The 72089-nt window shown below is 43.6% G+C and overlaps 2 protein-coding genes and 1 pseudogene across 4 annotated transcripts; 2 read left to right on the forward strand and 1 right to left on the reverse strand.

The window, feature by feature from the left end:
• Positions 1-2465, forward strand: part of LOC136515086 (transketolase, chloroplastic-like) — a 14378-nt pseudogene extending 11913 nt beyond the window's left edge.
• A 5115-nt stretch (positions 2466-7580) lies between these two features.
• On the reverse strand, positions 7581-11240 carry LOC136515482 (uncharacterized). Its single transcript, XM_066509057.1, has 5 exons — positions 10998-11240; positions 9063-9112; positions 8673-8876; positions 8454-8586; positions 7581-8369 (listed from the first exon to the last, which is right to left on the reverse strand). Exons 1-5 carry the CDS (start codon positions 11238-11240, stop codon positions 7581-7583), a joined length of 1419 nt encoding a protein of 472 aa, XP_066365154.1.
• A 16907-nt stretch (positions 11241-28147) lies between these two features.
• Positions 28148-46651, forward strand: LOC136517159 (mediator of RNA polymerase II transcription subunit 33A-like). Of its 3 annotated transcripts, none has more exons than XM_066510681.1 (12): positions 28148-28518; positions 28643-28753; positions 30609-30944; positions 31682-31992; positions 32075-32166; positions 32319-32640; positions 32748-32943; positions 33050-33156; positions 33291-33385; positions 34079-34745; positions 44902-45111; positions 45265-46651. In XM_066510681.1, the coding sequence occupies exons 1-12, from the start codon at positions 28238-28240 to the stop codon at positions 46356-46358; spliced, it is 3822 nt and encodes a 1273-aa protein (XP_066366778.1). In that variant the 5' UTR covers positions 28148-28237; the 3' UTR covers positions 46359-46651. The 3 variants fall into 3 exon arrangements, with proteins under 3 accessions (XP_066366778.1, XP_066366777.1, XP_066366779.1); XM_066510680.1 differs by having other exon boundaries at positions 33042-33156; positions 33227-33385; positions 45265-46649; XM_066510682.1 differs by lacking the exon at positions 32748-32943 and having other exon boundaries at positions 33227-33385; positions 45265-46650.
• The last annotated feature ends 25438 nt before the right edge of the window (positions 46652-72089 follow it).

The raw sequence follows: 72089 nt of genomic DNA on the forward strand, positions 1-72089 counted from the left end.
GCTATACTTGCCTTGAACCAAGTACTCCTGCTGTTTCTGCTCGTCAAAGTAGTACTCTTGGTCTCCCACAAATTACTCACCGTCTATACTCGATAATCACAGCAACATACAAGCATCCAGAAGCAATCATGCATAGCAAACAAAAGCTATAGATTAAAACAGTACACCAACCAACATAAAATCAAGATCAAAATGTTTGCAAAACGAATCTACGTCTCACTACGAATACACAGACACGAAAATCACAAAAATCGGAGCTAAAACGAAGAAATTATGGATTAAACAAGATTTTCTTTAATAAAATAATAGATTAAATCTAACTTTGAATTTTAAAAGTTAAAACCTACTGAACAGTAGTATAAACATGTAGATTATGGAATTACGAACCTAACGCAACTTGAACCGACCAAATCGGAGTTAAAACGGAGATTTTATGGCTAAAACAAGATTAATGCAAAAAATGTGAATAGGTGAAAACGTATTTTAGATCTAACCGAACAAAGTACGCTTTCAAAAGAAGAAAACGAAATCTGGAAAGACGCTATGGACTGCGGGTTACAAATTAAATACTTATAAGGGCTCTTTTGCAAATCTACAAGGTGAAAGGGCATCCTTGATCTTGGGCCGCTGGATTAGATTCGGGCGGCTGAGATCAGATCAGAAAGGAGAGAGGGAGGGCTGGCCGGCTGGCGGGGTCGACGGTGAGGTTCCACGGCAGCGCCATGGACGGTGCGGGCGGCGCTCGGCGAACTCAGTCCACGGACCACCGTTCGACAAAGCAAGAGCACAAGAAGTTAGAGGAGACGACGGCGAACACGACTAGATGGTTTACCTCGGCGTGAAGCGACGAAGTGCAGCGCGGCGCTCGGCGAAGCAGACGGCAATGGCGACTGCTAGGGCTAGGTGGCGACTTGACGTCTCGACGAGGCAGAAAACTTGCTATAAGGCGGGATAGGGAGGCGGCACAGGCTCGGCTGCTATTTAAGGGCGGTCACGGGCACGGGAACAGGCCGAGCTGGCTGTGGCGGCCCGAAGTCAAAGGAGGGAGAGAGTAATACTTTTCCATTTTCTAACCTAATTTCCAGACAACTTGTAAATGCGAATTCAAATCAATTTGAAATCTAGTTTCAACCCACGCAATACAAAAATAATATGCAGCAGCATGAATGCACATACATGATTGTAAACCTATATTTAATTTAAATTTCAGCAAAATTATTATTTTTCCTAAATTTAAATACTCACAAAAATACATAATTAAATCACTTCCTCTTATTTTAAAATTATGCAAATTTTAGGGTGGTGGTGATCTTGCGTCCTCCTACATGACCCTGCTTAAGATGTTTGGTGACTTCCAGAAGGATACGCCTGAAGAGCGCAATGTCCGCTTTTGGAGTCAGAGAACACGGAATGGGCGCCATTGCTAATGGCATTGCTCTGCACAGCCCAGGGTTTGTTCCATACTGTGCTACTTTCTTTGTCTTCACTGATTACATGTGAGGTGCCATGAGAATCTCAGCTTTATCTCAAGCCGGAGTTATCTATGTTATGACCCACGACTCTATTGGTCTCGGAGAGGATGGCCCGACCCATCAGCCCATTGAGCACTTGGTGAGTTTCCGCGCAATGCCGAACATACTGATGCTTCGCCCTGCTGATGGCAATGAGACTGCCGGAGCATACAAAGTTGCAGTTCTCAACAGGAAGAGGCCATCTATTCTTGCTTTCTCAAGGCAAAAGCTTCCTCATCTGCCTGGCACCTCAATTGAGGGTGTTGAGAAGGGTGGATATACCATCTCTGACAATTCAACCGGCAACAAGCCTGATCTCATCGTGTTGAGTACCGGCTCTGAACTAGAGATTGCTGCCAAGGCTGCTGATGAGTTGAGGAAGGAGGGGAAGACTGTCCGTGTTGTATCATTTGTTTCCTGGGAACTTTTCGAGGAACAGTCAGTTGAATACAAGGAGAGTGTTCTCCCTGAGGCCGTTACTGCAAGAATCAGCATTGAGGCTGGTTCTACTCTCGGATGGCAAAAGTACATTGGAGTCCAGGGCAAGGCCATTGGCATCGACAAATTCGGTGCAAGTGCTCCTGCTGGAAAGATCTACAAGGAGTATGGCATCACTGTGGAGGGCGTTATTGCGGCAGCCAAAAGCTTCTAAGACTCATAACTGAGTTTTGTTGTCATCGATGCCAAAGGAACGCCATACCTGGAGGTCCTGTGCCCAAAACTTGCAATAATTGAGGGAGCATAAAGATGCCTGCGCTTGGAGGGTGAGTGGTATTTTAGGACTGTAATAACTAATAAACAATGTATTTGCCATTTACATTGGTTTTTATTCGGTGACCCCTTAGACGATTCATGAAGTTGAGTTTGATTAAATTCGGTGCTGGTTTTTTTTTGGTAACACTGGCAATCAACTGATAGTCTTGCTCTTGCAACAATGTTTCATTCTTTTCTTCACGAGATCCTGGGTTTAAATCACGCTGCGCCTTAGTTACGTACAAGTGGCACTCATGGTGCCAGACCCCTGGTCCTAGGACCAAAAAAGAACTCGCCTCCCTGCACTAGTTGGCTTCCCCAACAATGGCCACAGCCGTGTGCCTCTTCACTATGTGTTCTTTGGTCAAGAGGCGACCTGCTGCGCCGTCCTGTACTTATTTTCAAATATCCTCCTGTTCATCTCCTTTCACAGATTCCACCAAATATAAATGCATACTCCATTGAAGCGCCTGCGGTCTTGCTTTGGTATGTTACTTGCCGTCTGCTCCCACCATTCTGCAATTGAGAGAGTTTCTTGCTGTGGGAGTTGCACAGCGAAATGTTTCCAAGATAGAACTTGATCCCAAACAGCTGTAGCGTAGGGGCATAGCAAAGAAAGATGTAGCCCTGTCTCCATCGGACCCTTACACAAGACGTGTAGTTGGATTTCTTTTAACTTCTATACAGTTTGTAGTGCTTTTATGATTGCAATATAAGCAGAGCATCTATTCAACTTCATGTGGTCTATCTTTTTTCTGTTTTTTTCTTGAATTCAAACCAAACATGGTTAGAAGTAGAACAGTGGCAACCTTTATCCCACTTCAAATGCCTTGATGTGCTGAACTTTCTGTTGCTGCTGTAACTTGCAATAGCATATGAATCTGAATGTACCATTGCCAAGAAACAAGTGAACAAAATACCAATGCTGTTGCTACAGGAAGGCTAGCTGTCTCTGATAACTATTATCAGGACTATGCAGTTGAAGCTCCGATCCGAACTAGAAAGACAAGCTTGTTGGATGCACCACGCCATGGATAATGGATTTCTTTTTTGGCCAACGGATATTTGGGGTGCTGATGTTTATTTGGGACCATAGTATATACAATAATTCTGTGGTCGATTGGAAATTGTGAAGTTGTTGAAATCTCATGAAAATTCTTATACCTTAATATATTGAACAAATTATGGGCACAGTCCTTCTTATATACCTTCTTAGTATATACAATAATATATTGAACAAAATTCTCAGTATATACAATAATATCTTGAACCACTACCAGAATCCAGAGATTTCGTGAGAGTGCAAATCACGTCACGAAATATGCTTTTACTCTCACGAAAATAATTCGTGAGGGTACACCGTCACGCAAAAACTCTCACGATAATAGACACACGAAAATCTCATTTTCATGAGAGTTGGCTGCCACGGATAATTTTCCTGACGGGAGTTCGTGAGGGTCACCCTCATGAAAATAAAGTTGCCTCCAGATTTGCACAGGTATTTTCATGAGGGTTTCTGGTGGTATTTCATGAGAGGTAACCGTCACGAATTAATTTCGTGAGAGTTAAACATTTCGTGAGAGTCACCGTCATGGAATGAATTTCGTGAGAGTCACCGTCATGAAATGAATTTCGTGAGAATTTAGTATTTTGTGAGAGTCACCGTCATGGAATGAATTTCATGAGAGTCACCGTCATGGAATGAATTTCGTGAGAATTTAGTATTTTGTGAGAGTCACCGTCATGAAATGCATTTCATGAGGGCACAACACCACGAAAAATATATTCAGGCCATCACAGAAGAATGTTTTCATGAGAGTTTCAAACTGTCATGAAAATTACCGAACAACAGGATCATCTCATGCCAAATTTCAAATGCATATATATTATCCAAATGTCTTCCAATATGTGAATATAGGCAACAGGTTCCAATCACAATACATTCTAGATCCATCCAAGTGTCCAGCCATTACACTAAAAGGACTAGCTCATTGTCTTAGACATACAACATGATGAGTTGCAGCACCGAGTCCGAACCATGCAATATAATAAGTTCCAGCATAGAGTAGCAACCTTCCAGCACATATATATATACTTACTAGTTACTACAACAGCAAGGATGCCTGGTTAGCAAAAGAAGCCAAAAGCTAGCACATACACATACTACAGCACCAAGGATGGATGATTAGCAAAAGAAGCCAAAAGGTTAGCAATGGTCAGGTTCCAATCACATCCATTGCATCAGTTATCACTGATATTAGCCCCGTCGGTATGGTCGCCATCCTCTTCTTCATGGTTGTTGCTTATGTTGTCACCTTCACTACCTTCGCTATCATCTTCATCAAAGTCATCACTGATACTGCTATTGTCATCGTAGCTGTTACTGTCATCCATCTCATTGTAATCTTCATCATCATCATCAGTGACTATGTCATTGTCATTGCTAAGCATTTCAAGTGAGTGAGTGGCAGCATGTGATGATTCAGAGACCTAAAAAAGATCAAGTATGTTTGAAATGTTTCAGTCTTCAAGTAAAAAGAGATTATACAGTGGGCTATGTTTGTTTAGATTACTAACTATTTTTGTGAAAACAGGCTCAGATTTGTGAATAGTACCACATTTACCTGATGACGATGGGCATCAAGATTTGCTAGACGGTTCATTAGATCAGCAGAAGGTTGCTTGTTCAGATCTTCAAAAATTGTCTGAAATTTATGTGTAAGCACGTTGGATCAATGCATATGATCAATAAACTGGTAAATGAAAAGGATTGCTTATTACCAGCATAAGCTGATGATTAACACCATTTTCCTCAATGAGAATCTCATTATTCTCATTCAATTTCTTATTTGTTTGTTCCAAGGCATCATTCCTCTCCTTCAACTGCTCATATTCATGTACCATGGATTGATAGGCAGCAGTTCTTGCTGAAGAACGATGGGATTTAGCTGTTGCTGCAAGTGCTTGTCTATCGACACAACCATCAGCTATTGGCACCCTACCATGGGCCATTCCATGATCCATGACATACAATGCGTTTGCATCCAAATCTTTTGAATTCTCAGGTAGCTTTGTTCTTGTAATGTAGTTAGCCTAAGATAAAATACCAGAGCATTGATATGAACTAAGAAAGCAGATAATAAACTGTCACAATAAACTGCATGTATTTATCTATAGTTTGTTTTAGCTATAACCCTCCATCATATAGGCTGATTAAGACACTCAAATTTTTATATAGTTTTCATATTTATATCATAAACTTGGTGTCAGATTAGATTTACAAATTATTGTATTAAACTACATGTTTAGGTTAGATTCAGATTTATATCACTTGGATTTATATCATACAGAAATGTAGAATGAAGGAAGAAACATTTAATGATGAAATGGCAGCAAGCAAAGAGAGGGAGTTGCATAGCGAAGCAAAAATACATACCAAACGCTTTTCTGCTCTCCGACTAGGAATGGGAGCGCTTTTTCCAGTGCTGTCCACTTTTTTAAATCCAGACTTCATCACAGCATATGTGTTCACAGTGCTAGCCTTACCAGGGCCAAATTTATATTCCTACAAGACCACCCAAGTGAATTTCCTAATCTTTAAATACTTGATTTCATACAAGACCACAAAAGAAGAAAGATTTTATACCAGTAGTTGTTGTGTCTCACCAAATGGCCTCAAACCTCCTCGGTTCTGAGCAGCATCTTCAGACTTTAGGCGAGAAGCTTGAGCTACCTTCCTCTTTTCCATGTACCTCTCACTTGCCCAATACTTTGACAGAAAGCACCAAGCATCTTGAGCACACCACTCTAGCTTACTATTTATGTATTCTTCTTCTGTAAGATATGTTGCGTGCTTCATTGTCATTGCATTTTGCATGAAACTTAACAGCATCCAAAGGAGTTTGATATATCAAATCAGAAACTCTTTTCATTAGATACACATCCAAATTGTGATCAGCTTTTCTCACATCAGCTCGAGATACCTTGAACACTCTCTACATACATAAAAGAGAAAAATTCAGCTATTTCAATTCAAATCGTAGAGCGAAAAAAGGTTAGTTGCATTACCCAGAATTCACACTTGACTAGTTTGGCATATGTTATTCCAGCACGATCCTTTTTGCAGTAATAATCATGCCATGACATTGTTGCCCGCCTTTCAATAAGTTTGCCTTCCTCATCACGGATATTGACCATACCCGGGTAAAACCGCCTAATAATAACTCCAACTTGTGAACCATACTTGTAGTCTCTAGGGTTGTAGTTCACATAGGTGACTTGACTGTAACAAAGAATATAGCATCTCAGTTTGTAAATTGAATATCACGCAAAATGGTATATAGGAAGAACAGTAGTAGATTTGAACCAACAGTGCACATCCTAGTACTAGTAACACATTGCAGGAAGCAAAACTAGTAGCTAAAATGTATCAGTCAGAAAAAATGATTAATGTTGAACCAACAGGGCACATCCTAGTACTAGTAACACATTGTGGGTAGAAGAAATAGCAGCAAAAATGTTTCCGTACAAAGCCATATAGGATTGAAATTACATATACGCACCGGGTACCCACAGGCTTCAGCATAACCTTTTCATTAGGTGGAGGCACTCTAAATTGCGTCAAGTTTCTTTTCCCTCACCCTCTTGCCTTTTTTGGAGGTTCTTCCCTAACCAATATAGATCCACTTGCACCATTGTTGGAGTCAGGACAATCACCAGTGCTCATTAGTGTGTCGACCTGATCATCAGCGACTCTTTGTGAGTTGGCAGTGCCAACATCAGCATTAGTTCCTTGAGAGTACCCACTGGTGGGTCTTTGAGAGTTGGCAATGCTATCATCAGCAATGGGCCCTTGAGAGCTCCCACGGGTGGGTCCTTGAGAGTTGCCAAAGCCACCATGACCATTGCTCCCTTGGGAATTCCCACTGGTGGGTCTTTGAGAGCTGGCATTGCCACCACGAGCATTGATTCTTTGGGTGTTCTCACTGGTGGCTGGGCATGGCCTTTTCTTTGCAAGCCCTCTATGTCGAAGCCCGTACATGTCCTGCATTAATATGAAATATAGATTAGAGAACACATATTTTATAGGAACAACACATACAATAAATGAAACCTGAATGTTAGATGAAAACATAACACATACTTTAGAGGAGCAACACAAATAAAATAAGTGAAAATTGAATGTTAAATGAAAATGCACCCAACATTTATAATCTAGTAGTAAACATTTAGCAGTACATTTTATCTACCAGTACATTACATCTAACCGTACATAACTTAGTGGTACAACCAAATTTATTTGAGGAAAATAATAATCTAAAAATCATCTGGGTCATTAGGTAAATATCCAAGCAGGTCATCATGGTCATCTTCTCCATCTCTATCTCCATCAAACTCCAGATCATCCATATCTTCATCTTGAGCTTCAGTATTGACTTTGGCCAAAAATTCAAGATCAACTGGATTGGTTATCTCATCAGAGACAATTGGAACTATGTTGTCTAGATCAGCCCCTAAATCAATGACAAAAGAGCCTGGCAGCCCATCCTCTTGATAGAATATTACTTCTGTTGCCTCATTAGGAGGATCTGGGTCATCATTGGCGTCATTTGCTGGAATATAGTTCCGTGGAGACATGATATATACAACCCACCAATCCTTTAGATCAGATTTGTCACTGCAAGCATAAGGCAAATAATAGACTTGTTTAACTTGACTCGCCATGACAAATGGTTCAAACACTGCAAGTCTAGAAGAATGCTTGACCTCCACCAATCCTAAATTTGGAGTACGCCTTGTTCCATCTGGTGTGGGATCAAACCAGCAGCAATCAAACAACGCCATCTCTAGCTGCATATGGCCTTGCCATTTTATTTTTATGATATCCTTAATAATACCATAGTAGTCCAACTCATTGTCGTTTTCATCAATACAGGGCACACAAACTCCACTATTAACTGTGGTTAATCTGGGTTTTGTTCTTTCGTACTCTTCGAAACGAAATCTATACCCATTCACATCATAAACCCCATAGCTAGTCACCATTCTGCGGAAGCCAAATGATAGTTCACGCAATGCACTATCAATAGTAGGATTCTGCAAGCACTGCATGTCAACAATATTAACAGTGTTAGTTTTAGGTGTGTAAATGTGGTGTTAATGTGAAATATGAGTATTCAGCAGCATTACTTCTTCTTTGAACCACTCAAAGAATGTAGGACCATGCTGCCCACGACTATTTTTCCATCCTTTTAATCTCAACTCACGGAGCTGGTCAGGTCTTGGTCTACTTCTACTCTTCCAATGCTCCTTATCAAATTTTCTATGGGGCAAAAAATAAGTTATTAGCTAGTGTCAACAAACTAGATACAAAAATATACTAGGACCCACTGTTGAAAATTCACGTACTCGAAGAATTCATCCATCTCTGGCATGTTTGTCAAAATGTATAAAAAAGCAGCCTCATACTTCTCTTTTGGCAGCTCATGAACACCCCGCGGGCTCATATAACGGCCAGGGACTTGAAAAATTCCAAGATTGCATGAACTTTTGAAGGTAGCAGCACCATCATCATAGCGTGGAATCTTGTTTCTAATTGACCGAGCTTGGGACCTAAAAAAGAGAGTGAGGAAATTTGTTGCTTCCTCAACTAATTCAGCCTCAACAATGCAGCCCTCAACACGTGCCTTATTTTGTACTTTGGCTTTAAGTTTTTTTTTATTTTCCTACATGAACCAAACAAACAATTAAGACAAGGTTATCTTTGCTAAAGACTTAGTATAGCATTATGTTTTGTACCGCTCATATGGGTAATTCCAACGGGATTGCACAGGCCCTCCTAGTCGAGCCCCACGAGGAAGATGGATTATTAGATGTTGCATAGGATTGAAGAAACTAGGAGGAAATATCTTCTCCAGTTTGCAAATAAGAACAACAACTTGTTGTTCTAATGAACATATGGTATCCTTGCTCAACTCTTTGGCACACAATTGCCTATATAGAAAGCTAAGCTCAGCCAAACACAACCATATGCTATGTGGAAGAAATCCACGGAATGCAACAGGGAGCAAGCGCTCCATGAATATGTGGTAATCATGGCTCTTTAGGCCTAAGATCTTCCTTTGTAACAAGTTAACCCCTCTTCTAATGTTGGCTGCATAGCCATCAGGAAACTTAAGTTCTTGAAACCATTTAAGAATTTTTGGCTTGTCATCCTTACTAATGCAAAATGGGGCTCGTGGCCTGTCCCACTTCCCATTTGCCTTCATCTTCAAATGTTGTGATGGACGATTGCAAATATCAGCTAAATCTTTCCTTGCCTTGGCATTATCCTTAGTCTTGTCCGGTACATCGAAGCAAGTATACCAAATAGCTTCAGCTACATTTCTCTCATTGTGCATCACATCAATGTTGTGGGGCAGCAACAATTTTTGAAAATATGGAAGTTGCCAAAGGCCAGAAACATGGGTCCAATTGTGCAATGTACCATAGTTTTTATTGTCATATACGAATTTGCTCATTTGGGCAAATATTTCCTCCCCTATTAAAAGCCTTGGAGCCTCATCAAGAACCACTGTGTCCTTACGAAATGCATTATTTTGGAATCTGAATTCATGGTCTATAGGTTGGAACCGTCTATGGCAATCAAACCAGCAAGCCTTGTGACCATGACGAAGTGTAAATGCCTTACTATCACTTAAGCACAATGGACATGCAAGCCTACCATGTGTGCTCCATCCAGCAAAGTTGCCATAAGCAGGGAAATCATGTACTGACCATAGATAAGCTGCTTGCATTTTAAAAGTTTTCTTGAGTGAAGCATCCCAAGTATCCACCCCTTCCCACAAACTCATTAATTCATCAATTAAAGGCTGCATTAGAATGCCTAGTTTCTTTCCAGGATGTTTAGGACCTGGGATTACTAGGGAAAGAAATATGTACTCTGATTTCATGATTGTGCATGGTGGAAAATTCAATGGGGTAACAAACACCGGCCAACAGGAGTAAGGCGCTGCCATGAAACCAAAGGGGGTAAAACCATCTGTTGCAAAAGCAAGGCGCACATTTCTAGGGTCACTAGCAAAGTCTGGAAAGTCTTTGTCAAACTTTTGCCACGCTTCTCCATCACAAGGGTGCACCATTTTGCCAGAAGTGCATGGCTTGTGAGACCGCAATAGCTTTTGTCGTGTTCTTATGCAAATATAACCTCTACAACCTATCGGTGATGGGAAGGTACCACAACACTTTACGTGGCACTCGACTATTACCTTCATAGCGAGACAACCCACAAACATCACATTTGTCTTTGTTTATATTATCTTTGTAGTAAAGCATGCAATTATTATAACAAACATCAATTTTGACATATGCCATACCAAGACCCTCAAATAGCTTCTTTGACTGATAGAAGTCCTTTGGCAACTTAGATTCTGGAGGCAAAAGTTCATGGATTAATTCTAAGTTTGCCTCAAAGTGTGCAATTGACATGTTATATTGTGCTTTCATTGCTAGCAGACGTGCCATACCAGATAGAGATGAGTGTGATGTATTCTCATGTACTAATTGGTCAACATTTTCTACCATCCTATAGAAATCTTGAGCATAGGCAGGCTGCTCATCAATTGGTGGTGGATGGTCACCAACTAGGGTAGCTAACATTTCATCCATGTGGTCAGTTTTAACAAAATTCTCACCATGTCCACCTTCAACATAGGTATTGGCAGGTCCCTCACCATGTGATGTCCATACTCTGTAGTCTTCCTTAAAGCCAACCCTACACAAGTGCATCTCTACCGTTAACTTGGTGTGCCTAACACAATTGCGACATACCATGCAAGGACACTTAATGGTGCCATCTTCAACTAGATTAGGCATAGAGAAGGCACGATCCAAAAACTGGTTGGTGTTATCTATCCAATCATTTGAGAGGGGCTGTGTATGAGACCAACCAGTGTACATCCAGTCACGTTCTTCCATTCTTTTTCTTCTGTTTTCATTAAAAAATTCAGAATTTAGACACCGAAAAAATTCACATGGCTATCAAACAAACAAAAAACTATTTTCTACAGGTTTACCAAGAGATACAATACAATCATATTATGATGTTTGCATATATAAAGCAGCGAGCAGTCAACCACAAACAACATTATTTTTCTACAGATTCACCATACCATCGAAAATCATGGCATTATATTCTATTATACCAACAGCAGAAGAGGTATGAAAGGATCTAACAATGCCTAGAGGGGGGGTGAATAGGCGTATCTAAAAATTTACTGCAAATGCTAAGTTCAAATCTGTCAGCCACTGTCGGAAGTCCCGACATTTGGGTCGGAACTCCCGACGTTGTCAGAAGTTCCGGCGTAAACGTCAGCAGTTCCGACGCCTACGTGAACTACAAAAGCAGTGCCAAATTTAACTTTGCGGATAAATAAACTTACAACCTCACTTCCTAGTGGTTTGGTGAAGATGTTGGGTCACTCCCTTGACGCCGTAAAGCCTCCAAACCGTAGATCGAGTCCAAACCCTAAAATGGAGATTTTGGAGACAAGGAGACAAACACATACAAGTAATCTCAAGCAATCACAACAACAACAAGCACGCGGGACACAAGGATTTATCCCGAGGTTCGGCAACCCCACAAAGGAGCTCCTACGTCCTCGTTGTTGAGGTGACCACTAAGGTCGGAGTCTTTTCCACCTCCTTGCCTCTCTCAAAGCGACCACAAAGGTCACTTGAGCTTTCCACTAAGAAATCGAAGGGTGATACAAACTTCCCAAGGCTCTTCCACAAGATGGAAGCTCTAGGGCAACGCCTAGCCGGCTAGGGGCAAAGCCCCAAGAGTAATAGACGCAAAAACAACCAACTTGACGAAGAAATCAAGTGCTCAAGCTTTCCAAAGTGATGCTCTCACTTAATCCACTCTCCTTTTACTCAAAAACTAAGGGAATCGAAGATTGGAGCAAAGGGGGAATGAGAGGGGTGCTTTGGTTGCTTGGGAGCTGTTCAGCACGAAGTGAGTCAACTGTGAAATGAGTCCGTAACGGTTAGAAGTGAAGAGAGGAGTATTTATACTCCAAGTGAAAATCCAACCGTTCAGATCTACGTCGGGAGTCCCGACGCAGATCCCGGGACTTTCGACGTTAGCATAAAATACTGTTCCCAAAGGATCAGAAGTCCACGGGTGAAAGTCAGTGTCGGAACTCCCGGCAAACGTCGGGACTTCCGACGGTCGGAACTCCCGACGATCGTCGGGACTTCCGACGTGCACAGTTAATCAAACAGCCAGCACTGCTGAGGCCGGGACTCCCGGCTTGGGTCAGGTCAGTGTCGGAACTCCCGGCGAACGTCGGGACTTCCGACGGTCGGAACTCCCGGCGAACGTCGAGACTTCCGACATGCACAGACAGCGAGCAGTCAGAAGCACAGGTGCCGGGACCCCTGGCTTAGGTCGGGACTTCCGACTGTCGGGAGTTCTGACTTACGTCGGGACTTCCGACACCGAAAGTCACAGAAAATTATTCTATATGCTCGTGAAGTGCTAGAGTGACACAATTTTGATTTTATTTAAATGCTTGAGCACTCTATCTTCCTCAGACCAACCAAGCTTGCATCCCTCTTTATAGTGCGGCGGATCCTAAACTCAAAAACAAAATTAAAACCTTTGGAGATCGTTTTGAATTCATCCGCCTTTTACAACTTCAAGAATTGAGGGATACCATTTCATCTTTATCAACTCTTTGAATCTTTCATGGGACTAATAGCTGCAACATATCTCATTAAGATCACATTAGTCCCTAATTTGGATATCATCAATACACTAAAACCCACATATGGGGCAAATGCACTTTCAATCTCCCCCTTTTTGGTAATTGATGACAACCAACTTAGGCTTTTATAGGAATGAAAGAATTTAAAGCTTTTTGAACCCCAAAATTTATGGAGAGCTCCCCCTTGATGTATGCATGAATTTCAATTTCAATTGGACTCATGTATACATGCTTTGCATGCACCAAGACAAAAGCTCCCCCTAAATTTTGTAATCCGTGGGGTGCGACAAGTGTGTGTGAACAAGTATATAGACGTGAAAAGAGATGCAATATGACATGTTATTTCACACAAGTAAATATGATGGCCAAGATTTCAAAGTAGAAACTTGAAGCAATACATGGCCATACAAAAAACATTCATCATGACAGGTAGAGATAAGCACAAGCAAATAAGATAGATTAAAACATTACTTATCCTACAATCATCCATCACACACATATAAATAGATAGTTGTCCATCACACGGTTGCCACCACACGACAAAGTTCATACACGCTAAAGGTTTTAAAGTTCCAAAACATAAAGACCAACTAACTTATTACAATAAATCAAAGCCTAACACTCCCCCTTTGTCAACAAGTGCCAAAAGGGGTAGGCCTCACGAGAAACCAACTACTCATCATCGGAGTCATCATCATCGCCTTGGTCACTTTCCTCACCATCGTCGTCTTCTTCATCATCTTCTTCCTCTTGATATTCCTCATCGTCTTTAGTTGCTTTCCCTTTGCCATGTGGGCGTGAAGAAGCATCATCGTCGTACGCCGCACAAGCCTCATCATATAAAGCCAACGGATCACGAGGAGGCACAAATGGCGGCGGAGGAGAAGATACAATTCCTGCTTGCTGTTCCAATCGATATAGCCTCTCTTGCATGTTGTGCTCACGCTGAGCACTAGCACAACACTGTCCAAACATGTAGGTCATGAGAAACTTGAACTTGCTGGGCTTCTTTCCGGAGGAGGACGAAGAGAGGGGCTCGTCACTGGATGACCTAGCAGCAGCAGCAGCACCACCACCACCACCACGGCGAGAGCGAGAACCCGAAGGACCTTTCCCTGGGGCACGGGCTGCCCTAGCTTTTTCTTTGAGTTCTCGAGCGGCAACGATAGAGGTTTTGTTGGATATCTTGAGGACCTTATGCTCAGAGTCATAGGGAAAACGGATGCCAGACACATGCTCTATGATATGCATGATGTACGGTGCATAGGGCAGATGCTTCACCGGATCCTCAAAAGCATCATGAATCTTATACCAGATATAGCGGCTGATGGAGAACTTCTCAAACTCATCTCCAAAACGCTGAAGCACCTTCTGGGAATCATCACGAAGAAAGGTGGAGTCACCTACCTTCGGATACAATATCTGTCTCAGGATGTTGTTCAGAACATAATAATATGGCTTCAGAAAAGTGGTCTGTCCATCAGCCCTATGACCCTCAAGATACATGTGTTGATATTCCTCCAAAGCAAGATCCTCATACTCAGTTAGCTGATTTTGAAGTCCGGTCGCTGTGACCCAAACCTAGAAGGCGAGAGAAATTGACAAAGTCCACCTTATAGTGCTTGCCTTCCATGGTCCAGTGAATAATGTCCACAGCACCGGTCCGATCTCTCTCATGATGATAAGAAGCATAAAACTGACAAATCAGCTCATTGTTCCAATTCTTCCGAAATGCTAGCAGGTAAGACAACCCCATTGATTGTATATCTCGAACCATCTGCTCCAGCTCGGGTTCCTTGTACTTGCCAAGATAATATGCATCAATGCACTTCATCTGAAGGACCGGTGGCTCCTTCTTCTTCAAAAACTTCCGATAAAGAATGGAATCATAGAAATCATAATGGAAGGGGTGCCAGAAATGATACTCAAGGCGGAGATCTTTCTCATCCTCTGCATACAGGTTCCTTGCCCTGTTGTACCAGATGTCCTTGACTCGGTGACGATAATCCATAGGAAGGGGAGGCGTCCATCCACCAGCCGGATTCGGAGCCATGGAGGGCTCCCGCATGACCGGCGACACATCAGTGAATGGAACAAGCTGAAATGTCCCCGGCAGACCACGAGTCGGGGTGCGAAGCGGTGGAACAGCAATGGTGCGTCCGGCATGATCCAGCGCTTCCTCTTCTTCATCAACCATCGGCTCAGCCCCAACAGGAGCAGGAGCAGGAGGAGGGGCAGCAGCAGAAGACCCCTGGTCACCACGGCCACGGCCATGGGAACCACCAGCACCACCACGTGAGTAAGATGCCTTGGTGCGGCCAGGCGGCTTGGGAACAGCGGCACGATCTTGAGTCTTCTTGGAACGCTTTTCCCGATGGCGCGAGGGACTACTACCACCTTCCATGACTGCGTAGAACACAAAATGGAACTAAGAAACAAAACAAGGAGAGGTGAACGAACATTGAGAAGTGAAGAAACAGGAATGGAGTGGTCACCATAGGGTCGGTAGTCCCGGCCAAAGTCGGGACTTCCGACAGCCGGGAGTTTCGGCGTACGTCGGGACTTCCGATGGTCGGAACTCCCGACGGTCACCAGGACTTCCGGCGCACACGGTGACCGTCCCATTCATGGGGCTTCAAATCACGACACACATCCAAACAAGGGAGATAGAGGAGTAGAGAGGAAGAAAGAAAAGAGGCAAAACAAAAGGTACATTGGATTTAGGGTTAGAACACCATGATAGTACCTTGAAACGAGAACGGAAGAGATGAAGAGAACCAAATCGTAGTCGTCGACGAACAAATCCACGGGCACAATCTCCTCCACCAATGGAATCTCCTCCACACCAACGACAAGAACACCCCAATCCAAAGAAAATGAGGGCACGGGCGGTGGAAGGAGGAAGGGAGGGAGGGAGGGCGGTCGGCACTACCGGCAAAACCTCCGGCGGCGGTGGAAGAAAGAAGGAGGCCGGAGGACGAGGTGGGGCGGCGGTGGGAAGGGAGGGCGCGATGGGGCGGCGCGAGGAGGAGCCAGGGCGGCGTCGACATCGGTAGAGGAAAAGAAACCGCAGTAAAAAAATGGGGCTGGTTATAAAGGAGGTGGGTAACGAATCCGGCGCAGTCAGATCTGCGTCGGAACTCCCGGCGCACGCCGGGACTTCCGGCAGTCGGGACTTCCGGCGCGAGCCGGGACTCTCGGCCGTCGGGACTTCCGACGAAAGTCGGGACTTCCAACGTAGGGAAACAGAAAAACACCTTAACCTACACTCGCTCTATCATGTGGGGCAAAAATATGATGGACACTAAGATTTTCACAGGTGACTAGATTTCATTCATCCAATACAAAACAATAGTCACTCATGAAAATTACAAAGTAGATTTTGAAAGTGACATACAATGTTTTCACAATTCTTTTCTCTTAACTAGATCAAACAAAATGTGTGTGCAAGGGATCAAGCCACGTTACGAGAATCAATGATATTTAGTTCACTCCTCAAAGCACAAAATCTTGACTCATCTAGGGGCTTTGTGAAGATATCGGCTAATTGTTTTTCGGTGCTCACATGATGAATGGCGATATCTCCTTTGGCTTCGTGGTCTCTCAAAAAATGATGCCGGATGTCTATATGCTTTGTTCGAGAGTGGTTTACGGGGTTGTTTGCCAACTTAATGGCACTCTCGTTGTCACACAAAAGTGGAATCTTGGTTAACTCACATCCAAAGTCCTTTAGTGTTTGCTTCATCCAAAGTAGTTGGGCACAACAAGCGCCTGCCGCCACATACTCAGCTTCGGCGGTGGACAAAGCAACGGAATTTTGCTTCTTAGAGCTCCAAGACACCAAGGAACGACCAATAAATTGGCAAGTTCCGGTAGTACTCTTTCGGGTTACTTTGCAACCGGCATAATCCGAATCGGAATAGCCAAGTAACTCAAAAGTGGAGCCCTTAGGATACCACAAGCCAAGATTAGGAGTGTGCACTAAATACCGAAAAATTCTCTTAACGGCCATCAAATGACATTCTTTCGGATTAGCTTGAAATCTTGCACACATGCACACGCTAAGCATAATATCGGGCCTAGATGCACAAAGGTAAAGGAGTGATCCAATCATGGAGTGATATACCTTTTGATCGATGTCCTTTCCTCCTTGATCAAGATCAAGATGTCCATTTGTTGGCATGGGTGTCTTGATGGGCTTGGCCTTGTCCAAGTTAAACTTGTTCAACATGTCATTGGTGTACTTGGTTTGACTTATGAACGTGCCATCCTTGAGTTGCTTGATTTGAAATCCAAGAAAGAACTTCAACTCTCCCATCATGGACATCTCGAACCTATTTGTCATAATCCTACTAAATTCCTCACAAAAAGCCACATTAGTACTACCAAATATTATGTCATCGACATATATTTGGCAAACAAAGATATCATTATTGACTTTGCGAGTAAACAAAGTAGCATCGGCCTTTCCTATCTCAAAACCTTGTTTGAGTAGGAAATCCTTTAAACAATCATACCAAGCTCTAGGGGCTTGTTTGAGCCCATAGAGCGCCTTGTCGAGCTTGTAGACGTGGTTTGGATACTTGGGGTCTTCAAAGCCCGGTGGTTGCTCCACATACACCAACTCAGATAGGGGGCCATTGAGAAATGCACTCTTCACGTCCATTTGATATAACTTGAAATCATGATGGGCGGCATAGGCAAGTAGAATACGAATTGATTCTAGCCTAGCCACCGGTGCATAGGTCTCCCCAAAATCCAAGCCTTCAATTTGAGTGAATCCTTGAGCCACCAGCCTTGCCTTGTTCCTTGTTACCACGCCATGCTCATCTTGCTTGTTGTGGAAAACCCACTTGGTTCCAATCACATTTTGCTTGGGTCTTTCCACCAAGGATCAGATTTCATTCCGAGTGAAGTTATTTAACTCCTCTTGCATGGCTATCATCCAATCCGGATCATCAAGTGCCTCTTCCACCCTACGAGGTTCCAAAGGAGAAACAAACGAGTAATATTCACAAAATCTTGCTAAACGGGAACGTGTAGTTACCCCTCGTCGAATGCTCCCCAATATGTTATCAACGGGATGACCCCGTTGAATAGATTGATGCACTCTAGGATGTGGCACTTGAGTTGATCTTTGGATAGGGCCATCATCATCATCATCATCACAGTCATGATTGATTGGAAGATCACAATCATGAGCTTGCGGAGGGTTGACTTCACTTCTTTCTTCATTGTTGAGTTGTGGTTGAGCTCGCTCATAGTTGACACCATCTTCATGAGATTGACCTTGTGCTTCATTTGATCTCCCATCTTGATTATTTCTTGTTGCGGAGGCTTCACCATGTTCATTTGATGAAACATGATGAATGGTTGGATCAAGATCATTACGCACAACATGGTCTTCATCTTCGTCTTCAACGGGCTTCACTTCACCAATAGCAAGCTTCTTGATTGCTTCATGTGGGGCTACCTCATTACCTACATTCTCAACATTGACTTGCTCTTTTTGAGAGCCGTCGGTTTCATCAAAAGTCACGTCTACCGCTATTTCAATCAAACCGGTGGTTTTATTGAAAACACGATATCCATGTTCGTTAGTACCATAACCAAGCATGAAACCTTCATCAACCTTTGGTGCAAACTTAGAACTTTTGGATTTCTTGTTAAGTATAAAACACTTGGATCCAAAAACTCTAAAGTAGTGCACCTTAGGCTTTTTACCGGTTAGAAGTTCGTAGGCGGTCTTTTCTCTTATCTTGTGAAGATATAAGCGGTTGATGGCATGACATGCCGTGTTGACCGCTTCCACCCAATAATTAGTTGGGGTCTTGTACTCATCCAACATTGCTCTTGCGGCTTCTATGAGCGTTCGGTTCTTCCTCTCCACAACACCATTTTGTTGTGGAGTGTATGGAACCGAAAACTCATGCTTGACTCCTTCTACATCAAGAAACTCTTCAATGTTGGTGTTCTTGAACTCCGTCCCGTTGTCACTTCTAACTCTCTTGATTTTGACATCAAACTTATTTTGGGCTCTTTTAGCAAACTTCTTGAAGATTCCTTGGACTTCACTCTTTTCACACAAAAAGAATACCCAAGTGAAACGAGAATAATCATCAACAATTATAAAACCATATTTGTTACCACCAATGCTTATATAAGCGACGGGTCCAAATATGTCCATGTGAAGCAATTCCAATGGCCTTTCGGTTGTCACAACATTCTTGACGGGATGTTTAGCTCCAACTTGTTTTCCCGCTTGGCATGTGCTACAAATCCTATCTTTCTCAAAAGAAACATTTGTTAGTCCAAGGATGTGTTCGCCTTTTTGAAGTTTGGCCAAGTTCCTCATCCCAACATGGGCAAGTCGGCGATGCCATAACCAACCCATGCTAGATTTTGCCATTAAACAAGTCTCGAGATTTACTCTATTTGATGTGAAATCAACTAGATAGAGTTTCCCCTTTAAATGACCCGTAAATGCAATAGAGGAATCCTCCCTTCTATAGACTTCCACACCCTTATCCGTAAAGAGACAATTGTAACCCATCTCACAAAGTTGTGAAACGGACAACAAATTGTATCTCAACGAATTCACAAGTAAGACATTGGAAATGGAATTATCATTTGATATTGCAATTTTACCCAAACCGAGTACTTCACCTTTTCCATTGTCACCAAACACAATATTTCCACTTTGATCATGACTTGGTTGGAATGATGTGAACATGTCCTTCTCTCCGGTCATATGATTGGTGCATCCACTATCCAACACCCAACTTGTTCCACCGGAGGAATATTCCTACAAAGACAAATTAAGCTTTTGTTTTAGGTACCCAAAAAGATTTGGGTCCTAGAGGGTTAGTCACATAAAACTTGGGCACCCAAACACTCCTCATAATTTCCTTTCTCTTTTGGGCACCAACATACTTAACCACGATCTTGCCATCCTTGCCCCAACAACACATATAGTCACTAGCATAGCACCGTGGAAGTGGTGCTTGTGGCTTAAGGACATTGGATTGCTTTGTCTTGCCTGTCTTGGTATTTGTAGGTTGGATCTTTGGAATGTATACCTTGTTGTTGGCCTTGCATATAAGCTCATCAAGAGCAACGCCCTTGTTGAACTTCACACAAGGCACACCATTTATTATATTCCTTCCATTTGCCTTTCCATCATACCTATTGTAGCCAATGCCTTCCTTGATTGATGGGTGCCTTGATGACTTGTATATAGTCTTGTTAGATTGCTCTTGACACTTACACCCATTCTTCAATATCATCTCCAACCTATGAATCTCCTTGTTTTTCTTCTCTAACTCAACAAGGTTAGTTGCATATGCATTTACATCAATTTTATAGCATCTTTTACAACCATCACTAGTGGAGACATTAGAGACTTTGGTTGCCTTAGGAGAAGTTGAAGTGCTAGCCCAAAGAGTACTATAGTTTAGCTCAAGATTTTGATATTTTTCTTTCAAGCTTGTGAGGCTTTCTTGAGTTATACTCTTTTCATTCTTAAGGCTAGCTATTTGATCATTAACCGTGGAATGTTCCTTAGTCAATTTCCCAATTGAGTCATTGGCTAAAGACAATTCAACGGTTAACTTCTCAACCTTCATCTTTTCCTCGGCGATAGATGCTTCAAGTGCAAGGTTTTTCTCTCTCTCTTGAGTAATTATATCTCCTTGCAACTCTAAGCATCTATCCCTCTTCTCTAATTTCGTCATTAGCATTTTTATTTTAGTGAATGCCTTTTTACCAAATTTCTTTATCATGGTTGCTTCAATTTCTTCTATGTTATCATCACAACTATCATACTCATCACTAGAGGAAACGGGTGTAGTATGTACCTTCTCCCCTTTTGCCATGAGACAAGTTGGAGTGTAGTAGTCGTTGTCGATGAGGTTGGAGAAGAGCCTCGATGATGAAGATAAGTTGGCGAAGAGCTTTGGTGGTGAAGTTGAGTAGGGGAGGATCATGGTCGGTGACGAAGAGTGGTGAATGGCGATGTTTGCGGCTCCCTTCTTCTTCTTCTCATCATCACTTGAGTTACTATCACTTGACTCCCATTCTTCCCCAATATGAGCTTCACCTCTCTTCTTGCTTTTGTTCTTCTTATCTTCATCCTTGTCATGCTTGTGCTTCTTTTTCTCATTAGGACAATCGGCTATGAAGTGACCAACTTGACCACATCCATAGCAAAATCTCTTTTTGAACCTTCTCTTACCATCACCATAGGTCTTGCGATTGCTTTTCTTCTTCATAAACTTTCTAAGATTTCTAATCACAAATGCAACCTCCGCATCGGAATCTTCTTCTCCACTTGAGGAATCATCCTTCACTTTCTTCTTCTTTTCTTGACTTGAAACTTGACCTTCATGTTGTTGAGTTGCTTTAAGGGCGACACTCTTGTTGAATCCCATTGCATTAGGATTTTGATTGTGAGCATTGATTGCATCTTCATCTAGACACTCATGATGCTTGAGCTTTGAAAGAACTTCTTGAGGTGTCATCTCATCATAACCGGGCCTTTCCATGATCACGAACGCTAGCATGTTGTTCTTGGCTCTATAGGTTCTCAACATCTTTCTAGCAACTTTGTTGTCATCCCATTCGTTGCTACCAAGAGCTCTTATGCGGTTGACCAATGCCATGAGCCTATCAAACATGAATTGTGTTGTTTCATTTTGCAAGAATACAAATCTTTCCAATTCACCATGAAGTAACTCTATGTTGCCTTTCCTCACACTTATATCTCCTTCAAATGATACTTTCAAAGTATCCCAAATTTGCTTTGCACTTTCCATTCCATTTACTTTTCTAAACTCATCCGGAGCTAAGCTTGACACAAGCAATGCCACGGCTTGTGCATTTTGATGAAGGTTGTGCACTTCTTCCGGAGTTATCTCTCTATCTTCATCGGTAGGAATCATCACACCAACATCCACAACTTCCCAAAGTCTTGTGGCTATTAGATGCATCTTCATCTTGTAAGACCAATCGGTGTATCTTGTTCCATCAAAGTGAGGTGGCTTGCCAATATTGACGGACGGAGTATGGAGTGTTGAACTTTTCATGATTTGTCCATAGTCAAAACTCATGTGTGAATATATTCCTTTTCCATGAGCATGCTCACCGGCTCCAATATCACTAGCGGCATCTTTGTTTGCTTCATTCTTGTCACTAATATTATTCTTGCCACTTATTGCATCATCAACCTTCTTGCTTAATTCTTCCTTCAACTTGCTCATCTCATCTTGCATCTTTTTCATTTCATCTTGAAAGAGCTTGACTTGAGTACTCATCAACTCTTCAGCTATTTTCTTGGCCATTTCGACGGCAACGGCTTGCATCTTGTCGGTCTCCGACATTGTTTCTTCTCACGTGGTGAAACGCAAAGAGAAGACCTTGCTCTGATACCAATTAAAAGGATCTAACAATGCCTAGAGGGGGGGTGAATAGGCGTATCTAAAAATTTACTGCAAATGCTAAGTTCAAATCTGTCAGCCACTGTCGGAAGTCCCGACGTTTGGGTCGGAACTCCCGACGTTGTCAGAAGTTCCGGCGCAAACGTCAGCAGTTCCGACGCCTACGTGAACTACAAAAGCAGTGCCAAATTTAACTTTGCGGATAAATAAACTTACAACCTCACTTCCTAGTGGTTTGGTGAAGATGTTGGGTCACTCCCTTGACGCCGTAAAGCCTCCAAACCATAGATCGAGTCCAAACCCTAAAATGGAGATTTTGGAGACAAGGAGACAAACACATACAAGTAATCTCAAGCAATCACAACAACAACAAGCACACGGGACATAAGGATTTATCCCGAGGTTTGGCAACCCCACAAAGGAGCTCCTACGTCCTCGTTGTTGAGGTGACCACTAAGGTCGGAGTCTTTTCCACCTCCTTGCCTCTCTCAAAGCGACCACAAAGGTCACTTGAGCTTTCCACTAAGAAATCGAAGGGTGATACAAACTTCCCAAGGCTCTTCCACAAGATGGAAGCTCTAGGGCAACGCCTAGCCGGCTAGGGGCAAAGCCCCAAGAGTAATAGACGCAAAAACAACCGGCTTAACGAAGAAATCAAGTGCTCAAGCTTTCCAAAGTGATGCTCTCACTTAATCCACTCTCCTTTTACTCAAAAACTAAGGGAATCGAAGATTGGAGCAAAGGGGGAATGAGAGGGGTGCTTTGGTTGCTTGGGAGCTGTTCAGCACGAAGTGAGTCAACTGTGAAATGAGTCCGTAACGGTTAGAAGTGAAGAGAGGAGTATTTATACTCCAAGTGAAAATCCAACCGTTCAGATCTACGTCGGGAGTCCCGACGCAGATCCCGGGACTTCCGACGTTAGCATAAAATACTGTTCCCAAAGGGTCAGAAGTCCACGGGTGAAAGTCAGTGTCGGAACTCTCGGCAAACGTCGGGACTTCCGACGGTCGGAACTCCCGACGATCGTCGGGACTTCCGACGTGCACAGTTAATCAAACAGCCAGCACTGCTGAGGCTGGGACTCCCGGCTTGGGTCAGGTCAGTGTCGGAACTCCCGGCGAACGTCGGGACTTCCGACGGTCGGAACTCCCGGTGAACGTCGGGACTTCCGACGTGCACAGACAGCGAGCAGTCAGAAGCACAGGTGCCGGGACCCCTGGCTTAGGTCGGGACTTCCGACTGTCGGGAGTTCCGACTTATGTCGGGACTTCCGACACCGAAAGTCACAGAAAATTATTCTATGTGCTCGTGAAGTGCTAGAGTGACACAATTTTGATTTTATTTAAATGCTTGAGCACTCTATCTTCCTCAGACCAACCAAGCTTGCATCCCTCTTTATAGTGCGGCGGATCCTAAACTCAAAAACAAAATTAAAACCTTTGGAGATAGTTTTGAATTCGTCCGCCTTTTACAACTTCAAGAATTGAGGGATACCATTTCATCTTTATCAACTCTTTGAATCTTTCATGGGACTAATAGCTGCAACATATCTCATTAAGATCACATTAGTCCCTAATTTGGATGTCATCAATACACCAAAACCCACATAGGGGGCAAATGCACTTTCAAGGTAGTTTCTCAGTATATATGGATCAATGCAAAATTCATAGCTCCATTAAGTTCAGGTGTAAGGCAAATGTTGCACTTAGTTCCAGTCTACCAGATCTTGCAAAATTGTTAGAGACACAACATAGTTTATATAATCCCAATTAAGTACACTGCAAAAAACTAAGCAAACTACCATGTGAGATGCATCAAGCATCCTCGTATGGGTTAAGCACGGCACAGAAAATTTCAGGAGAAAGATGAAGCTTTATTAACTCACTCCGATTGGAAGTAGGAAGCGCAGATCCACACAAGGTAGGACCCTGTCTCCTCCAAGCTCGGTTTGGCTTCACTGTTGCGTTCTCCTCAGAGCCTAGCTCGGTGTCGCTGCTGCCTTCTCTTCCTCAGAGCTTCGACGGAGGAAAAGAGTAGAGGTGGCCTGAGGGACGCCGTGCTGAATGCAGGGTGTCGGAGGGCTCGATGAAGGGCGTCGGTGGGCTGGATCCAGGGCACCAGCGGCCTGAGAGGTTGCAGAGCTCGGTCTTGGATCAGCAGGGCCGGTCCTGAGGGTTTTTGGACCTAGAACAAAAATATATAGACGAGTTATGACCGTGCTGCAGATGTTAACTAGCACATCGAAATTTACAGTAGAAATATAGTATTTCTCAGAAGAAGCAAAATAAGCATGGAAAAGATGCTAGCTGAATACAACAACGAATACTCCATTTCCAAGAAGTTATGAAGTATGTGAATTACTCATTTTCACCTGAAAATTCTAAAGTACACAAGTATACCACAGCACAGGGAAATTCTGCCAGGTGTTTCGCAATCAACAATTACGGTAGATTCATTACAGTAGACTTTGTATTCTTGGGGAAAAGACTGTGACCATTGAACTGCTTGATGGCTATGATATGTGTATCAAAATGGCAAAAGGTAAAAGCTACTGCATTTGTTTTTAAAAACAAGCATGCCTTCACCTTGACCAGCTCGTCTTAAAGGTAACATAATGTTTAAATTAAAAGAAAACAATGACCATTTGGCCGGATGTTCTTAGTTAAACTCTTCTAGTAGAGCAAACTCATTCAAACAGTAGTGTTCTATTGAATGAACCACCATCGGCATGAAAGAAGCATGAGTGGCATGAAAAAAGTTCACCAAAAGATTATCTTATAAAGCCAAGCGTTCCTGCATTGGTTGCCCCTCTTCAATCAATTGTTTCTCATTTAATTTCCCATTTCATTCCAGCAAATAGAGTGCCCACATCATGAACCTAAATTAATTAATCTCATTGAGAAGATCCCGGGCATCACCCCTAACCTAGCAAACCAAATGAACGATTGTGATACTCTGCCACGACCAACGAGCATATCAAACAACAATCAACTTTGTCTCTTCAAAATGATGAGACACTTTGTCTCTAATAGGCAAAGTTTGAATAAATTGAAAGTTTCGCAAGTTAAGCTGGTAGTGAGGAATCCAAACCATTAGGGAATATAGACTAATAGGGAGCCTAGTGCCTAGCAGATTGAATATTTGACTAATCAAGTTGCAGTCTACGTATGCAGAGGAAAGAGGATCTGCAACTCTAGTGGAAGAGACTTGCTGCTGTGTGCGGCATGCAGCAGCCTAGTATACGTATGTTAGCTGGGTTGACAGAATACTACTACTGGTGTATGCTTACCTCGGGGAGAGGCCCATCGGCTCCCTAGGCCTGGGACGTTCGCGCCCTCTCGCCGTGCCCCAGGGCCGGGATCAGACGTAGGCAGCGGTAATACGAAGGAGATCCTGCCGGGCTGCGGCGGCGGCCGGAGAGGGCGGCGCGGCTCCTGCCAGGCGGCGACGGCGGGCGGAGAGGGCAGCGTGGCTGCGGGCTAGACCAGCGGCGGCGAGGGCGCCACAGCCATGAGGATGGGTCGGCTCTTTTTTTTTCTCACGGGTGGAGAGGATAAGGCACGCCGCCGACTGGAGGATAGGGTTTGGGGGTGCGGTTAGACTGTGAGGCTCGGGCTGTTGTGTATATTGGGCCGAAAAGTTATGCGCGGGCTATTTTTCCCTGTGGCGCGAATACCAAACGAAAGCGTGGGTCGTTGGTGCCAAATGATTTTATTTCACAAAAAACAAGAGTTCGTGCCTGCATAACAATTTTCATGAGAGTTTAGCATCACGAAAATTGTATTTTCCAGGTGGTGCACGAACCACTCTCACGAAAATCAGTTTTCGTGGCGGGATTTAACTCACCCTCATGAAAAGCATTAATTTCATGAGGGTTCATTTTCAACACTCATGAAAATACTTTCCTCTCACGAAATTTCCATTTTCTGGTAGTGAACAATACTCCCTCTGTTCCAAATTATGAGTCGCTTTGATTTTTTTAGTTCATCCATTTTGATATGTATCTAGACATATTATTATATCTATATGCATAGCAAAATGGATGTACCAAAAAAGTCAAAGCGACTTACAATTTGAAACGGAGGGAGTACCTTCTTATATACCTTAAAAATATTGAACAATAACACCTAGTGGCTTTAGGTAAACACAAATTATGGGCAGATACTTATTGTAAAAAGTTAAGTAACTCTTAGATAGGATCCTATTCTTTTTATAAGAGTCTTTCAACTTCTAAATCTTATATGGTTAAACAACCTAACTTAAATACTTAAATACTGCATATAAAATGATTTAAATAGTTTATTTATGAAGAGTAACATGGACCATATATTGCTAACTGCTATGTATTCACGCAAGGTTTAGATTTTTGGAAGATAAAATTGAGATGTAAAACGTTATATGTTCTGATGTCCGGGACTGTTGTTAAACTAATTTTTTAACTGCTGGTCACATAATAAAACTGATTTCAGACTTGAATGAATCAACTTTATTTTCCTAGAGGAAAAGGAAAAAATACTACCCTGGACAATATTGTCTAATCTCGCTACAGTAAACAATCAGATAATAGCTCCGTTCTGTTATTTTTTGTGGTGGAGATTGTTGATGAGAAAGGCAGAAGACATTACGTGATTGAAATATGCACTTGCATCTTCCAGAAGATGCTCGATGGAATTTGTTGTCCATTTGCCAGACAACAAATTGATGTAAGGATATGCTCGATGTGTTTGGTCAAACCTGTTGAATATTAGTGTTTATGTCAATATCTTTCTTGTGGAATTAAATAGCAAGTGTAAAACCTCAATGGCTATTTGAAAACTGATAGTTCTGATATCACACGGGCTAAGACATCAATGGGATCATATGTTCCGTCTACTATTTTTCTATAAATTACATGAAATTTTTGGATAGCATTCAGATCTTCAGAAAATTTTGAGAAACAAATGATGAAACGGAAGACATAAGTATGTTCAACGTTCAAACATGTAACAACTAGCAAGCTTATCCTGTCCACACTTACTAACCAACGACTCCTGTACAGGATCACGATCCTTCGTTCTCCTCTGCACAACTGGGCGCTGGCACTCGGCTGTTGGCACAGGATGATTACGGCCGTGGCAGTAGGCCCAACTGAGGTGTCTTTTGTGGGACTCCACATAAGTCACAATTTCACAAGGGCACAGTGGTCTCATCTTCATCATGTTTTGCTACATAGTTTGGTCAATCTATAGTTTGGTACACAGGATTAGAAAAGTTTTGCGCGAAGAACTGAGGAGGGGCAGCTAAAATTTATGTGGCAGAGAAAGTATTAGAAATTTTTATAAGTCTAAGAGGGTGTTTGGTTCCATAGACTAAATTTTAGTCCATGTCACATCGGATGTTCGGATGCTATTTAGGAGAACTAAATATGAATTAATTATAAAACTAATTACATAGATGGAGACTAATTTACAAAACGAATTTATTAAGCCTAATTAATCTGCCATTAGCATATATTTACTGTAGCACCGCATTGTCAAATCATGGACTAATTAGGTTTAAAAAATTCGTCTCGCAAATTAGCCATAATCTGTATAATTAGTTATTTTTTTTATCTATATTTAATACTTCATGTGTCAAACATCCGATGGGACTAAAATTTCCGTCTAGAAACCAGACACCCCCTAAATACATTCGTCAACCAGCAGCAGCCTCGCGTATCCTGCCATCGCCAACCCGAACCCCCCGCGCAATCAGCACACCAGAGCAGAGCTCCCCAAAACCAGGCGGGCCGATGGCTGCCGCCGTCACGGAGCTGGAGCTGGAGCGGCGGGTGATGGCGGCGGTGAAGGCCTCCGCAGAGCGCGGGGACCCGCCGCTTCTCCAGGCCGCCGAGGCCGCGCGCTGCATCCGCGAGGCCCCCGCCTCCGCTCCGGGCGGCCTCGCGCTCTCGCAGGCGCTGGTGACCAACCTGTGCTTCGCGCACAACACAGCGGCCATGTGGAAGCTGCTGGATCAGGCCATGTTGTCCCGCCTGGTGGACCCTCTCCACACCCTCGCCCTCCTTACCCCGAGGTGCTTGAGCGATTCGACCTTTCCCTTCTCCTTAATTTACGCGTCGTCTCCTTTTATCAAGTGGGCTTTCAGATGCTAAGTTGCCGGTTGTTGTGCTGGTTTGTATAATACTGTTGCTATGCAGGGTGGTGCCGAACCGGCGGGAGCAGCCGGAGGCGTACAGGCTCTACCTCGAGCTTCTCGGCCGGTACGCTGTGGCCCCTGTTTACCCGGAGCGCATGGAGAAGAAGGATATGTAAGACCTTACTCCAGCCCACTATGCCCCGTTTGGCACAGCTCAGATTCATTAGTAAAACTGTTTTTTTGTTTGAAAAATGGCTTCGTGAACAACTTTTTAGGTGGAGCTGAGTTTGAAAAAAACTGTTTGGCAAAACAACTTCATGCATAGATGAGAGAGAAATGAGGGAGAGAGCTGGGATAAGCTAATGTTTCTGTGAGAGGAGGAGAAAAACAGTTTTACTCATGAAGCTCTTTTGGAAACGAGTGTTTGGCAAATAAAACAGCTCTGTGCCAAACACGTCAGAATACCCTGGTGTACTCTGGATTCACGATACAACTTGCACACGTCAGAATTGGCAAAAATGCTTGTTGGATATCCCGGTTTAAATCTGTGCTGTATTTGCTGATGCTTTTCGGGTACGTGGGCCCAGCTTGACCCGGCTGCTAGGGGGTTGCCTGGTCATTTCCGTTAGATGTATCTGGAGGTGGAAACTAGGTAGGATGCAAACGATTGCAAAATTCTTGGTCTCGGTCTTGGTCTTCAAAGGAAAAGGTGCACCATTTCTAACCTTGTGTTGTCGTGAAGTCGTGTTCTAGAAAAAAAAAACTTATGCTGTGGTTCAAAGGCTTCACAAGCGTCATTAAGTTCTTTTCACATTGCGGTGGCTTTTCAAAAGCACTCCCCCTACTTTTTGGGTATATAAGCTACTGAGTAAATATTTAGGGTGTGTTTGGTTGAGCTGTGGCTGTGGGAAAAAGCTGTTGTGGGCTGTGAGCTGTAGAAAAACTGAAAGCTGTTTGGTTAAACAAGTATAAAATATACCTTCTATCTTTATCTCTTGAAACAACTATGGAAGAGCTTTTTATTCCACCAATTTCGAAAAGCAGAAAGCCAAAAGCCAAAAGCAGGGTCAAACTAGCTTTCAAAAATGTACTACGGAAAAGCAGCTGCTTCTGAAAAAGCAGCCTCCAAAAGCAGCCCCTCTGGTTGGGCTTTTGGCTTTTGGGGCCAAAAGCCAAAGCCAAAAGCCCAACCAAACGCACCCTTAAAACCTACAGTGTGATTGAACTAACTATCTTCAACTATAAATTGTTCCATCAATCTGCAGCTTTCTGATAATGGACTTCCAATCTTTAAAGTTCTGATACTGTGGTCAATCACCTGTAGGCATGCAAAATTTACTCTTAGTTATTTGTTAAAATCATATTTTCTATTTGATTCATAGCCAAAAACCTTACTGCATAAGTGCATATCATAGCACAGCACAGTTTGTCAGCAAACTGCAAACTATTCCTATGTGTACCAACATGGTCAAAGTGTCTGATTGAAATGTGTGCAAACACCAAGGGCTTGTGATGCCACATACCACTGAGGCGCCTATTTGTCAATTTGTCAAGTGCACGATATTCTTTGTCATGTCAATGTATGCTGCCCGTCAATGTTGTGAGCTACTCCTAGTTAATATTTGGTAAATATGCTTTAGACTGTAGGTTCTTCCAACTTAGGTGGATTCACCACATAGCACCTGTAAGCTTGCCATAAAAGTCATGCTCAGATGTGTGCAATTGAAGCTTTTCAGGCCTTTATCCAGCTAATCTCTATCAGGTTTTTGAGAAAATATTTTCCAATATTTTAGCATTAACTTTAGATATGGCTTTATTTTTTACTGATTGTTATATTCATCTGCAATGTACTTTGTATCGGTTGCCTGGGCTGATTAGCATGTGATCAGGCAAGTCCTGATCTAGCAGCAGAACTATTCTAGGGAATAGAAGATGTTCTGAAATATTTTATTCGGTGAACAAATTTTCTGATACCAACATATAATCCTCTCAAATGTGCTAACTTTACATTTGCATTGACTATGCAGGTTAGCCAAATCTATTGACAGTGCTATGCAGCTTTCACATAGATTTGGTTTTCAACATTTGGATTTTGGACATACTGTTATTTTGTTTGTGTTGAGTCTTGTCAACATGCTGATTGATTGCATCTTAGATGATTGTGGATTGCCCATCACCTCCGCTGATGAACATGGCAACAGAAATGATATGAATTTTAATGGCAAGGGGAGATCACTTGACAGGGGAGATGAGCACCGTGAACATCTAAGAAGAAAGAATATACTTATGTCTATTGAAGTTGTTGAGAAGGTCACTGCAAACAAAATTGTCCAAGTCTTTCTGCGGCTTGTCAATCGTAACATGTATGCTGTGTTATCTTTGTAACTTTACACTTTTCTGCCATGCAAATCTTGATCATTACAAGTTTGTAGATCCTCAGCTACGTACTCCCTGAAAAACTAGGTTTCATCCAAATCGGTTAAGTTTGCTTGTTTTTAGAAACATTTTTCACTTGACAAGCTTGGGGTTGGGGATGAAAATAAAAATTGATATATTATCATGTTATCAGATGGTAATAGTACTACTTTTGAGTTTTTGGCGGTATGTGCAATAGTGCCGGCTGCTATCTGTGTTTTGCCCTAGATGTGACATGCTAGCATGGGTGGGATTGAGAGCACTATTTTGACCAATAAAAAAAGAGAAGAACTTTGACCGTACTAATTTTATTAGGGAGAACATATGCGAAGTTGGTTCAAGCCACACATCATCTTAGGCACTTCCAAATGAGTCAATTTCTAGCTTGTCGTGTCATGTTTGGCTCTTTCCCAGATACGAAACTTCATAAAACTTATGGCTTTGTTGTGATTCTAAACTTCAAGCTTATGATTTCATTTTAGAATGTGAGTATGCATGCATAGTTTGGGAGAACTTTGGTACAGGTATATTTGTTGACATTGAGCAAGCGTAACAAATATTTGCTAGAAAGCTTTTGGATTGTGATCCCCCTCTCCAGACCACTCAATCACTGTCCAAATGTTCTAGTGTATTGTGTATGTTAAACTGATAATACTTCCATTCCTTTTTGGATGTGGTAGGATAGACCTGAAAATTTCAGTTGTCTACTTCGGAAACTTCATCTTATTGGTGCTGTTAAAAAGAAGAACACTTTGTCTCCGTACAATCTGCTAGATAGCTTGATTATGAATATACAGAATGTCATAAGCACGGACTACCAATTAGACAGGAAAAGGCTTCTGGGAGTTCCTGTTAGCATACAGCCTTGCAGTTCAGCTGTTTACAGTATATTCAGAGCTGGAAAGGGATCTTGTTGGATTCCTTTTGACATGTTTATGGAGAATGCAATGGATGGGAGACATCTTCATGCTATATCATCAGTTGAATATCTGACAGGTGCATAAATGCATAAAGCTGTTAATTCTTGCCTTTCCCATAGCTTTAAAACATTTTCTAACATGAAACCATTGGCTGACAGAACTATCCAAAACACTTCAAGTGTTGAATCGGGCAACCTGGCAAGAGACCTTTCAAGCTTTATGGATTTCGGCTTTGCGGCTAGTACAGCGAGTGAGATGACTTCAACCACAGTCTATATGTATTATTTTTAAATAAAGAATAATAAAAAAGAAAAAAAAAGTATTTACTTATGTTGTCATTTGACATATGCTCCAAACACATACATTGATACTTACTCCTTGCTAACAAAATGTGCTTAATAGGGCCCAGATGCTTCGGAAGGACCATTTCCTCATCTTGATTCACGGTTGTGCATGTTGTTGGCTATTATCCCCTTGTCCATTGCAACTATTGTGAAGGAAGAGGTGGGCAATCTGGAAGGGGACACAACCTTTGTTATAAGGGGACAATTAGTGTCTTCACTTCAGATTCTGAGGCAATTTTTTGGTCTTCTTTCACCACCTCCAGCAGCTGTACATTTGGCAAATACTGCAGCTAGAAAAGCAGCAGTTGTTCTGTCTAACCTGAAAAATGGGAGTGAGAACATGTACAGTTCTTTCAAAGACAGTCCCTCTACTAAAGCAGGTTACCTATGAACTGATAGATATTTTTGACATTTAGTATCCTTTGGTTATATTGTTCTTTTCGCAATTATGAATTATCTAAATCATAGTTACGCTTCAAAATTGTAGTTGGAAATATGCTACATCTTATCGTGGAAGCCTGTATCACAAGAAACTTAATTGATACATCTGCTTATTTCTGGCCTGGCTACGTGGTTCCACTTAAAGAATCCTCTCCAGTTCAGGAGTCTCCATGGCCATCTTTAGTAGAAGGGTCTCCACTTATAGAACTTAAGGACGCCCTTATGGTTACACCTGCTTCGAGGTGATAAATCATAGGAATATACTAATTTTAGAGCTTTTTTGGTTTTATGTCTGTTGACTAGCTTGATTCATGATCTCATTCCTATTTTGTTTTCTTAGTGTACCAGAGTTGGAGAAATTGTACTCTTTTGCAGTAAGTGGGTCACCGGAGGAAAAGTTGGCAGCTTCGAAGATTTTGTGTGGAGCATCACTTCTTCGTGGTTGGAACATTCAGGTATTATTCAATTTAAAAGAATCATATTGTAGTAATGTTCTACAGAAGAATGTAACATGTTTCTGCTTAGGAACATGTTGTTCAAATGGTGCTTAAGTTGTTATCGACATTCCTCCCTCTGGATTCTGGACCAGAAGGGCGATATGTACAGGACATGCCTATGCTACATGCTCTTGTATCAGGAATTTCTTCTATCGACACTGTTCATATTCTCTCAATGTATGGCCTGGTAAGAAACATCGCTAGCTTAATAGTTCAGCTCTATTCGTTTTGACTTAGTCATGGATAACATGGGGTTCTTATGAAGTTTGAGATGAAATCAAGAATAACCTAGAATTATATGTGTTCCTTGAAGCAGAATGAAACTATTTTTTGAACTAATCTTGTGTTAAACATATTTCTCAGGCATGGATAAGTAGACAAAACTTTGTCAGTCCATGTGCATCTTTCATATTTTCATATGTTAATGACTTGTGTTTACTTGTGGTTTTGAATTACGGATAGTATCTCTTTAAGTTATTGCTGCAACTGCAATCATGATGCCTTTCAAACCTACTGGAATTTTTTTAGTACATTCCTTGGATGCGGTTTAATGCTCATTGGATGTCAGCACCACTTGTTACATTGATAAGAAAAAAAACTCGCCAGTGGGGAAAGACCACCCCTATGGTTTTTACTTTGAGAAGGAACCTCAGTCAAACCGACGGAGAAAACCCCTGAACCCCGGCTTCACCCTACAGGCCCGCACCGTGACCTGGGCCGACCATAAGCCACTGGGCTGGTGACCACTTGCAACTACATTGTAAAAGAAAATTTACTTGCACGGAGTAGTAATTGGTTTACATGCTTTGGTGGTATATGTGCTGTATGAACCTGTTGTGGGCTTATGGCACCATTTCCCTTGTGACATGATATTTTGCAGGTGCCAGAAGTAGCATCTATCTTAATGCCTCTCTGTGAGTTTTTTGGATCTTTACCTCCATCTGATCATAGGAGTTGTAAATTTGAAGAGGCTTCTGTGTATTCAGTATTCTCATGTGCTTTCCTGTCCCTGCTTCGCTTTTGGAAATTTCATAGACCACCTATTGAGAATGCTTTATCAAGGCGTGGAGTCTCTGTTTGGTCAGAGCTCCATTTGGATTTTCTCTTGTTATTACGTAATAGTCATTCTTCTTTGAAAAATCTATCTAATGTTACTCAATCAAGCATATTTAAATTAGATATACCATTTCAAAAGCCAGTGTATATTGACTCATTTCCAAAGCTAAGGGCATGGTACTTCCAGAATCAAGCTTGCATAGCCTCTACACTTTCTAGTGCTTGCAGCAGGACAACTGTGCTCCATGTGGCAAACATGATACTGAAAATTATATGCCATAATAAAGTGCCAAAAGGTGGTGTCCTGTCTGTAAATCCTCAGTCAACAGAAAATTCCAGTACGAGTAGTTCACCTTCAGGTGTACAGGAAGATATGTGCCAGTGGCCAACACTTCCAGCATGGGAAATTCTTGAAGCTGTTCCTTTTGTGCTTGAGGCTGTGCTAACTTCATGCGCTCATGGCAGACTTTCATCCCGTGATTTGGTTACAGGTTATACCTCTGACTACAACTTCCGTCTGTTTTGGTATTGCTCTACAAACTAATAGGGTGTTTGGTTTGAGGAATGAAGTAGTCCATCTTTTCACTCTTACTTTTTTTGTTTGGTTTACGGAATGGAACTGAGTTGATCCATCACCACCTCATTGAAAAACAAACGGGCATAATGGTTTGGGGGGAACACTACACACCCATTGTAGGCATTTCATATATATAGCCATATCCGAGAGTTGTACAAGAATTGGTAATAATGGTAGTACAACAGTGTCTTAGCTAAACATAATTCCTAATACCCGTCTGCAGTCGTAGCGGTAGGATCACGGGTCCACAGACTGGAGCTGTACAGGTAGAGCCCTTAGTCATGATGTCTGCAAATTGATGCAGTTGAGGGAACATGGAGGACACGGACATGGCCCAAGGCGACCCCCTCTCGGATGAAGTGGATGTTGATCTAGATGTGCTTGGTGCACCGGTGATGGATGGGTTTGACCACTGTTGGGTGAAACAATCACTCAAGCATCATTGAGTAGAATTAACTCAATTGGATAAAATTTTCATGTCCGGTACAGTACATGTCGGAGGGTATTTATAGGGGCGAGAACCTTCGACTATTCTATTACAATTGTGCTTTTGCTCCCGCTGAGATGAGTCTTCGGGATGAGGCTTCGCGGCCTCAACCTGTGTTGGCTTCTTTCTGTTCGCCTTTGACTTCGCTTCATCGCGAAGTGTGTCCATCGGCTTCGGTCCACTGCCTTGGACTTCGTCCCATTGTCTTCGTCTTTTCCCTTTTTGGCTTCGCCGAATACCTCCGAAGGTTTTGAACAGCGTGAAGTCATTTCTGTGCAACAAACATGATTGCTATGAAGACGACGACGACGACAACAACAACAACAACAACAAAGCCTTTAAGTCCCAAACAAGTTGAGGATTGCTATGAAGACAACACATTGGTTAAAGTTTGTTAGTCAAATTCGGGGACTGTGTTGTCCGAGGTTGAATCCCCAACAACCACCATGTAGAAAGGGCTCACGTTGTCACATTAGACAATCATCGCCGAAGGAATCGAGATGTGGAGCTCTTGAAGGAGTTCCCGTAGCCAGCAACACCCTGCAACGGCGTGGGCAACAATGCGATACTCCACCTCCGCGCTCCAGTGGTGGAAGACCAGGACACTAGGCTGTCTCCAAGGAAGATGAGCCAATTTCGGAGTATGCATTTAGGGAGGTGGCTGGACTAACGCCAATGGGAAGGCATGCGGAGAGTGAGCCCTTCACAAAGCGGAGGATATGCTTGAACTGTGTGAGATAAGGCTCGCTAGGATGAGATGCATGAACAGGCAAAACTGCATACTTTCGGTTGCGTTAGGGAGAGGTACTGGAGTGCACTAGCAAGGCTCCAGTACTCCGAGGCATCGGCGATGAGGGCTCAGTCTATGATCGAGAACTTGGTCCAGGTGTCCACCGGTGTCGCTGTCGGCCAACATGCTAGAGGAGCTCGACAGCGTACCGGCAGTGTGACAGGAATGGGCGTCGCTGGAGTGCGTGATAGATGTCGAGGAAGTGGTGCAGGTCCCTGAGGTCCGTCATGGCAAACTCCAAGTGGTTCCAAGCACGGTGAGCCTGCTTCAGACCGTACGACATAGTCAGGGGCAGCAGGGTCGACGAAGCCTGACGGTTGTTGACAGTACACTGTTGTGGCCTAGGGACCGGAGGCCGTAGGGGTGAGAGACGGAGGGCCTGGGCTTGGAACCCCGGCGATGAACGGAAGACGCCGTGCTCGGTGGCTGGCTGGAGACGTCAGGGAAGCAGCGACAATTAGGGTATCGTGAACAGTAACGCCCGAGGGCCCAAAGTGAGTTGAACTCAATCTCAGGCTACCCCTTCTATTATAATTGTTTAGTACTTATACAAAGAGGTATCCAACCGACTCAAACCTAATTTAATCAAACAACAAACTCTAAGGGATAAACCCCCTATTTTCTAGGACTTGTTAACTGACAGTCCAGCTAGGCCGGACTCCTAACCAACTGGCCGGCTAAGCCGGACTCCTAGCCTGCCTACGCCTATAGACCTTACCGGTCATAACATCTCTCCCCTCCTCAGGAAACAGCTTGTCCTCGAGCTGAAACGAAGGAAAAAGAGTGCGGAACTCCTCCACGGGTTCCCAAGTGGCCTCATCTTCGGGCATGTTCTCCCACTGAACCAACACATGCCACACACCGCGGCGCAACTGAGAACGAAGAACACGCGAAGGACGATGAAGTACCCTGCCATGACGGAGAGGCGGAAGAGGCGGTGTACTGGCGGGTGGGGTTCCTCGAAACGGCTTGAGAACCCCAACATGGAACACATCATGAATCCGAGCGCCCTCCGGAAGACGCAGGCGATAAGCCACTTCGCCAATGCGCTCAAGAACCTGAAATGGACCAGCAAACCGTGGACTAAGCTTGCCACGGAAACCCGGCAGCAAGGATTGTGCCGGCCGATGGAGAAGACGCAGGAGAACCCAATCATCAATGTCAAACTGAAGTGGTCGGTGGTGAGCATCATAATGCCTTTTGGCATACTCCTGAGCTTGCAGCAATCGATCCCGAACACCGGCTAGAAACTCGTCACGATCACCGAGCAGCTGGTCCACCCTGTCTGTCCTAGCCGTGCCAGCAGCATATGGCAACAGAGACGGTGGAGGACGGCCATAGACCACCTGGAACGGCGTTGTCCGAAGTGAGGAGTGGAATGAAGTATTGTAACAATATTCGGCCCACGGAAGCCACTGAAGCCAAGAGCGAGGGCGGTCACCAGTTAGACATCGCAGATACATCGCGATTGTGCGATTGACCACTTCGGACTGTCCATCGGTTTGTGGGTGAAAAGCTGTACTCATCTTTAGCTTTACCCCAGCGAGCCGGAAGATATCGCGCCAAACATGCCCTGTAAACACTGGATCGCGATCACTAACAATGGATGCCGGAAAACCATGAAGTCTGACAATGCCCTCAAAGAACACTCCGGCGACAGACGCTGCTGTATATGGATGACTTAGTGGTAAAAAATGAGCCTGCTTTGAAAATCTGTCAACCACCGTTAAAATCACACTTTTCCCATGTACACTCGGAAGGCCTTCCACAAAATCCATGGAAATATCAGACCAAACTTGCGAGGGAACCTCCAACGGCTGAAGGAGACCAGCCGGGTGTAGATGGTCAGTTTTATTTCGCTGACACGTGAAACAAGAGCGCACAAAATCTCGGACAAGGCGACGGTCATGGTCGATCACGAACTCCTGGCGAAGGCGCTGCAGCGTCTTCTGTGCACCTTCATGACCAGCACCGTGCGCCAACTGGAGGACAGCTGGGAGAACCGAGGACTTGGCTGGGACAAACACACGGTCGGCGCGCATGATCAGACCATCAGCCAGACGCCATGGCTCGCCCCGGTCGGTCACAATGGAGTCACGCAGCGCACGAAGGTCATCATCTAGCTGCAGTTCGCGGCGTAGGTCGTCAAATAACTGAAAGGAAGGCGCCGTGACTGCATGAAGCAGCAGATTGTCCCCCTCCCTCCGAGACAGCGCATCAGCCACGATATTGAGGGTGCCCGACCGATATTCAATCGTGAAATCATACCCAAAGAGCTTACTCACCCACTGATGTTGGGGAACTGTAGAGAGCCGTTGATCCAACAAAAACTTCAACGCATAATGGTCTGTGCGGACAATGAACTGCCTGCCCCATAAAAACGGTCTCCAGTGCCGAACTGCCTGGACAAGGCCGATGAGCTCCCTCTCATATGCGGCTAACTTGTGATGCCGAGCTGCGAAGGGTCTACTGAAGAATGCCAAGGCACCTCCGCCTTGATGAAGTACTGCGCCGAATCCAGAGCCGGAGGCATCACAATCGACAATGAATGATTTGTCCCAATCAGGAAGTTGAAGAACCGGTGCACTGGACAGGGCCTTCTTGAGGGCATTGAAAGCGTCGGTGGCTGCAGATGACCACAGAAAAGCCTCTTTCTTGAGCAGCGCTGTTAATGGTGCAGCCACCGAGTCGTAATCTTGAATGAACCGACGATAGTACCCGGCTAGGCCGAGAAACCCCCGAAGAGCACGGACATTGCCAGGCTGAGCCAGGTAGCGACGGCTGCAACCTTCTCCTGATCCATTGCAACCCCATCCGCAGATATTACATGTCCCAGATAATGAACCGCCGTCGTAGCAAAGTCGCATTTAGATCTTTTCAACCGCAGCTGATGGTCACGTAGGGCAGTGAAGACTGCGTTGAGGTGCTGCAGATGCGTGGACCAAGATGGACTATAGATCAAGATGTCGTCGAAAAACACAAGTACAAACTTACGCAGGAAAGGCCGGAGCACTGTGTTCATGAGGCTTTGGAACGTTGCCGGTGCATTGGACAGCCCAAAGGGCATGACTAAGAACTCAAAGTGACCCTCATGAGTCCGAAAGGCCGTTTTCTCAATGTCATCAGTATGCATACGAATTTGATGGTACCCTGAACGCAAGTCCAGTTTGGAGAAAAACCGTGCCCCGTGGAGCTCATCCAGTAGTTCTTCAACCACCGGAATTGGGAATTTATCTTTAACAGTGAGCTTGTTCAAGGCGCGGTAATCGACACAGAACCTCCAAGAGCAGTCATGTTTCTTGACCAACAAAACCGGGGCAGAGAAAGCTGAAGTACTAGGACGTATCATCCCCAATTGCAGCATCTCGGCGCATTGTGACTCCAGTTCGTCCTTCTGTAGCTGTGGGTAGCGGTAAGGCCTCACAGCCACTGGTACCGCAGTGGGCACTAGATGAATGCGGTGATCACAGGCGCGAGCGGGGGGGCAAGCCTTCAGGCGTGGCGAACAAATCGTCAAAGGAGGTGAGTAGCTTGTCCAGCAATGCTGTCCCGTTGGTACGGCTGGCGTCGTGAATAGCATGGAGGCGGCGAGTGGACTGTACGTCATCTCGGGTGGAGCCGATGCCTCGCCAGAACACGCGCTGACCTGCCCTGGTGAACGCCATGCACAAGTCATCAAAGTCCCATAATATTGGTCCGAGGGTGCGCAAGAAGTTGACCCCGAGCACCATGTCCCAGCGGTCCAAAGGAATTGTATAGCAGTCAACTGAGAATATTTCTTCGGCAATTTTGATGCCGACGTCGCGCGCGAGCCCCCGGCAGGCAACGTGGTCACCATTTGCGACCGTGACTCCGGCACCTGGGCAGGGTTCAAAGAGGATGCCAACGCGCCGCGCGACGCTACTGCTGATGAATGTGTGAGTGGAGCCCGAATCCAGCAACGCCACACACTGTACGTTGCCCACCATGACATAAACCTGCATAGTATCTTCAGTCCTGATGCCTGCAATGGCTGATAATGATATGGTGGGTCTGTCTGCGCCGGCTGCTGATGGCTGTTCATCGTCATCGGACTGTGGCTCCTCCACCAGATAATCTGTGACTTCAAGGTAAAAGAGTCGCTGACACTTGTGTCCCTGCACATATGGTTCGTCACAGTTATAACACAAGCCCATCTTGCGGCGGTCTGCCATCTCTGTTGGTGTGAGCCGTTTGAAAGGCCGGCCTGGTGGGAACGCCGAGGCTGGTGATGATGGCGGAGCGGGCCCTGTGGCCGGTAATGAGCTCTGTACAGCCGGAGCGCGCCGAGAATGTCGATTTGGTGTTGCTGGAAGAGCGAGGGCTGCTGACGCCTGGCGACGTTCATAAGCCCGAGCCAAACGCATGGCGCGGTGTAAATCCTGAGGGTCATGGAGCTCCACGTCGACCCTGATGTATTTCGGAAGTCCTCCGGTGAACAACTGTGCTTGCTGCAGCGGCGTCAGATGCCCCGCGTGCGCCAAGCGTGCTTGGAAAGCGTCCATGTATGCCTCAACCGAGGACCCGAAAGGCAGGCGGGCGAGATCAGCAAGATGGTTGGTGGACAGCGCCGGTCTGAAGCGTTGGTGGCAGAGCAGACGAAAGTTGGTCCAGGATGGCCGGCCGGAGTCTCGTTCCAACACATAGTACCATTGCTGTGCGGATCCGGTCATGTGGAAGGAGGCTAGCCAAACCTTGTCCGCCTCACGTGTCAGCTGGCCGCGGAAGAATGACTCACAACGGTTTAACCATCCAAGCGGGTCTTCTTTGCCGTCGTAAGTGGGGAAGGACAGCTTATGGAATCTGGGCACGCCCTGGCTGTCTCCATGTTCCTCAGATGGATGGCGCGGTGCATGTACCATCGGAGCAGACGAGTAGATCGGCCCATGCATGATGGAGGACAGCGACGGTACCGGTGATGGAGATGCCGGAAAAGGGATGGACTGAATGGGCAGCCCCGTCGTAGCTGGCTGCAAGGTGCCGCGAGGCGGTGCGGTCGCCAGGAGTGGCGTCGTGGCCCCTGGCATTGACGGCGAGGGCAGGATCTCCGGCTGTGATGCAGACGCTGGCAAGCCCCCATACCCTGGCAGGCCATATTGTAGGAGCGGCGGGGCAGAGTACGGCAGACGTGGTGTCATTGAAGGGGCCGGCTGGCCTTCGACAGTCGCCAAGCGCAGAGACATCTCCGCCATCTGTCGCTGCATGCCTTGGAACATGTCTCCCATTTGCCGCTGCATGGCAGCCAAGGAGGCCAGGGAGTCCTCAAGAGTAGGCGGCGTGGGGGACGGTGGAGGGGCACTCGTCTCGACGACAGCAGCGACCGACGATGCAGCGGGTGGCGGCAGGAGCACCCGAGGAAGCCATGGTCTCTGATACCAAATTGTTGTGGCCTAGGGACCGGAGGCCGTAGGGGTGAGAGACGGAGGGCCTGGGCTTGGAACCCCGGCGATGAACGGAAGACGCCGTGCTCGGCGGCTGGCTGGAGACGTCAGGGAAGCAGCGACAATTAGGGTATCGTGAACAGTAACGCCCGAGGGCCCAAAGTGAGTTGAACTCAATCTCAGGCTACCCCTTCTATTATAATTGTTTAGTACTTATACAAAGAGGTATCCAACCGACTCAAACCTAATTTAATCAAATAACAAACTCTAAGGGATAAACCCCCTATTTTCTAGGACTTGTTAACTGACAGTCCAGCTAGGCCGGACTCCTAACCAACTGGCCGGCTAAGCCGGACTCCTAGCCTGCCTACGCCTATAGACCTTACCGGTCATAACATACACGGTTTCCTCCAGATGTCTGTGAAGAAAAGGCGTTCTTCACGTCCAATTGGTGAATCGGTGTAACGCCGTAGAGTCCAAATGGCTCAGATCCACTCTACACGTTGAGTGAAACACATCTACCACCATTCCACTTACGCTTTTGTCCTCGCTTCGCGTTAAAGGATTAACCCGGGGATGGTGGGATGAACTCTAGAAGCCTTATATGTTGGTCTAACACACTCTAAACAACCAAGGTGGGACTAAACCCCCCATAATATCTCATTAACATGCACATGGGCCAATATGGGCCAAATTCCAAACTAGGCCGGATGTCAGATACACCCCCCTCAAAGGGTCCGACGTCCTCGTTGGCCCAACACACCCACATCTGGGCAAATGATGACCAGGAACGTTCCCTCTTAGCACACACGACCGTGCGTCCAGTGCCGGCACATGTGCCACGCTGTGCACCCTGCAGGGCCTATGCGCGCAATGAACCCCATGTCTGCGCCCTTGACCTACACGCGTCTGTGGATGTGAAGGTCGGCTCCGATACCATATGTGACGCCCTAAAGTCCAAACAGCTCAGATTCACTCTACACGTTGAGTGAAACACATCTACCACCATCCCACGTACGCTTTCGTCCTCGCTTCGCGTAAAAGGATTAACCCGAGGATGGTGGGATAGACTCTAGAAGTCTTATATGTTGGTCTAACACACTTTAAACAACCAAGGTGGGACTAAACCCCCACAATATCTCAATAACATGCACATGGGCCAATATAGGCCAAATTCCAAACTGGGCCAGAGGTCACAATCGGCCAGGAGCACAAGGCGGCGATGTTGAGGATGGCCTCCGGCTTGACAACCGGACTGAAGGTCTCATCGTAGTAGATGATGGCCTGCTGCTGAACTACCCAACGGGCCTCAGGCCTTGTGGCACGCAGGTCACAGGAGAGCCGTCTGAATGGAACTTGTGCTCCACTTGTATGTCACGACGGTAGCAAGGGGGGAGGCACCATGCGCCTAGTGCCGTTGTCGATGAGGGCCTTGTACTTGTCTGCAATTGCACTATGCAGTGTTCAAAAGAACTTTGTTAAATGCTCGCTTAGGCATGGTTAAGCACTAGGTGGAGACCTAGTGCGTCGCCTAGGCCATAGGCGTCCAATTAAACATAGCATGAACTGTCAGAGCCCATGGATAGTGAAGAAAGGAATAGAAGAGTGGAGATTAGGATGGCAAAATGGTTTGTTGTATTGTGATTCTGTCTATGCCTACCTCATGGTGTCCAGGTCGCTTGATTTTGCTTACCCTCTTCTCGATTTAGCACCAGGGGGCAGCATAGATGCATCGGAGACCTACGCCGGCACAAAGACGGTGTGCACCTGTGGGTATGGCCTGACAACACTATGGGCCAGTGAAGCCCAAACTTGCCCCACAAGGAGAGGAAGGGAGACCATCGGTTGAAGTAAGCATGTTTCAACTCAAGGGTCCTCGGACCATGGGACTTGATGGCGATCATCGCAAAGGGGGTGAAGAAGATTGGTGGTGTCGTCTCTGAGTCATGCGGCAGGGAGCCTGAGGTGTTGGAGCCGAGCATGCCGCTGGACATGGAGGTGTTCATCCACATGGCGAGGGAGGTGAGGTAGTGGCAGCGTGGCAGGAAGTTGGTGCTGCCAGCTAGGGTTTGGGAGGGGGGACGGTGCGGCTATGTTTGGGAGTTAGCGGAAGGGAGTAAGTGGTCGACGCCCGGCAGGACGCGACAACAATCGAGGATCATCGAGGATCGACCGCAGGGGAGGTAGTAGCGATCGACGTGCCTGATCTGGGGGGCGGGGCAGCGGTGCTAGGGTTTGGTTGGTGGGCGAGAAGACCTAGGCCTGAACTCGTGATACCATGTAGAACAAGTGGGGATAATGGTTTGGTGAACACCACACACATATTAGGGTGCCTTTCATATATATAGTCATATATATACGAGAGTTGTACAAGAAGTACAATATAACAATGTATTAGCTATACATAATTCCTAATGCTCATTTTTCACACATTTGTACTTGTTTGCTGTCAATCAGTTGAAAGACCTTTTCTTGTGTGTCCTCGGTAGGTCTAGAAAGAGAAAAGAAAAAGATTTTTTTTCTTTGATTTGCGCATCTTTCGCTCATCTCGTTTTCCCGAAAGGAGTAGGAGTGTGATTCCAATGAGTTTTTTTTAATGCTTTGAAACAGTAAGAGATGTCATGTTTCTAATAATTAGTACTAGCATGAGAAATTCAGTAATTTTACCAAATTTGAGGAATGAGCTCATGATGCACCATCTCATCTAGAATGAGGTGGTTCCTCAAACCAAACACCCCTAAGTGTTTCATATGAATCTGGACATTTTTAATTTCTCCAGTTTGGAGAATTGATTTTCATTCCATGTCAATCTCAACTATTTGCCACTGAATCATTGGACAAAAATGCCTATCAAAAGCAAAAAAAAGGGGAGCATTTCTGTCCATTTTGTCCAAGGATTTCATCGAACATTTGCAACTTTTAAGTCTAGCACATGCACAGTTTCCATTTGGACTAAGTTTTCTAAGTTCTGCCAACCTTATGTAGCACATGCACAATATATTGAGCACTATGCAAGGCGCAGAAGGTCATGGGGAACTTCGTTGCTCCTATGACAGTTCTCGTTCTTCCTGTAATTGTCCAATGATCTGGCCAGCCTGCTTCGTGCACTGCCTTGCTTGCCTAATCACTGCCTATGTGGGCAACATACCTAAAAAAGTTTGGCAGCTGAGTGACAGACAGCACCAAGGTTCAGTCTCAGTCACCTGCTCTTAGAACACTGCTTGAGTTTCAAAGTTCCTTACTGTATTTATCTTGACCATTATATATTTATAGGTAGAGCTGTAGAGGCTTACTTTATTGTACTGCAGTAAACAACCAGTCTTTTTTTTCTCAGTTTTGCTCTCCAACTGTCCTTGCATACTTATTAGCATATTACCATTGTACTTGATTTCAGGTCTAAGAGATCTTGCAGATTTCTTGCCTGCTTCACTTCCTGCTATTGTCAGCTACTTTTCTGCAGAAGTCACTCGTGGCATATGGAAGCCAGTTATGTTGAATGGAGTGGACTGGCCAAGTCCAGCTGCAACTCTTCCAGTAGTTGAATCGGAGATAAAAGAAGTTCTTGCATTTGCTGGTGTTCATATCAATATCTGTCCACGACCACGTATGTTAATGCCTGTTTGTGTAATTTGTTCATTTTTGTTCTTTAGATTTACATTATCACAATCTATAATTTTCAATATTTAAGATAGTACTAACTTTTCTCAGGCCAATATCTCATATCACACTCTTAACTGGGCACTTAATCCTTCTACAGGTTCTGTGATGCCAATGCTTCCGTTGCCAATAGCAGCGCTAATGAGTTTGTCAATAACAGTCAAGATGGAGGAATTCAGTCACCTACACGGCATCATTGGCCAAGGAATTGAAATTTGTACAACATCTAGTTCATGGCCTGCTGCACAAATTATAGGTGCATTGTGGTCCCAAAAAGTACGGCGGTGGCATGATTTCATCATCCTGACTTGTTCGCAGTCCCCCTTCACTCGAGATAACACCGCGGTGGCACAACTGATCAGGAGTTGCTTCTCTTCTTTCCTTGGGCCTTTGGTTGATGGGCGCTCCTGCTTCGTAGCAAACAGAGGAGTTGCTAATCTGCTGGGGCAGACTTTTGATGAAAAAGCCCACAGGCTTGCTGTAGCACCAGGATTTCTTTACATGAGATCTTGCTGGTTATTTCCAAACAACAGCTTTGTTTGTGAAGAGATTTTGGAGGTGGTCATTGAGAGAGCCCATGCGATAGCAAATGCTTGTAGTTCTGATAGACCTGCTCGTTTGAGGTCAGACTCTTTGCCACTATCAGCTGCATCATCCTTGGTAGAGCAGATAGCATCACTTGCAGCAACGATGCTTTGTCATGCTGGTGGGGTGAATTTGATTCGTCTCCTCTACGAGCAGATTATCCCCACTCTGCTGCTTTCAGGTGGAGAAGCTAAGCTTGGTTCTGCTGGTCAGGTATGTAGCATAATCGAAGGATACACATTAGCCTATGTTCTCCTCTTTTCGGGTGCAAGAATCTGGGGAGTCGGAGAAACGTCGCCAGCTTACACTTCAATATACACATCCAAAAGGCAACGGGTTGTTGATAGACACTTGGAGTTCATGGCCAGGGTAATGGAGGGTAACATTGTGCTGGGCTGTGGCGATGCCACATGGAGGTCCTATGTTCTCTGTTTTGTCAACTTGCTGGTCAACTTCGTGCCCACATGGATTCCTGAAGTGAAGCTAAAGACGCTACAGAAATTGGCATCTGGGCTTCAGAGATGGCACGAGGGTGATCTTGCCCTCTCTTTGCTTGAGCGAGGGGGAACCAAAACCGTGACTTCAGTAGTTGAATCCCTTTTGCAATAAGCTGGTGCTCAACTGGCAGTATAGTTTTCTACGACAGCTTAGTCCATACTACACATATAACATGTTATTGATCTGAAAGTTCAGTCATCAGAAAAATAACAGTACAGTTCTACCGATGATTGTTCATATTGTCGGTCAGCTAAAGAGATGGCCAGCAGTTTTTATACTAGTTACATGTCAGTGTGTAATTAATGAACTTGTCATTTACTGGCAGTCGTCCATTTGGGGTGTATAAAATTCATGGAATAATTGGAAAAATTCAGTATTAGAAAACAGTATTGCTGGGAGCCAGGCGTCCATTCCATCGGACGACCCGTGCAGATGTGCCGTTAGCCTCTTTTTTTTTTTTTTGAAAGTGAGTATAATCTCATTACTCAACGACTAACAAATCGTTAGCAACAATTACATGAACACTTTCAGGGATGGAACTCATGACTTGTTCCTTCCCATGATTACACAAATGACCCAACATGGCCAGTTCATGAGCGACTTTGTTATAATCCCTACTCTTAAAAGAGCACTCGAAACTAATAAACAAAACAAGAAGACGGCATCTCTGCAATTAAAACACCCACTGCAGTCTCGTCATAATCATTTGTGTTTAGCGCCTGAACCATCATCTTTGCGTCTGTCTCTACGATTAACCGGCCAATACCCAGATCAATTGCAGCTTGTATTCCTTGGAGGCAGGCAATGAGTTCAGCTTGAAACGCATTTAAGAGACACTCTATCTTCCCTCCTAACAGTATCACATCCCCATAGCAGTCTCGGATCAAATAGCCTCAACTCCCTTCTAGTAAATTTGGCAAAAAAGATCCATCATAATTTAGCTTTAAAAAGCCCTGTGGGGGGTTTCCTCCAATACCCCTTTCTTCGGTGCACACTGTTGCCCATCAAACTGTTGTTGGTCACAATTGCAGTGTTCTCTTCTGCATATGATCGGATACATTGAGCAAGGAAATCTGCTCCTCGTCTCTGACCTTCTTCTCTAATTATATTTCTCTCCTACAAAATATACCACATGGTGATAATCATCAGTAGTTTATTTTCTTAGCCTTCAGAATTAGTTCGACTGCGTCCTTGACCAAAACAGTAGTCGCCAACTCCAGCCTGAAACTCTCCAGGTTCAGATTCCTCCAAACCTCTTTGGCAAGCCAGCACTTAAAAAATAAATATTAACCATCTTCACCTGTTGAATCACAAATTGTGCATCTTGTTTCAATTATCATCCCACGCTGCACTATATTTCTTGTTGACAACCAAAATTGTTCATTTTATAAAGTTGTCAAAATGTGAAACGGACTACATCATTGCGCTCCTCTCGTCGAGATGGTCAAAAAACATATATGAAACGTCCAATTTGGAGTCCGGATAAAGGAGTCATGCCCCCGGGAAGATTGCTCCGTTGCTGGCAGTTCCGACTGTTGGAAGTTCCAACAGGTGTTAGAACTTCCAGGAAGCCTGAAAAACCTGCTCGGGTGCCCGGGGTTATCCCCACATCGGAAGTTCCGACAAAGGTTGAAAGTTCCGACTCCTGGAAGTTCCGGCGGAGGTCAGAACTTCCGGCATACCTAATTAAAAACCCTGTTCGGATTTGGCCTTTTGGATTCCGATCCGAACTATTCCAAACTCATGGAAAACTTAGAAAATAAGTCTTAGAGAGGTTTTCAACTGGGATAAGACCACCCCTCGATATATATGAGAGGATCATGGCCCATTAAGTTTCCATCTATCCAATCGTCAAACAAATCAATCTACTACTTCTACTCCAACCCTTTTACCCTCTTCTCCAACCCCCATTCTATTCATCCCTTGATCCGACGACCAAGGATGGCGCCCTAGGATTGCCGGCTGACCTAGGGAAACCGGCGATGTCCTTGCCCTAACGGGGTCCCTCCCGGGCGAGAGCTTGGACGGTTTCTTTGCTAGTTTGCCTGAAAACTAGCCGGTTCTTCGTCACGCAAGCACGTTGGTTATCCTTTGGTGGTTTGCTTGTAAACCTCTTCGTTCTTCACCATGAAAGAGTGACATCCTTGCCGTGTTCTTCGGTCCATAGCAGCCTGGGCGTCCAAGGTCCTGTTGGTGTGTGATTCGGATCACTTCCGACGTCAACACACTTTTTGACGACTCCGCTGGGGAAGATTGGTTCGGCTATCTCTTATAGCCGATCTCTCTAACCTAGCTTTACTCCTCGCTAATCTATCTTCTCATGCTCATCATTACCATTGCATCTAGCCCAAAAGACCGATCGCATCTGGTTTTGGTCCCTTGTGATCTCGTTTGCAATTTTGCAACGTGTTGCACTTGCTATTGGAAAATTCAGCAAGACCGTCAAGTTCTAAATCATGGAGTACCAAGGTGATGCATCACAAAACTACTACAATCACCCCGAGGTACAACTTGCAAATGAATCTTATGATCCTACTGGTTATTTTGCAAGTCATAAATTCTCATGTTGATGTTGCTAGTCATAATGATACTAGATATGTTACATCGGCTAATAATTTTATTAATGCTTCTCATCATACACATCATAATTATGAATATTATGGTCAAGAGTCGATGTCTACTATGAATTCTTTGAATTTTGATGCTACTAGCAACATACAACATGTAAATCTTAATTCATCAGCTATAAGTTCATAATATATGGTTTCACCACAAGACATGCCGATGAATAAGAGAGTTGGCTATGACAATGCCAATTACTTAGCCAATTACTCTCAAAATTTAGCACCATATGCAAATATTGATGCTCATAATTCGGCTTCATATGTTACTCCTAACTTGAGCCGAATTAATAAAAAATCAGCAGGGTATGTAAGTGCTAATACTCATGATTCGGCTTCACGTGTTACTAGTAACCATAGCCAAATCAATAAAAATTCAGCACCTTATGCAAGAATCAATACCCATAATTCGGCTTTGTATTTTTCTCATGACCATAATTGAACTAGTAAAATTTCAGCAAGGCATTCGAATGCTAAAACTCATTATTCGGCTCCACATATTGCTAATAATTATAGCCGAATCAATGAAAATTCAGCAATGTGTGCACATGCAAACAATCATGATTCAGCTTCATATGTTGCTCTCAAATCAAGCCGAATCGATGAAGATTTAGTCCATACTGGAAATCCATATGGATCCTCTAATTGGAAGGTGCCCGCTTATCATAGACCGTACCCATTATGCTATGATTACTTGGAAACTGCTGATGGTTGGTGGATACCTAATTTTTATGAATTTAGTGATGAAGATAGTAAGACCGCCGTGGAACACATAAGTTTATATCTTTCATAGCTGGGTTTTGCCAGTAAAGAAGACTATATGAGAGTGTGAAATTTTCCTTTATCTCTTACTGGTATTGCCTTTGCATGGTTTACATCTTTGCCCCGTGTATTGTTGGTTCATGGTCTCAATTAGAGGAGCAATTTTATAAATACTTTGAAAAGACCAATGAGAAAAGGCCGATTGCAATTGAGTCATTGGCTAAAAGAGGATTGCTAGTGGGCATAAAAGAAAGAATTGATTCGGATGTAAGTAAAGGTTCGGCTACAAAAGCCGAACAACAAAAAACCCTTTTCGAATCGATCACATCTCAAAAAACAAGTCTTGCTATAGAAAAGCATGAGAAGAGCAAGAAAATAGCTAAACTTGATTTTTTAGGAGCTAAATGGGATGCACATTTATCTAGTGATTACTACATCATTGATGGAGATCATGCCCCTACAAGTAACAAAGGAGGGTTGCCTGCCTGCTCAGAATCGGCTGAGCCGATTGCTACCTACCCTGAGTCGGCTAGGCCGACTTCCCAGTCGACTAAGTTGACTTCCTAGTCGCCCAGGCCGACTACCTTTGTCGCTTGCCCTGAGTCGGCTAGGCTGACTGCCCCTGCTAGTGCCCAAGTTTGCCTAGCCGACTTCCAGTCAGTTAAGCCGACTTTCTTGGTACCGGCAACCGCCGATGCATCTTCAGATGATTCGTCACCTATTGTTGATCAATCTCTGGAGATGAAGAACAACATTATTCAAATCAAGGACGTGCACTTCTCCAACATGATCAACAAGGTACAAAATACAGATATTTTGCTCAAATTCCAATCCGGTCATACTATTTCAATCTCTGCATCTATTGGTGATATCCATGGAAGTAGTTGTAAAAGACCGATTGAGAATGGCATTTTATTTGTTGATGATAAAATAAATTCAGATTCTATCGGCAAGCACATTGTGCCATATGGCAGGCCGATAGTGGTAGTTTGCCAAAGCTAAAGCTTCCCAAAAGCAACTGCAAAGGTGTGGTCGAATGGATTGATGTCAAATCTGGTCCATTCGTTTACCTAGCTTTAAGGCCGACTCCACAAAAGAATCGGCTAAAGAAATTAAAGTACACCTTTAACTTTACTTTTTGTGATCATGTCTTTGATATCTTGCTCAAGAATAATTTTATTAGAATCATTGATCACAATACTTTGCCATCTATTCAAAATTTAGAAGAGCTTACATATTGCAAATGGCATAATTTTTTTTTGATCATAATACCTCTAGTTGCAATATGTTTCATCGGGTTATCCAATCGGCCATTGATAAAGGACGATTGAGATTTTGTGAAGCTCAACAAATGAACCAATTGGATTCAATTGGTCTTGATGGCAAACAGGTTTTTAATCAGTTTGCATTAGCTGATTCACTCAAAGCTCAAGGCTTTAACGCCCAAGAGAGAGATGTGGAGCCCTCAAGTGAAGACAAGGTTGTTGTCTATGAATTAAAAATAGGAGAGAGGACAGCAAAGTTATCACAATTTCAGAAGACACTGGGGGCAGATGAAATCTCTCCAACTGAAGCAACGGCCAATTGATCCCGTTGAGCAAGGAGAATCGGCTAAGGATCCTCCTTTGGAGTATGTCTATCAAGATGGAGAAAAGAAGGAGGATGCCCATAAAGCTGATGGAGGTAAAGGTTATGACAAACAAAGAAGTAGAAGGCCGAAGCTTAGCTTCGAGGAACTTCTAGCTAAATATGAGAAGAAAGCAGAAGCAAATGTCACCAATCGGCCAAAGAAAGTCCAATCATCAAAATTGTTTCCAAAGCGCAAGTCTCAAGAGTGGAATTGGCAAGGAGATAGATCTCCCGCAGTAGCAACATATTTTCCTTTTGAGCAGCCAACTCCGATGTCATATGGACCACAACCCGCATATTTTCATCCTTATTCATCTTGGGGCAGGTTTGATCAAGAGGCACATGTTCCATCATATTTGAGGCCACAATGTGTAGAGTATGCAACTCCTCATTCAGAGAGATCATCATCATCTTGTAAAGACCGTTTTGATCAAAATCGGTCTTGAGCTTAACTAAAGAAGAAAGTGGTAAAACAACTTTACATGTGAAGTATGATGGCCAAAAGGAGAAAAGTTCAGATCTGAATTCAACTATTGAAAAGCCAATTACATTGCTGAAAAATCTAGCTATCAATGGCAAAGGCATGGTGGAATCATCTGTCGATATTCTAGATGCTAAATCCGAACAAAAGAAGGTCAGAGTGCCCAAAATCAAGAAAGATTTGCCGCTGTCTAAAACAGAAATAATACCGATACGCTCAATCGGTTTACCAAAGTGGCAAGAAAAGAAATTACAGAAGCTTTTTTCTAGATCAACGCGGGGGGGGGGGGGGGGGGGGGGGGGGGGGGGGGGAGGGTGGTTCCCACCTGATTTATTTGTATTTGGCCCTGAAACGGCCTGTCATAGTTGTTTTACATATTCTCTGACTTCTAAGTTTGGTTCAGAGGATTTTGGTAAACATGCAAATAGATTCAGATCGTATCCTAGGGAATAGATAGCTCAGGAGATGTGAGCCATTGGCATTTGAAATAGCATGCACCATTGATCTACCACCGTTCTTTGCTTCCGTGGCATTCTAAGTCTCCATTGTTCTGGATCACTCGTGCATGATCCCAAAAGTTGATTGAGTGAGGGCCTTTCATCTCAGAAAACCACCGCATTCCGTCTCTTCTACAGCTGCCAGCAGGCAAGCGCCATCAGTGTCTGAAAGCCTTGTTTAGGTATACCTTGAGGGCAGGGAACTCTGTGTAAGTCCTAAATGCTCTGTCCAGGCGTCATCATGATGCCAATTGCAGCCCAAAAATTCCGTGCAGTGGTGCAGCCAAATATGATGTGTTCTGGGGTCTCATCGGCTTCACTGCAGATTTCACACAATGTATTGCTAACAATTTGTTTCTACAGGAGGTTGGTGTGGCACTAAATTCGTTTGTGGCATAGAAGCCACATAAAGAGTTGCACTCATGGGGGCTTTGTTGTTCCAAATGTAGCCCGCTTGGTCATTATGAGCCTGGCCACATGCCTTGAGAAGCCTGTAAATAGAGCCGGTGTTAAGCTTTCCGTTAGGATCAATGAATGGCGAGATTCTGCTATCCGGCTGATCAGTGAGAGTGGCATTTGATAGCAGTTCTTGTAGTGACTGAAGTTGTGCCGGTGCAACATTTGATAGCCTACTCACAAATACACCCGTTAGTCCATTGTTAACTATCTGCTATACAGAGGCTTCTTTCTTCGTGCAGTGACTAAAAAGGGCAGGGACACGGTCGGCCAGAGCATCATCGCCTAGCCAGACATCCATCCAGAAAGATGTGTGCTGCCCATTGTCGATGGACACAGTTGTAATGGCTTGGTATAGATTAGTGCAGAGAAGCTGAAAGAAGCTGAAAGAAAAAGGCTTGGCGTGGGTTCCCAAAGGATACATTCAAGCCTAGAAGGATGATGCTCAAGTAAGTGGTGCAATGAAGGCAAAAAAAAGAAAAGGAGAATCAAGAAACAATTGCTAAATTGGAGGTTTACACCAAATCATCAAAGTTATTGGTCATGACATCATCCATACTGTCTGCCTATGCCTATGTGGAATTCATCCCCTGGTATGCATGGTTATTCCTCAGCTCCTTATTTTGACCCTTGGTATGGATCTTTATGTTATGGAGGGTTATCAAATTATTTTGCTTACCGATGATTAAGAGCTGAAATATTTATTTCGGTTATGCATACTTTTGTGGATAAATTCATATGGCCGATATTTTGATATCGCCCTTAGTGTAAAAATATAGTCAATGAATGCTTGCAACCATCGTGCTATTAGAAAGACCCCCATGGAATTTACTTTGATGGCTTTCAGGCCCGGGGGCAGGATATATGCGTTTTGATTTACTTTATGGATGTGACAATATGGGTAACCGGCTTGCAAATAAAGCTAATGTATTGGCATAATCATTATTTCTCACAATGGTGCTATTTGATACATCGAGCCGATTAAAATTATATTTGCACCAACACTTGAGCCGAATGTGAAGTTTTCTTATTCGGCTTGCCATATTGCAATCCATGGGGTATGACATGTTGAAGCCTTTGGTGATTCTTTGCTGGTGGTACAACAAGTAGTTGGTGAGTTTCAATGCCTAGAAGCATCATTTAATGCTCATCTTGATATGTGCCTTGATATTATTGATTCTTTGCCAAATTCCAAATTCGGCATATTCCGAGGCATGAAAATCAAAAGACCAACATGTTAGGTCAACAAGCATCTGGCTATGACATCGGTGGGTGTAATTTTCATATTTAAGAACAGCCGATGCATGAAAATTTTAATTTTTCTTGTGCAGGTATTGACCAGTCGGCTAAGTCAACTGACCAAGTCGGCTCAGTCGACTCCCCTTGGCCAGCCCGGTCACTTCGTCCGAGAAGCTCCCAAATTGGCCTGATGTAACTTCCAGTAATGTTGGGTCTGATTTAGAAGATTTGAGGACTCCCTTGCTAAAATATTTACGTGACCCAAGTGCTAAAATTGATAAAGGTGTTCGGCGGAGCGCTTTCAAGTATGTATTGCATAATGATGAGCTCTATTGGAGAACTGCCGAAGATTTGTTGCTTAAGTGCTTGGGATCTAATCAAGCAAGAGTGGCTATGGGAGAAGTCTATGAAGGAATTTGTGGTACGCAGCAATCAGCCCCGAAGATGAAGTGGTTATTGCGTAGAGTTAGTTTCTATTGGCGTACTATGATGGACGATTGCTTTTGTTACTACAAAGGATGCGAAGAGTGCTAGAAGTTTGGAAATATTCTGCTTGTGCCTGCTGCTATGCTTCATCCTACCACCAAACCATGGCCTTTTCGTGGTTGGAGGCTAGACTTCATTGGCCAAATACATCTCCCATCTTCAAAGGGACACCATTTTGTGTTGGTTGCTACGGATTACTTTATTAAGTGGACCGAAGCGGTTCCTTTGAAGAATATGACACACAAGGAGGTAATTGAGTTTATCACTGAGCATATTATTCATAGATTCGACATTTCTCAAACATTAACTATAGATCAAAGGACATCGTTTGTGTCCAAGGAAGTGAGGGAATTTGCCAAATTATATAAGATTAAGTTACTCAATTCATCTCCATACTATGCTCAAGCTAATGGTCAGGCTGAGTCTAGTAATAAGACTTTGATCAAGCTTATTAAGAAGAAAATTGTGGAAAACCCACAATGGTGGCATGAAGTTTTGTCTGAAGCTCTGTGGGCATGTCGCATTTCAAGGCATGGTGCCACAAATTTTTCTCCTTTTGAGTTGGTATATGGTTAAGAGGCCGTGTTACCCGTCGAGGTGAATTTGAATGCATATAGGCTTGCTAAACAAAATGATTTATTTGCTGCTATGTATCATGATTTGATGATGGATAATATCGATAAGGTGACTAATACAAGATTAAAAGCTCTCAAGGAGATAGAGAAAGACAAGTCTTGAGTTGCCAAGGCATATAACAAGAAAGCCAAGAGAAAGTCATTCCAAGTGGGAGAATTGGTGTGGAAAACTATACTTACAATTGGATCAAAGAGCAATTAGTTTGGCAAGTGGTCACCAAATTGGGAGGGTCCTTACAAAGTGATTAAAGTGATATTCAGTAATTTCTATCTGCTAGAGACATTGCAAGGTGAACATCTCATAAGAGCAATCAACAGGAGGTATTTGAAAAAGTACTTTCCAAGTGTTTGGCAAGAAGCCTAAGCGCTCTCCAAGCAATGGCCGATACATGTATTGCCGTTAGAACAAAAATGGCCGATGTATACATTTCCCTTAGTCGCTGAGCAGCCGATGAGATGGGTATCATCGCTGTTTGGTTTTGTTTGATTAAGTGTTTTCAGATTCATGCATCATTCACTTGAAAATAAGGGGCATATGTTGACAACCATAATTGTCCATTTTGTGAAGTTATCAAAATGTGAAACAGACTACATCACTGCGCTCCTCTCGTCGAGATGGTCAAAAAAACATATATGGAACGTCCAATTTGGAGTCCGAATAAAGGAGTTATGCCCCCAGGAAGATTGCTCCGTTGCCGGCAGTTCCGACAGGTGTTAGAACTTCTAGGAAGCCTAAAAAACCTGCTCGGGTGCCCGGGGTTATCCCACATCGGGAGTTCCGACAAAGGTCAGAAGTTTCGACAAAGGTCAGAAGTTCCGACTCCCGAAAGTTTCGGCGGAGGTCAGAACTTCTGGCAGACCTAATTAAAAACCATGTTCGGATCTGGCCTTTTGGATTTCGATCCGAACTATTCCAAACTCGTGGAAAACTTGGAAAATAAGTCTTGGAGAGATTTCCTACTAGGATAAGACCACCCCCTCTATATATATGAGAGGATCATGGCCGATTGAGTTTCCATCTATCCAATCATCAAACAAATCAATCTATTGCCTCTACTCCAACCCTTTTACCCTCTTCTCCAACCCCATGTTGTTCATCCCTTGATCCGATGACCAAGGATGGTGCCCTAGGCTTGCTGGCCAACCTAGGGCAACCCAACGATGTCCTTACCATGACGGGGTCCCTCCCGGGTGAGAGATTCGACGGTTTCTTTGCTAGTTTGCCTGAAAACTAGTCGGTTCTTCATCACCCAAGCACGTTGGTTATCCTTTGGTGGTTTGCTTGTAAATCTCTCCGTTCTTCACCACGAAAGAGTGACATCCTCGCTGTCTTCTTCGGTCCATAGCGGCCCGAGCGTCCAAGGCCCTGTTGGTGTGTGATTTGGATCACTTTCGACGTCAACACTCCTCAAAGGGTGACTATTTTGAGCCAAACGCCAGAAAAAATGTTTTTCCTTGCCTAGGATTTTTAGCTTCCAGATTGCTTTCCTAATAAAATCAGATGCATTTCCACTGCCACCTGACTCCTTTCACACAATAGATCAGCTCTACAAACTTTGTAAGCACTCTTGACACTAAATCGCCCATGATTATCATAGTGCCATGCAATTAAATTGTCCCTGCCTTCATGGATAGGAAGAGCCAAAATTACCTTGACGTCTTCTTCCCAAAAAAATTCCCTTCACCAATTACACATCCCAGTCCCCAGAGCTCGGATTTATCAGCTCCGAAACATAAGTTAAAAGACACGCCCCTCTAGGAGTAATTGTCCTTCTAAATACACCTCTCGACAACCAAGGATCTTGCCAAATATGCAGGTTATTACCATCACCAACACGCTAAATCATGCCCTTCTTTATTACCTCCAACCCCTAGAGAATACTACGCTAAGTGTAAGACATATTCGACTTTGGCATAGCATCTAACACCGAAGAATTTGCAAAGTATTTTTCTTTCAAAACTCGAGCTATAGTTGTCTCATTCCAACTTGCAGGGATCTGACCACCTTTCAACACCTCCATGACCTCCCTAGTCAGCCAAACACCGACCACATCCCAAAAGGTTTTGTAGAAGATGGCCAGAAGACCATTTGGAATAGGCGCCTTCAAATCCCCGATGGCAACAAGAGCCTACTTTATTTCCTCCTCGGTAAACTCCGACATGAGTTGGGCATTCATGGCCGGTGTGACACGAGGCTGAACAACACTGATTAGGCGCTGCAATTGCCCCTCATCCACCAACACCGAGGTACTAAAAAGCTACAGAAAATAGTTAGAAATAAAATCTTTTTTTCTCCTTCCTCCTCCACCCAACTCCCATCCTCCCTCAACATTGTCCCCATTCTATTTCTTCTCTTCCTAACAGAGCAAGCGTTGTGGAAATACTTCATATTTCGATCACCAAAACAAAACCAATTAACATGTGCTCGCTGCTTCCAATATGTATCTATCTGCTCTTCTAACCTGTCCATTTTAAAACTCTAAACCGCTTCCCTCCCCATAGCTAGATCACTGATCGGCTCTCTTCTCCGTCTCTCCAACTCCTTCTTTGCTTTTCTCAATCTTTTTTCTAGATCTCCAAGAACATCTGTACTCCAATCTTCTAGACTCATCGCAACACCCCTCAATTCTTCCTCCAAACTACTCCCCATATCACCACCATCTCCCCAGGCCCCCTCAACCACCTGTCGACACATTTCTTCCTGCAGCCACACTGCTTAAAATTTGAAAGCCTTAGCCACACCACCCTGCACTCTCCTTCCCTGTACCAGCTCAGTAGAAATTATAACCGGCCGGTGGTCAGAATGAAATGGATCACTGCTTCCATAATTTTGGTAATTCTTGTGCCGCTCGTGTCGCACTGTCGAAATAGATTACTAGCATCTCCAGGAGAGTTGCAATCCAACTTGGTACTGCTTTCTTTAGCCAAAGCGCAAGAAAACTGGTTTCCAGCCGACTAGACAATGTCATCGCCATTCCATTTGACGTGCTATCGTGCGAGTGTCGGTAGCAAAATTTGGCTGGCTGGTGTGCCTCGCTATTTTGACGTATGTGACGCTGATAGCCAGTGCCATGTTTGTGTTGCTCCAAAACTATATTCCTTTCTCCTTTCATAAATTCGAAAGATGATTATATCAAGCTCTAAAATTAATGTCTAATTTTTTTTGCCAATAGAATAAATAACATAGAACCCATTTAGTTGGATTTAAGTCAAAATCTCTTATAGATTTTAAATAAAAACTCTTCAAAGTTGACTGTTTTTGTAAAATATTTAAACTTAAGAGTGTCGTTTTGATTCTCAAAAATCATGAAAAATATATCAATTCATATTAATTTGAATACTAATAAAATATAGATCAATTAATATGGAGAGTGAGATATATCTAGTCTGTTGGAGTGTGCTGAATTATATAGAGGGAATCTTTATGGAGTGGATAGCTAAATTGAAGATATAAAGAGTGGAATTTAGAACGTCTCTTGGTGATGCTGTTATATATTGCCGAAGCCTAGTTTTACTAGACCATGTACCAAATAGGATACTTGCACTCGCACACATGAGAGAAACATTATGGTTTCTACCACAGACTTATTATAGACATCGCACTAGTAGAGGGGTAATTGTAATACCTCCGGTGTTACGAGCTTGCTTAGCACCAAGATTTAGACCTAAGAGGATTTACCGAAACGATTTTATCGGATTTTAAAATTTAACTTGGATTTAAAAGTGTCAATTTTGGCGAATTATATTGAATAACGGGTTAATTAGTTCCAAGATGGTTTGTTTCCGCGAGTTAATATGACGTATGGACTAGTGCTTAAAAATGTCTGATGGCAAATAAATAGCGAATGACTTGTTTATTTGATTAAGTATGAAAAATAAAATTTATAAACAAAAATACGATACGACTGGTATATAGTACTTAAGTAAAATTCGGAGCATGATTTTTGTTGCATTTAAAATATCGAGTAACAAACTCTAGTGCTTTAGCTATGTTTGAAAATATATCTAGTCAGCTTGGAAAATGAATATTTGAGAGCTAAAATGATATATAATGTGGGTAGAAAAATTATATCACCAGCAAGGTACGAACGTCGTGAGTGTGCTAGTATGTTTGTTTCGAGTATTGTTGTGATGTTTGTTAGTTTCAAAATTAGTTTGTAAAGGAACGAAAATGGAAAACCCGTTCGTAGTTTGTGTCGATAAACAATAGTCAACTTGAAAAGTGATTTTATAAAGCAACAATAATATAGAATGTGTGTTTGGGGTTTTAATAAAAATTGAAGTACAAGTCGAGTAGATGAAAGTGCAACTTGGGTTTGATAAACAAATGCTGTTGCGCGTTCGTAGCCGCTCGTTTCACCTACCCTGCCGCGGCCGGCAAAGCCATGCGACGCCCTTGTGTTCAGCCGCAGCATACTCTCTCGCGTCCTTACTGCTGTAGCTGCTGTCCTTGCCTCACTGCCATCCTAGCCACTTAAATACGTAGTGCGTCCCCCGCTTAGAGTCAGTCATCCAATTTATTTGCGTCGTGCCGCGTTGTTGAGTCATCGTTTGCTCTTTCTTTTCTCGGCTTGCCTGTCCTGCTTTGTCTTTGTGGCCGCGATTTGTGGAGAAGAGCTTTTGTTAATGCATCCTAAACAAGTCCACCGCGCAGGGCATCTGAAAGGGAGCACGTGGTTCTGTCCTTGCCACGCCGTGTCCTTTCACTTCCCTATGTGCGCTCAGGTGCACCGCTGCCGGCCACGCCGCACCGTCCTGTCCTGCCCCCGCGTCCGTGCTCTGGCATAGTACGATGTTTCCCTCCCTCGTGTTGCAAACTCCTCCCTTTTTTTCTTTGCTGCCAAACGGAGGCGTCCCAACTCCTGCTTGCCCTCCCAGCTTGCTCTCTCGCTCAGCTCCCTCCTCTACTTGCCTCGCGCCGACATCGCCGTGCCGGGCCAATCGCCCGTCCATCGTGAGCCCCACTGCCGCGCTGGGCCTGCTGCTCCATGGCGCCGTCCCTCTCAAGCGCCGCTCCACCTCTGTGCTTGGCCACCGCCGCTACCTTCGCACCAATCCACCGGTGCCGGCCCTCCCTCGCGCGTGAGCCCCAGTCTGCTTTGGACCGCTGCCCCTCCTGTGCGCCCGAGCCCGCACTGCCATGCACCGCATCCCCGCTCCACCGTGAGCACTGGCGCCCCTCCTCTTCTTCTCGCGTCGAGTGCCCCCGTCGCTGTTCCGCTGCTCGCAGCCACCTCAAGCTGAGCCAGCACCACCACCAGCTCTGCAACTTCCCCCTCGCCAGCCACCGCGCCACCGCCTGCTGCCTAGCGCTGGCGAGGCAGCCGTCGCCATCACCCCACGGCTGTCTAGGTGCGCGTGTGGTGGGTGCTTCACCAACACCGCCTGGCCGTGTTGTTGCCGTCCTTAGGTGCGGCTGGAGTCACTGATGCCCCACGCGCCATCCCACGATAGTCCTGCCATCGGTGAGCAGCCCATCGGCCTATGGAGCACTTCCCCTGCCCCTGCTCTGCTCATGAGAAGGTAGAAAAAGGACCTAGATGCGAATAGAATCTCTTATTGTGTTCACATTGCAAAAATGCTAGATTCACAAAAAGGGGCTTAGTTGATTTAGAGAAAACTCAGGGGCCTCATCGCTAAAGTGCCATCGCTGCACCACACGTGGGCCGGCTTGCTGGGCCGCCAACCGCATGTCTCGCTTGGGCTGGCCTGTTGCTCGCTGCGCCTGGGCCGCTCACGCCCACGTGCTGCACCGGCCTGCTGCCGACGTGCCTAGGCCGCTCATGCGCGAGCGCCCCACCTAGGCCGCCGCGCCCTTTACCCCACCGCTAGGCCGCTGATAGCTCTAGTTTGGTTTTGGTGAATTGATGAAACCCTAAGTGCTAACCTGGTTTATAAAAGTGATTATGAGATAGGTGGCACTACTCCAAGTGATGAAGAAATTGTGAAGATCATGATGATGGTGATGCCATGGTGATGATCAAGCGCTTGTACTTGAAAAGAAGAAAGAGAAAAACAAAAGGCTTAAGGCAAAGGTATAAATGGTATGAGCTATTTTGTTTTGGTGATCAAGACACTTAGTGAGTGTGATCACATTTAGGATCGATAGCCATACTATTAAGAGGGGTGAAACTCGTATCGAAATGCGGTTATCAAAGTGCCACTAGATGCTCTAACTCATTGCATATGCATTTAGGATCTAGTGGAGTGCTAACACCCTTGATAAATGATTTGTGAAAATATGCTAACACATGTGCACAAGGTGATACACTTGGTGGTTGGCATATTTGAGCAAGGGTTAGGAACTTCACCGGTGGAGTGTCCGCCCGTAGAGTGCGGACAGTCCGACGGTGCCACCGATGCCCTATATAGAAAAGATGGAGGTCACTGTGAGTGACCAGACGCGGGTCTCGAAAGGACCGGCGCGTCCGGTCAGTTGAAGCAGTGAAGACGCTGTCGTCGGTCTCTGATTAGACACTGGGTCACTTAGTGACCGAACGCTGGAGGGTTGCATCCGGTCCTACTGACGAGGTAGTACACAGGGGAGACACCGAGTGACCGGATGCTAGGTGTGTCTGGTCGAGCATGACCGGATACGTCCGGTCATAATTTCTCATTTCTGGATGCTTACTAGAAACAACCGGACGCTGAGGTCCAGCGTCCGGTCACTTCGCAGCAGCGCGTCCGGTCATCACTTGACCGTTGGGATCGAGCGCTCAGTATTTGAAGAGAGGGGACATGTGGCGTGCATCGCACGATCGAACACTGGGGTCCTGCGTCCGGTCGATATGACTGGAGCGTCCGATCACCCCGTGTTGTGCCCAGTGAAGGGGTACAACGGCTCTATTTCGTGAGGGCTTCTATTTAAGCCCTATGGCCAGCTCAAGCTCACTCCCTTGGCCATTTGCATTGACATAGCAGCCTTGTGAGGTTAGCCAAAGCCCTCCCATTCATCTCCATCATTGATTCAGCATCTTTGTGAGATTGGGAGAGAATCCAAGTGCATTGCTTGAGTGTTTGCATTTAGAGGCACTTGGTGTTCGTGTTTCGCTGTGGGATTCGCTTGTTACTCTTGGTGGTTGCCTCCACCTAGATGGCTTGGAGCAGCGAGGATCGTCGAGCGGAGGTTGGTGATTGTCTCCGGCTCTGATCGTGGTGATTATGAGGGGTTCTTGACCTTTCCTCGGCGGAGAGCCAAAAGGTACTCTAGTGATTTGCTCGTGGCTTGTGTGATCCTCATCTTGTGTTGGTTGTGCAGCACCCTATTGAGGGTTTGGCGTATGATGCCAATTAGCGCGTGAACCTCCAAGTGAGTGAATCGCCACAACGAGGACTAGCTTGCTGATAGGCAAGTGAACCTCGGTAAAAATCATTGTGTTATCATTTGATTCCGAGGTGATTGGTCTTCATTCGTATTTATTCTTAAGATTAATTGGCTCTTTCTTTGACACGACGGTATAACCATCTTGCTCACTCTCTTTACATTACCGTAAACTAGTTGTCAAGCTCTTTAGTGTAGCTAGTTGTGAGAGCTCTTTAGTTTGGTTAGTGTGGCTCTTTAGTTAGTTTTTGAGAGCGCACTAACTTAGTGTAGTGACATAGCTATTGTGTGGATAGAAACTATATAAACTAGAATTGTGGTAGGTGGCTTATAATTTTAGTAGGCTAGCGCAACACTTGCTTCGCCTCATTATTGTCTAACCGGTTTGTTAAGTGTTGTTGTAGAAAATTTTAATAGGCTATTCACCCCCTCTAGCCATTAGGACCTTTCAGTCGCGTCTGGCCAGCAGGCCGCACACGCGTTTGTGGGTCGAGCCAAGCCGCTGCGCGCGCAGCTACTTCCGCGTGGGCCGTGGGGCTGCTGGGCCAGTTTAGTTGTCGTTGGCCCTTTTTTATTTTTGAGGTATTTTCTAATTTAATGCTGAAGCAAACTTATAAAATTAATATAAAATTGTGTAGGTGTCCATAGATGGTGAAACCCATTTTATTAGGCTCCTAAAATCATGATCTATCTATTAGTGTAATTGGTTCATTTAGTTTGAAAATGTTTCTAGGGTTGCTCTAATTATTTTAGAATGTTTAAGATTGTTAAGATATGAACTTGTAGGAATTTCCGTGGTAAATCGGTGATAGTATTGACTCTGAAAATTTTACAGTAAATTCCTAATATTATTAGTTACTCACCGTAATTTTTGTAGCTCCAGAATAATTAGTTTGCTAGATAGATAATGATGCCCTATTTCGAATAAAGATTAAATCGATAGAATGAAATAAAGAGACACCTTAGAATTGTATGACTAAAACACTTGTTGGGAGATGACACCTTTCTTGATGATGTTGATGCGTAGATTAGAACGTTAGTCATTAGAGCTAGCTTGTTAGTTCGTAGTATGTACTCGGTTTTAAGAGTTGTTGTTGCCTTGTTAATTATCTGTTGCATCATTTGCATCAATGCATATCATATAGGTACGATGATGGATCAACGGATCAATTGAAGGATGATTGGGAATCTGAAAATGGTGTAATGGTATTCTCTCCAGGAGATGATGCAATGGGCTTTCTATTCAGATGATGATGGATGATCTGAAGATGCAAATACTAACTTTTAGTTCTATTTTGCCCAGGCAAGCCCCGGTGCATAACCCCTACTTTTCTGCACTTTAAATTATATTTGTGCATTAAGTTTTAAGAAGTTGAATGAAACCCACTTGCATATATATCTTTATCCTATGAGTCTTACTAGTATGATAGGATCGTGTAGATTGCTATACTACAGGACTCTGATAGAAATCGAGTGATTGTCTGTCACTCGCGAGAGATACAAAATATATTACTGTATTATTATCACTTGGAATATATATAAATGGTGAAAAGGAAAAACGATGACCAGGCAGGGATATGGTTTGGGTATTAGTGGCTGTAAGAGGTTGTGTCCTACGGCCAACAGGACATAGCTTGGTTACACTGTTTTCCCTGTCTGTGTCGGTTAAGGACCGACCGTTGCATTGGACGCTAGACAAGTCACAGACTTATTATTCTGAGCACATACTTGGGTATGGGCGTAGAGAAGACTTATTACTCTCTTGTCATGGGTTCTGGCTCTTTCCAGACCGACTGTCAGGGTGGTTTTTGGGTAGGAGGTCCTTGCACCGCACTGAGTCCGAGACTCAAGGGTGAGACCTTGGAGTCCCAGTTTGGACGGGGACCTGGACCCCGTGATAGGAGGGTAGTGGGTTGGTTCTGCTTGTGTCTGGGTACAAGTGGGGCATGTGTTTTTGGGATACCTAGCTGGGCTCATTGATTCACGAATCGCCGTCGTGTTGGTACGACTTATCTAAACTCTAGCACCGTAGTAAGAACTGGAAGATGAAAGATGGTAAAAATGTTTCTGATTGCTTACCACCTGCTTGAAAGTAGCCTAGGTGCTTACATAGAATGGTTAGTTAATGAACTAATGCGACAGCTAATAAAAATCGAATATAAGGACGCACGCTTAATAATGCTTGATGCAGATGCAATAAACCCACAAGCCAGATAGCCTTGTATATTCTTGAAGTCTTTTCTTTCCTCCTGTCGGATAAGTCTTGCTGAGTACAATTGAGTACTCAGGGTTTTTATTTTTCCTGTTGCAGGTGACAGATGGATGCTAGAGCTGACTCTTGTGTGTGGATTCCTCCTGTTGGGCTCAGAGAGGATTTTCTTTACGTAACGATTATAGTTTTTATTTATAACTCTCACCAAATGTTTTATTAAATGGAAGTTTTCTAATCTGTTGTCGTAGTTTATATATCAATATTTCATCATGTCATAAAGAGATGTTTAATTCCGCTGTAACTCTGTTCACATATTTATATTCCGTTGTTCAATTAAATTGTTCATAACTCTGATAATATGATTATATTCCGCTGTTATAACAATAAATATTATATTATAATGATTGTATTAAAAGTGATGTAAGAAATGGTTATGAATGATGTAAGCTTTATTCTCTCATTTGTGATTCTGATGGAAAAATATGGATTTTCAGGTTCTCCCTTGGGGTGTGCCCGATGGAACTGTGTAATTTAGTGCTCTCCCTTGAGTATTTAGTGTCTAATGGAAGACAAGTAGTCCTGAGAGACATTAATTAGACGGTTCTATCACAGTAATACTACTGAATCATGGCAAAACAGGCCTTTGTGTTGCACTTAGAACAAGTATAAATTGATAATGCCTGATAGTATATACTAGCTTCATTAGGAAATTTGAAGGCATTTTAGGTTTGTTCTAAGTCAATTTTTTCTTAGTTCGGCCATACATAGATTAATTTGATAATCAAATTCATTACGAGCAATACTTTTATTATATATACTTCATTTTATAGGGTAACATAATTTTTTTATTTTTCTAGTCAAAGTTATAAAATTATAAGATAATATTAGGATCCGAGTGTTTGTCAGCCTATCTCTCTATAAAAAATATTTACCCATTCATCATCCACTCATTTACTCACCACCTCTTGTCTTCCTTCTGCTTCTCAAGACTGTTTTCCCCCTAGTGCTCTACCCTCCAATCGAGAAACCCTTACCTCTAGGGACGCACTACACTAATGCATACCTGTCACGCCACATGTTCGATGTAGAAATGAGATTTGTAGAGATGATTGCCCAACCGCCTCTAGAAATGAGATCCATAGAGATGGCCGACAACAACAGTCGTTCCTAGAAATCTATTTCTAGAGGTGGCTACAAATATGTTTTATAGAGGGCTACCATACTACATAAATGATAATCACCGCCACCACTTTCATAGCCGGTTTGCTGAAAACCGGCGGTCATACTCATCGTCGCCGGTTCGTACTACGACAGCCTTTGAAAAAGTTTCCCGCTAAATTTTAAACAAAATTTTTTATATCCGTACACAGATATAGGGAGCGACCATTCTGTGCGCACGTACATCATGAACTAGCGCCGCACATCTCCCTACAACACGTTCAACTAAACCTGCTCGCGCGCGTGCCCAACCGGATCCCGCACGTGCGGTTTTTTCTGTACGATGTATTTTTTTTTTTTTTGTGTGTGTTGCGTTTTATAGGAAACGAACGAGTTACAGTTGAATGTACTACACAGTTAAAAATCAAAATACAATGACTTACAAACCACAGTTAAAATAGACATGTGCGTTCTCTGCAGGATGTTTTTTTGTGCTGTGGTGTGTTTTCTGAGTTGCATACAGCTAAACAACGAGTTACTGTACAAGTCAATATACCTCGTAGTTACAAATCCAATTAATATACAACTAAACAACGAATTACAACCAATTAATATATGGGTTAAAGCACGAATCGAGTTAAAGCAAGAGTCACGACTGACTTATGACTGCGAATGAGTTACAAAATGATTGAATTGTCAGTTACTAAATGCTTTTTATGTGTTTTGGGGTAAATGTAGTTTTTTGTATAACAAAAGATGACAAAAAATCACGGTTAAAACTCTTTGTTCCGTAATGTTACAAAGATACTTAGTACTCAGTCACAGAGCACATTTTTGAACATGCGTATTTTAGATTCTTCCAGACTAGACAAGAGGACAACAAAACAGACTATGCACATGTCTCAAACCCAACTGAAAATCTGTGGACGGCAAGTATCACATCCACATGAAGTAAAATTTTGTAGAAGTTAATCTTTATTGATATCTTCAGTAAGTTACATTCGACAGGTGTACAATAACAAAGACCTAGCAAAGACTACTGGGTGTACAATAACAAAGACCTGTCGAGTATGGGTACAACCCAACAGAAGATCTGCAATCATCAAGGTGCTGTCCTGTTCTGAGCAACATGCTTTCTATTGATGAATTGCATTAGGGCCATCAGGCAAAAAAATTGCCCTACTCATCAGAGCAACCATAGAGCTTTGATGGTAACATAATCATCAACATCCCAGGGGCTCCCGATGAAGAACAACCATCCTTCCCTCAATCGCAAAACTTTCACTAACACCTAGATCGAGCAACCCTGTTGCGCCTAGATGCTGGTAGAAGGCAATCTTGAAGGACTTCTTCCAGCGCCAGTGCCACCGTCGGAGGACTTGAAGAAGGAGCGACATGGCGATGAAGACGGATGACTGGATCATGAGCTTTCTTTCTCTGTATTCTATGTATCTAAGGAGGGTTCTTGGAGGAAGGTGTCCAATGGGCCCAACAGGTGCACTAGACCCTGCTTAAATAGGCCATCCTAGGAAGATGGAGAAGGAGGAAACGAACAGTTAAGATCTGAACTACGCGGGTCACACGCGTAACAGAAGGAGAGATGAAGACGAGGCACAAAATACGAGCACTCAGAGTAATTGAAAGGTTGATGATTTTTTTCTTGCTCTGGATCACGACAAAAATACATATACTAGGAAACAAAAAATGACATAGTTACAAATTGAATATAGCACAACTACGACCCATAACATACCGCAGTTGCATATATGTGTAAAGAACAACTCTGTCTATTGCTTTTCCATACATGACTCTCAATGACTGCTGCTGCAGCAAGATTGAACAACACATGGAAAATAGTGACGAGAGAATCTTTTCAGTTTTCCTTACTAATAAAATAAAAAAGAAAACAAAGTTACATATCCTCTCCGTCCCTAAATAACTATTGTTTTCGTTTCTCAAGAAACAACTTTGCCTAAATATATAAAAAATATTAATATTTATGGTACAAAATTAATATCATTAGTTAGATCGTTGAATCTATTTTTATAATAAATTTATTTGGAGTACAAATGTTGCACGTATTTTCTACAAATTTAGTCAAACTTACGGCACGGAAACCAAAAGCGATAGTTATTTAGGGACAAAGGGAGTACATACATGACTCATTCACTGCTGCTGCTGCAAGATTGAACAACACATGGAAATCAGTGACAAGGGTATCTTTTAAGTTTTCAAGTGGAGACATTGCATCTCTTTTTCAAGAAGCATGATATAATGGAGATATTTATGTCCCTTAGAAAGCTTTGACTAAAAAAGTCAGATAAGTAGTTGTTAGTCGTCTCTTACTGTAAGCGCAATCAAGCCCAGTTTGTGGGTTTTGGTGATGATGACCAAATATTTAAAGCACTAGTGAGATTTATTGAGTTGACAAGTATGTGAAATATTTATGAGGATAATACATACAATGGTGGAGCCCCAATTACAAAAGGACATGGTGTTGGACTCAAAGGTGTTTAAACTCTTTTATATTTTGAATTTGAGTATAGAAAACACCGCACTTTAAAGGGATACAATGCACAAGCTTCAATATGCAACCAAATGCTCATTTACCCACCAAACAAATCCTTAAACCAAGCCAAGCCATCCTATGCCTAACTCTTACACCTTTGCTGTTATGGCTGACGCGGAACTGCCGTGGCTTAAGGGCTACTTGGGAAAGGGGATGTATTTATATCTCTTTTTCTTCCTCCCAACGGTTATCTCGACTAGAACCTTGCTCGAAATTTCAGAAGGCTCTCTCTCACTCCATTGGAGGCCCCCAATCTCTCTCCCTTGATTCCCTTGTGATTCTTTGAGAGTTAAGCCTCCAAACATGATTAGTGAGCTCCTCAACCTGATCCTCAACTTCTAGAGCACTTGGTTTACGTTCAAGCTGGTGGATTGTGTTTGTTACTCTTGGAGCAAGGCTGCTTGCTGGCTAGGTGTCACCCGTCGAATCTCCCAACTCTTGTGGGTGCTCTGGGACGTTTGTAGTCACTCACTCTTCTAGTAAGAACCTCTCAAATCAAGAGACTTGCTCTCTTGACTTGATAAAGAGGATAGGGTTTGCGAAACCTAATAAGCCTCTTGGTGGTTTCCTCAACAACGTGGTAGTAGGCAAGCCTGTGTGGCGAGTTGAACCACATGATAAACACCTTGTCTCTTGTGTTCTTGCTTTGTATTGTGCTATACTTATTTGTGTTGGTGATTCTAAAGTTTGGTCCTGATCTACTTGTGCTGTTGTGCGATAGCTTCCGACTAGATTCAAGTGGTTGAATAGGCTTTGTACTACCTCAGGTTCATCAGAAATTTACTCGATCTATTTTCCATTGCATATTTTTTTTAATTGTGTTCACAAGCTTCTACACGCGGCACCACCGTAGTTTTGCCCGGCACTACCGTGTCATGGCAGTGCCACACAAAAGTGTGGCAGTGCCGCACCTGTACTAACAACAACAATCTACCAAATGGTTTTATCGAATTGCATATGAAAATTTTACTATGTGTGACAATGCCGCACCTGTATATAATTTGGGACGAAGGGAGTATATAACCTAACACTCTTCTAAAATATGCTTACTGCCACCTCCCACGAGCTCACTTCCGTTGCTTCCGTGGTCCTAGTCAATTGTTCATTTAATTTTGCTTGCAAGTCATGTCGCTGTGGCCCCATTTATATCGTTACAACTATCCTGCGCCCAGGCTGGATCGACCATGTTTATAGAATTCCAAATACCAAAAAAAAAAAACCCCAGGGTGTTGAGGCGTTGCCAAGAGATAGAAACTAGAAACAAAATGTTCATGGAAATCCATTTGGTTTGATTTGATCTGATTTGGTGCATGCAGCAGAACCACAAAAATGACAGCCACGACGTTTAATCGGTGTACAGATACCGCCAGATAGATAGAGATAGAATGATTAGTGGATTAATTGGTAATCTATATCGGCCAACAATGCAAATTAACCTAGTACTCTACCATTTTTAATGCTCACGAAATGAGCTTGCCATTTTTACAGCTTTGCAGTGTCAGCAACTCAGCACAGCACAGACCCCTATAAATACGGGTCCGTGTATTGCTGTCACGGCCACACCCACAACAAGAAGCGGTCGAAGGGGAGATTAGATTGAGCGCTATGGCCGGGCTCAAGAACGTCGCCGCCGTGGCGCTTCTGCCGCTGCTCCTTCTCCTTCCGCTGACGACGCTCCCATCCATGGCATCAGCCGCTCGCCGGCCGCTGATACTGACGAGCAGGGCGAACTTCACGGCGCTGAGACAGGTCCCAGGTGGACCAAACAGCATCACCAGCGACCCGCCGCCGCTGCCGCCAGTGGTCGACTTCTCAGTGCTGAGGTTGGTTCCTGGTGGGCCAGACAGCACCACCAGCGAGCCGCCGCCGCCGCCGTCGCCGTCGCCGTCGCCAGCAGTGGCCGTAAGCAGCCACGTCGGCTTGCTTCCCGCTGGTGAGGAAGCTAGGTTTTTAGTGGACCAAACAACATGACGAGCAATCCTCACCGACGGCCACGAGCGCTTGATTCACAACTATACAGGTCGTCATCATGCGAACGGTCGTTTTGTACTGACATGAATACGTCTTTTGCTATTATTTCCTATTGATGGATAGTGGAAAAACAGCTACAGATGAATTGCAGGAGTTGATGATGTGATTTCCTTTTCCAGGTCTCCAAGTTGCTAGCTGCTCCATCCGCCCCAAAATAAGAATCATTCTCACTTTCTGAAAAATCAAATATTTTTAACTTTGAGTAAACATATATAAGAAAATATTAATATTTATTGTGCATAATAAGTATCATTAGATGAACCGTTATATTTTCATAATAAAATTACTTGGAGATATAAATATTGCTAATATTTTTCATAATCCTAGTCAAGAAAATTTGATCAGCACGTATCACATAGCGTCACTTATTTTGGGACGAAGGGAGTATGTTTTGATGTGTTAGCATTATTAGTCCTCCTTTCCATCAGTTCAATAAGGAAAAAAAGAGTTCAATAGGAATAGATGCATGGTGTTCCATGCGCTGGAGATAATTAATACCCTTACCTTAGATTATATTGGAGTATTCGATAAGGACACGAAGCAAAAATAGGTCTTATTTGACTGCACTTGTATCTATCTCAAACCACATGTATATGTGGATTGAGCAAGGTTCCAAATCTTTGACTATAGTGTCGCTAGAGCCTGCTATAGTTGTTTGGGGTATATCAAGTTATTTGTGTCCACGTATAATTTAACGGCTATAGCCCACTATAGTCTTATTTAGATTTGCTATTGAAGCAACCACAATGTTGTCAGACAGTAGTCCATGGCCAATTAAATATTCAGTACAAGGTGGCTGAAACATTGTAAGGATAGTCTATAGAAGAGAAATAACAAAACATACCCATAGTACTATTACTAGCCCACAAGACAATAAACATGATATTTGTTTATTTCTATTTTTGTTTAGTTTTCTTTTTCCTTATTTATTTATTTATTATAATTAATTAATCAATTTATTTTATTTTTTATTTGCATACATGGTGTATTTTGTAATGGTCCTACGGTATCCATAAGATGTTTCATGTTATACACCTTTATTGTTCATGTAGCGTATAGAATGTTCCACGATTTATTTTTTGTTGTTCATCGGTACGCATGAATGTTCCATGATGTATTTTCGATTACTCACATATTATCTACGGGATGGTCCATGATGTTTTTTGATTGTTCACATAGTTATAGCTGTGAGATTTTTCTTTCTCTTGTCTTTTTACATTTTTCCTCTATTACATGGATTTTAATTTGCTTTTTTATTTATTAGTTTTTATTTTTATACGTGGTGTATTTTGCAATGTTGCTATAGTACCCTTAAGATGTTCCATGACATATTTTAGATTGTTCACGTAGTAACCATAAGATGTTTTGTGGTGCATTTTGATTGGTCACACATTGCCCATGAGATGTTCCATATGGTATATTTTATGTTGTTAATATATCTATTCTATGATGTATATTTTATTGTTCACATGGTATCCATGTTCCATCTTACATGTTGCGTTGTTTATGTAGTATCCATGAGATGTTCCACGATGTATTTTCAATTATTCGCATAATACCAATAAGATGTTCTATGGTGTAATTTATTTTGTTTACGTAGTATCCTGGAGATCCACTGTATATTTCAATAACATTCATGAGATGTTCTCTTTTACTACTACTAGATGTGAATATTATGGAATATCATTCACCTAAACCTACAACTTCATTCTCTTAAATCTAGAATGTTGATCCCATCAACTTAG

The sequence above is a fragment of the Miscanthus floridulus genome, chromosome 17, assembly GCF_019320115.1.
Source record: "Miscanthus floridulus cultivar M001 chromosome 17, ASM1932011v1, whole genome shotgun sequence".
Classification (NCBI taxonomy): domain Eukaryota; kingdom Viridiplantae; phylum Streptophyta; class Magnoliopsida; order Poales; family Poaceae; genus Miscanthus; species Miscanthus floridulus.

What these genes read in the sequence shown, in the direction of transcription:
- LOC136515482 (XM_066509057.1), bottom strand. Translation starts at nt 11,240, where the DNA reads ATGGAAGAACGTGACTGGATGTACACTGGTTGGTCTCATACACAGCCC. An exon ending in ACAGAGTATGGACATCACAT is followed by an intron (nt 9,113 to 10,997) that starts GGTGAGGGACCT and finishes CTTCCTCGTGGG; the next exon opens with GCTCGACTAGGAGGGCCTGT. An exon ending in GAGATGGATGAATTCTTCGA is followed by an intron (nt 8,587 to 8,672) that starts GTACGTGAATTT and finishes TTTGCCCCATAG; the next exon opens with AAAATTTGATAAGGAGCATT.
- LOC136517159 (XM_066510680.1), top strand. Translation starts at nt 28,238, where the DNA reads ATGGCTGCCGCCGTCACGGAGCTGGAGCTGGAGCGGCGGGTGATGGCG. An exon ending in CTTTGCGGCTAGTACAGCGA is followed by an intron (nt 32,167 to 32,318) that starts GTGAGATGACTT and finishes TGTGCTTAATAG; the next exon opens with GGCCCAGATGCTTCGGAAGG. An exon ending in TTCGTGGTTGGAACATTCAG is followed by an intron (nt 33,157 to 33,226) that starts GTATTATTCAAT and finishes GTTTCTGCTTAG; the next exon opens with GAACATGTTGTTCAAATGGT.